This window comes from Glycine soja, chromosome 16, assembly GCF_004193775.1.
Source record: "Glycine soja cultivar W05 chromosome 16, ASM419377v2, whole genome shotgun sequence".
NCBI lineage: Eukaryota > Viridiplantae > Streptophyta > Magnoliopsida > Fabales > Fabaceae > Glycine > Glycine soja.
The window spans coordinates 10,274,941-10,347,029 of record NC_041017.1 but is presented as its reverse complement, the minus strand read 5'-3'; the positions used below and the strand labels follow the sequence as shown (position 1 = coordinate 10,347,029).

The 72,089-nt window shown below is 36.6% G+C and overlaps 1 protein-coding gene across 1 annotated transcript; it reads left to right on the top strand.

Annotated features, from left to right (window-relative positions):
* The first annotated feature begins 29,993 nt into the window (after positions 1-29,993).
* Positions 29,994-36,212, top strand: LOC114390662 (TMV resistance protein N-like). The gene is made up of 5 exons (XM_028351480.1): positions 29,994-30,612; positions 30,743-31,835; positions 32,896-33,171; positions 33,261-34,037; positions 34,961-36,212. The coding sequence occupies exons 1-5, from the start codon at positions 29,996-29,998 to the stop codon at positions 35,537-35,539; spliced, it is 3,342 nt and encodes a 1,113-aa protein (XP_028207281.1). The 5' UTR covers positions 29,994-29,995; the 3' UTR covers positions 35,540-36,212.
* Positions 36,213-72,089: the final 35,877 nt, after the last annotated feature.

The window sequence follows — 72,089 nt, the reverse complement described above, 5'->3', positions numbered from 1 at the left end:
TGAGACAAACGTGAGAGGTGCTAATACCTTCCTCAAACGTAAATACAACTCCTGAACTTAGAATTTTCATTTCGACCGGTTTCCTTCGGTTTTTCCGACGTTTTCCACAAATAAACATTGGTGGCGACTCCGCGCATCTTTCCTCCTTTGGAAAGCGCACCCGTGAGCCTCGCCCTCGCTCGCCCGCAAAAGGGCATGTTGCGACAGTTGGCGACTCCACTGGGGATCTTTTTGTGAGTTAGGCCTATTCTAAGGAATTGTGGAATTGTGAAACCTTGTGTGTGCATTTATTGAACTGTGTAAAGTGTAAATAACTGCTGTCTTTTTTTCACATTTTTACACTAAGCACCCACGGGTTTGAGTAAAAAAGAGGCCCTATACCCAGGTTCATGGGAATTTAAGGAGTGGAGGTGAATCTATCATCATGCTAGGTCTCTGACTTGCTAGATAATAGTGAAACCTCGTCTAGAGCTTTCTCTCTTTATAATATGTTGTCGCTGGTATTCCATACCGCCACAATATTATTATCTTGAGTGATGATACCTCTAGAAAACAGCCGTGTGAGTTATGAATCGTTGGGAGTAGTTATTAGAGACCCTTAGATATTGTCCTATAGGTTCCCAAATAGGGGCAAAGGGAAAACACGCTCCGTGCCATTTTGTTCTCATGCATTTTTGGTAAATAGCACTAGTTTATAGTTTTGCTAGTGGTATTTTGTTTCTTTAGAGTAATACATAACTTTTTAATACTACGTTGAGGCGCCATGATGCCTAAAACGTAGCATTAAAAAGATGGATTTTTGCGGTCTCGTATGTGTGAATTACCCCTTTGTTTTGTTTTCTTTCCATTTCATGCATATGCATTGCATCATTCATGTCGGAGTCTTGATCCACCCCTTTTTTAGGTAAATGACGGGGACAAATCAAAACGGCAAAAGATTTTATCAAGTCAAGGCTAAGGGTCTAGATGTCACCAGCCTCAAGGAATTGGGACGATTGATGGGACCTCTCCAAAGGCAAGCCTTCCGCAAAGTGTACGGAAAGATTCTAGATTTGACCGCAACGAAGGTATTTACGGAAGTTGTCGTATCCCTCGCCCAATACTATGATCAGCCGTTGAGGTGCTTCACGTTTGGGGACTTCCAAATGGTACCGATTGTTGAAGAGTTTGAGGAAATATTAGGATGCCCTCTTGGGGGAAGAAAACCGTACCTTTTCTCCGGATTTTTTCCCTCCTTGAGTAAGATCGTAGCTATGGTCGGAGATTCGGCAAAAGAGTTGGATCGCATGAAGCAAACTCGGAAAGGCGTAGTGGGCCTGCCACGGAAATACTTGGAAGGCAAGGCAAGGGATATGGCAAGCCAAGAGAAGTGGGTCCCGTTTGCAGATACACTAGCTTTGCTGATCTTTGGGGTTGTCCTCTTTCCGAACGTGGGCGGTTTGGTGGACTTAGTCGCAATTGATGCTTTCCTTGCATACCACCATAGCAAGGAGAGTCCAGTGGTGGCTATCTTGGCGGACTTATTTGATACCTTTGACCGAAGGTGCGAGAAAAATAGTGCACGAATTGTCTGTTGCTTACCCCCTCTCTGTGTGTGGTTGGTTTCGCACCTATTCCAACAAGACACAAGACACCCGTGTCCGCTTCAAAGTTATCGCTCGTGCGTCGAAAAATGAAGAGTTAGCTGCTTGCGCAAGATCCAAGAGGAGTTTGGCTCAACACTTGGAAGCCACGGAGCAAAGCATGCTAGCTATCATAGGGCAGTACAAGGAAGAGTTAAACCAGTCTGTGACCCATGAACAAAAGCTAGTAGAAGATTTCGCACAAGTGTACGCCGAAAAGGAAGCAAGAGGGAGGGTGATTGATGCATTGCATCAAGAAGCGACTATGTGGATGGATAGGTTCGCCTTGACCTTGAATGGAAGTCAAGACCTCCCGCGACTACTAGCCAAAGCAAAAGCCATCGCTGAAGTGTGTACAGCCCCCGAGGAAATTCATGGGCTAATCAATTACTGTCAACACATGATAGATTTGATGGCCCACATAATTAGAAACCGTTAGCTTCTGTTGTAACCCTTTTGTATAATCTTGGCTAGATGAAAGTTTTGTTCTTTTTATAAAACGAGAAGTTATGAACTCATCACGTTATCTAAAAAACCTTGAGGTGGATCCAAGTGCTCCGATTCATTCATTTGCATATTCATGTTTTGGTGGCATACTCACCGTTGTTTGTTTCTTTAGGAAATTCATCATAACTAAGAAAGCACAAAGGCACCCCTATAACACTCGATCCAGAAAAATGGATAATGAAGAGGGCGTGCAAGAACAGATGAAGGCCGACCTATCGGCCTTAAAAGATTAAATGGCTTCTATCACGGAGGCCATGCTAAAACTCCAGAAATAAACTTGGGCCGAGATAGAAACACGACAGTGTTCGTTCAGAGGTATAGTCCGCAAGCTTACCCTTATGACTTACCTCCGGACTTCACTCCCCGTGCTGCTCCGGAAGATTTGAGCCAAGCCCCTACCTTCAAGGGACAACTCCCACCTTATGCCGACTATCCCCTACAAGAAGAGGATGAAGGAGATACCCATCTAGGCCCTCTGCTTCACCTCAAAGATCCATCCCCCCATGAATTACCCCAACCAAACATAGTCCGCCATGTCCCGTCTTCACCCGCACCCGTAAAAGAATTCGTTCCCTTCACAGAAGATAAGGGAAAGATTGATTCCCTTGAGGAGAGGCTAAGAGCGGTAGAGGGCCTCGGCAATTACTCGTTCTCGGATTTAGCGGACCTATGTTTGGTGCCTGATATCGTCATCCCTCCCAAGTTCAAAGTACCGGATATTGATAAGTATAAAGGGACGACATGTCCAAAAGGGCATCTTCGGATGTATTGCCGAAAGATGGGGGCGTATTCTACGGACGAAAAGCTATTGGTCCATTTCTTTCAAGACAGCTTGGCCGGAGCGGCTGTGGCATGGTATACCAATCTGGAAGCTTCCCAGATCCGATCATGGAAAGACTTGGCAACTGCCTTCAGAGTACCAATACAATACGGATATGGCTCCCGATCAGAACCAGCTTCAGAGTATGACTAAGCGAGAACATGAGTCCATTAAAGAATATGCCCAAAGGTGGAGAGATCTCGTAGCCCAAGTTGTCCCGCCCATGACGGAGAGGGAGATGATCACAATTATGGTAGATACGTTGTCCACGTTCTACTATGAAAAGCTGATAGGCTACATGCCAGCTAACTTTGCGGATCTTGTCTTCGCCAGAGAAAGAATTGAATCTGGACTAAGAAAAGGCAAGTTCGAATATGCCTCCAATGTGACCCCCAACAACAACAGAAGAGCCCCAGTGGTGGGCGCGAGAAAAAAGGAAGGAGATACCCACGCGGTCACCTCCGCCCCAACATGGATGAAAGCACCCCAAAATATCAAAAGCTCATACCAGTCTAACCCCCCGAACTTTTCAATCCGAGCCGGGAGTTCCCTCCCGACTCAAGTAAAAGGACCACCCGCAGCAGAAAGAACACCGACCCAACGCACAGCTCCAGCCACTCCCCGGCCAGTCAATAATACAGCCCCCGGCGCGAGCTATAATAATGCACAGCACCCACCCCCGAAAGATAACTTCTCTCCTATTCCCATGACATACTCCGAGTTATGGCCTTCATTATTGGAGAATCATTTGGTGGTGGCCATACCCGGGAGGGTCTTCCAGCCACCATACCCCAAGTGGTACTACCCGGGTGCCAAGTGTGTATACCATAGTGGGGCTCCCGAACACAACATTGACTCCTGCATCCCATTCAAGTATAAGGTGTAGCACCTAATTAATGCCGGCTGACTATCATTTCAAGAGGAGGGCCCAAATGTTAAAACCAACCCGCTAGCTAGTCATGGAGGGGCTAGCGTAAAGGCCATCGAAGAGGATGAGCCATTGCGGGCAAAGAGATTAGGAGAGGTGACTACTTCTAGACGCTTCATCTACCAATCGCTGCAAGCGGCATGCATGGTCTCCCGTGGCGGAGACGAAAGGGACGAATGTTTATTTCACCTCGGGGAGTCACACGACATGGAAACTTGTCCCGCGGTGGAAGAATTGCTTCAGTGGCTCATGGACTGGGGGCAGCTTGAAGTGTCCAAAGGAGGGAGGGAAGAACCACAGATTTGCATGCAGTCGGAAGAAAAGAAGGTTCTCCTAACCCCCAAGGCCCTAGTAATATGTTTTACTAGGAAAGGGACCGGCTCCACGCCCATATACCCCCGGACGGCGCCCTAGCCGACGCCATTTGCATATCAAAGCAATAAGGCCGTTCCGTGGAAGTATACCCCTCCCGCATTCGGAGAAAGAGTTGCAACCAAAGTTGACTCCCTGTCAGCCAAGGTGACCAACATCACCGGCCTCAGTGGCGTGACCCGCAGTGGCCGGGTGTTCGCTTCCCCTCACTCAGCGAAGTTGCCCTCCAAGGGGAAAGCGCCCATGGTCCAAGAGCCCACAGACGTAGCCACCCCCTCAAAAGAAGTGGATCCTCCGGTGGTAAAGGGGCCGAAAGGAAAGAGGGTCTTCAAGGAAAGACGGTGACTTTGGAAGAGGCTCATGAGTTCCTTCGCCTCATCCAACAAAGCGAGTTTAAGGTAGTCGAGCAACTGAATAAAACTCCAGCAAGGATCTCTTTGCTTGAACTGCTCATAAACTCCGAGCCTCATCGTGCGCTGTTGATAAAAGTCCTCAACGATGCCCATGTAGCACACGATATCTCAGTGGAGGGTTTTGAAGGCATCGTTAATCATATAACCACCAATAATTATATCGCATTTGCGGAAGAAGAGATTCCCGTTGACGGGAGAGGACACAACAAGGCTCTACATGTGTCGGTGAGATGTATGGACCATGTCGTCTCGAAGGTACTTATCGACAATGGATCGAGTTTAAATGTGATGTCGAAGACCACCTTGGAAAAGCTTCCTTTTAGTGTGTCACGTTTAAAACCAAGCTTGATGGTGGTACGAGCCTTTGATGGTACTCGGCGAGAAGTGATGGGGGAAATCGACATTCCCATTCAGATAGGCCCCCACACTTGCAATGTGGTGTTTCAAGTGATGGACATAAATCCCGCCTATAGCTGCCTCTTGGGAAGACCTTGGATTCATGCGCTGGGAGTGGTCCCTTCAACGCTTCACCAGAAGTTAAAGTTCGTAGTTGGTGGACTTTTAGTGATAGTGTCGGGTGAAGGGGATATGTTGGTGAGCTGCCCCTCTTCCATGTAGATGCAATTGCCTTTGATGTTTTGATGATGATCATGATGATGTGTTGCAATTGATGCAAATGGGCTTTTCAAGATTAAAATTCAAGACAATACTTCAAGATTACAAGTCACAACATCAAGATGATCACTAGAATATTAGGAAGGGAATTCCTAATTGAATTAGCAAAGGTTTGGCCAAGTGATTTAAATTAAAAAAGTGTTTCTCAAAGGTTTTACTCTCTGGTAATCGATTACCAGAGGATGTAATCGATTACCAGTGACCAAATACGTTTTATAACAGCTACAAAAATTTGAATTCGAAATTTTAGACTGTGTAATCGATTACACAATTTTGGTAATCGATTACCAGCAGTTAGTAAACGTTTTAATTCAAATTTTAAAAGTTGTAATCGATTACACAATCACTGTAATCGATTACCAGACAGGATTTTCAGTAAAATAATTTCAAGAGTCACAACTTTTCAAAGGCTTTATTCATGACCACCAATGGTCTATATATATGTGACTTAAACACGAAATTGCTCAGAGATTTTCAGAACAACAAGTGTTTATCCTCTCAAAGAGCAAATTCATTTTATCCTCTTAAGAATTCCTTGGCCAATTCAATTGCAATTCATTAAGGAATTATTTGAGTGCTTAGTCTGTAAAATCCATCTCTTTCTAGAGAGATTTGTTCTTCTTCTTCTTCTCATTCTCTAAGGGATTAAGAGACTGTGAGTCTCTTGTTGTAAAGGAATTCTAATCACAAAGGAAGGATTGTCCTTGTGTGTTTAGAACTTGTAAAAGGAATTTACAAGATAGTGGAACTCTCAAGCGGGTTGCTTGGGGACTGGACGTAGGCACAAGGGTGTGACCGAACCAGTATAAAACTGAGTTTGCATTTTCTCTTCCCTTAATCTCCTTTATTTATTATTGCTTTATATTCATATTCAAATTGTTTCATTTATTTAAGAAGATTGTCATTAAGGGAATTCATAACTTGAGTAAAAAGTGAAATAGATTTTTAATTAGGGGAAATAGTTTGGAATATCTTAATTCAACCCCCCATTCTTAAGATATCTGAGGCCACTTGTCTAACAAGTGGTATCAAAGCTTCATTCTTGTATAAAGTTTAGAAGCTTCAAGAAAAAGATGGCCTCAGCAAATTCCTTATTTCCAGAAGGGAATTCTATCAATAGACCTCCAATCTTTAATGGAGAGGGTTACCACTACTGGAAAACCCGAATGCAAATTTTTATCGAGGCAATAGATCTAAATATCTGGGAAGCCATAGAAATAGGGCCTTATATACCCACCACAGTAGAAAGAGTTTCAATAGATGGTAGTTCATCAAGTGAAATCATAACCATAGAAAAACCTAGAGATAGATGGTCTGAAGAGGATAGAAAACGAGTACAATACAACTTAAAAGCCAAAAACATAATAACATCTGCCCTAGGAATGGATGAATATTTCAGGGTTTCAAATTGTAAGAGTGCTAAGGAAATGTGGGACACTCTTCGATTAACACATGAAGGAACTACAGATGTTAAAAGATCTAGGATAAATGCACTAACTCATGAGTATGAATTATTTAGAATGAATGCAAATGAAAATATTCAGAGTATGCAAAAGAGATTTACACATATAGTAAATCATCTAGCAGCCTTAGGCAAAGAATTTCAAAATGAGGATCTTATAAACAAGGTGTTAAGATGTTTAAGTAGAGAATGGCAACCCAAAGTAACCATTTCTGAATCAAGAGATTTGTCTAACATGTCTCTTGCCACTTTATTTGGAAAGTTGCAGGAACACGAGATGGAACTATTGAGATTGCACCAAAATGAAGAAAATGACAAGAAAAAGAAAGGAATTGCTCTTAAAGCATCATCCTCAATTCAAGAAGAAAGTGATTAGGATAATGATCCAGATGATGATGATGATCTAAGTCTCTTTGTAAAAAGATTCAACAAGTTTCTTAAAGTAAGAGGAAATCAGAGGCGACCAAATTTTAAATCAAAAAGAAGGACAGAAAATTCATCCTCTACTCTAAAATGCTTTGAATGCAATCAACCTGGACATCTGAGGGTTGATTGTCCCATCTTCAAGAAAAAGATGGAAAAATCTGAAAAGAAAAATCATAGTGAAAAGAAACTGAAGAAAGCATGCATCACATGGGATGAAAATGATTTGGAATCCTCTGAAGATTCTGAAAATGAAGAGATAAATCTCTGCCTTATGGCCAAAAGTTACGAAAGTGATGAAGAGGTAACATCTTCAAACAACTTATTTATTTCTTTTGATGAATTGCAAGATGCATTTGCTGATTTGCATAAAGAATCAATTAAACTTGCAAAATTAGTTTCATCATCAAAGAAAACAATTTCAAATTTAGAAAATGAAATTTCGAAATTAAACAAAGAATTAGATCTTCTTAGAAATGAAGTCTCAATCTCTAAAACAAATGAAAAAGTTAATATCTCCACTATTAATGACAAGAAAATAACAGATTCTTGTAGTTGTTGTGATAAATATGTAAAAGAAATTAAAGAGTTGAAAAATTCACTTGCAAAATTTTCATATAGTAGAAATAATTTAGATGTTATATTAAGTAAACAAAGATATGTGTCTAATAAAAATGGACTAGGGTATAAATCTGAAAAACAACAAAAGATTCATAAAAACTTTTCCACTTCCACACAAAAATGTAATTCTAATTCTATCACTTGTTTTTACTGTGGAAGAAGAGGACATGGCATATCAACTTGCTACTTCAAGAAAAATTACAGTAACATTAAAATGATATGGGTCCCAAAAGGATCCTCAGTTTATACTAACATGCAAGGACCCAATAAAATTTGGGTACCTAAGTCAAAAACTTGATTATGCAGGTATCTTTGAGAAAGAAGTGGTACATAGATAGCGGATGCTCAAAACATATGACTGGAGATGCATCAAATTTTACACATATATCTCCAAAGAAAAGTGGGCATGTAACATATGGTGACAATAACAAAGGTAGAATTCTTGGAGTGGGTAAAATAGGTACAAATTCTTCAAACTCCATTGAAAATGTTCTACTTGTTGAAGGCCTTAAGCACAGCCTGCTTAGCGTTAGTCAACTATGTGACAAAGGCTATCTAGTATCATTTGATTCTCAGAAATGTCTTATAGAACATAAGCATGACATTAATATAAAGCATGTAGGACATAGAGTCAATAATGTTTACATGATAGACTTAAGCATAAAACAAGAAAACAATCATTGCTTTCTTAGTAAAGATGATGATCCATGGTTATGGCATAAAAGAATTGCTCACATAAACATGAATCACTTAAATAAATTAATTTCAAAAGATTTAGTAGTTGGTTTGCCTAAATTGAAATTTGAAAAAGATAAACTATGCGATGCATGTCAAAAGGGCAAACAAACAAGAGTCTCATTCAAACCTAAAAATGTTGTTTCAACCACTCGACCATTACAGTTATTGCATATGGATCTATTTGGTCCATCTAGAACCATGAGTTTTGGAGGAAATTACTATGCTCTAGTTATAGTTGATGATTTCTCTAGATATACTTGGACATTATTTATTACACATAAAAGTGATTCATTCCAAGCATTTAGGAAACTTGCTAAAGTCATACAAAACAAGAAAAATCTCAAGATTGCATCCATTAGAAGTGATCATGGGGGTGAATTTGAAAATAAAGATTTTGAATTATTTTGTGATGAACATGGTATTGAACATAATTTTTCTGCACCAAGAACCCCTCAACAAAATGAAGTTGTTGAGAGGAAAAATAGGTCATTGGAAGAAATTGCAAGAACTTTATTAAATGATACTTCTCTTCCAAAGTATTTTTGGGCTGAAGCTGTCAATACTGCATGTTACATCATGAATAGGGCCTTGATAAGACCTATTTTAAAGAAAACCCCATATGAGTTATTTAATGGTAGAAAACCTAATATCTCTCATCTACATGTTTTTGGTTGCAAGTGCTTTGTACTTAATAATGGTAAAGATAATCTAGGAAAATTCGATGCAAAATCTGATGAAGGCATTTTTCTTGGATATTCATTACAAAGCAAAGCATATAGGATATATAATAAGAGAACTATGAATATCGAGGAATCCATTCATGTTACCTTTGATGAATCTAATGCTATATTGTCAAGAAAGAATATGCTAGATGACATTGCAGATTCTTTAGAACATATGAACATTCATGAACAAAATTCCAAAGGAAATGATAAAGGAAACAATGAAGATCCTCCAGAAGAAGTCAAATCCTATGATGAACTTCCAAGAGAATGGAAAGCTTCAAGAGATCATCCCTTCGACAACATTATTGGTGATATCTCAAAAGGGGTAACAACTAGACACTCTCTTAAAGATTTATGCAATAATATGGCTTTTGTATCCATGATTGAACCTAAAAATATAAAAGAAGCCATAATAGATGATAATTGGATCATTGCCATGCAAGAAGAACTAAACCAATTTGAAAGAAACAATGTGTGGAAATTAGTAGAAAAACCTGAAAATTATCCTGTCATAGGAACAAAATGGGTTTTTAGAAATAAATTAGATGAACATGGTATAATTATTAGAAATAAAGCAAGGTTAGTAGCAAAAGGGTATAATCAAGAAGAGGGAATAGACTATGAAGAAACATATGCTCCTGTTGCAAGATTAGAAGCCATTAGAATGCTTTTGGCATATGCATCCATAATGGACTTTAAACTTTATCAAATGGATGTTAAGAGTGACTTTCTAAATGGTTTAATTCAAGAAGAGGTATATGTTGAACAACCCCCTGGTTTTGAAATTCCTGATAAACCAAACCATGTTTATAAATTACAAAAGACTCTTTATGGTTTGAAACAAGCCCCTAGGGCGTGGTATGAACGCTTAAGCAATTTTCTTCTAGAAAAAGATTTCTCCAGAGGTAAAGTGGATACCACATTGTTCATAAAGAGAAAGCATAATGATATTTTGTTGGTTCAAATATATGTTGATGATATAATTTTTGGATCCACTAATGATTCATTGTGCAAGGAGTTTTCCCTTGATATGCAAAGTGAATTTGAAATGTCAATGATGGGAGAACTAAAGTACTTTCTGGGATTACAAATCAAGCAAACTCAATAAGGTATATTCATCAATCAATCCAAGTACTGCAAGGAATTGATCAAAAGATTTGGGATGGATTGTGCAAAACACATGTCTACACCGATGAGCACTAATTGTTACTTAGATAAAGATGAATCTGGTCAGTCTATAGACATAAAACAATATCGAGGTATGATCGGATCTCTTCTTTATTTATCTGCTAGTAGACCTGATATTATGTTTAGTGTATGCATGTGTGTTAGGTTTCAATCCAACCCCAAACAATCACATTTAAGTGCAGTAAAGAGAATCATGAGATACCTATTAGGAACATTCAATTTAGGATTATGGTATCCTAAGAATTCAACATGTAACTTAATAGGATATTCTGATTCTGATTTTGCCGGATCTAAAACTGATAGAAAAAGTACAAGTGGAACTTGTCAATTTATTGGATCGGCTCTTGTCTCATGGCATAGTAAGAAACAAAACAGTGTTGCTTTATCCACTGCTGAAGCGGAGTATATCTCTGCCGGTAGTTGTTGTGCACAGATTTTATGGATGAAGCAACAATTATCTGACTATGGCATCATTCTTGATCGCATACCTATTAAGTGTGATAATACTAGTGCCATAAATCTATCCAAAAACCTAGTTCAACACTCTAGAACTAAACATATAGAGATTAGACACCACTTTCTTAGAGATCATGTCCTAAAGGGAGATTGTGTATTAGAATTTTTTGATACTAAGAATCAACTTGCTGATATTTTCACTAAACCTCTCCCCAAGGAAGTGTTCTTCTCTATTAGAAGAGAACTAGGTCTCTTAGATGTAAGAGATTTAGAAAAATAGGGATTGATTGGTTAATTGATTGGTTGATTTACTCTTACTTATTGATTGTAGATTATTTTGTTTGTTTGATCATGTTTGAATTCTTGTTTTTATGATAGAATTTATGATTTCTTGTGTATATAATAATTGAATGATTGAATTTAGTGTATTAGTAGTGAAAATTAGTCATATAGGATGTATTTGAGCATAAACATGGATATTCTCTTAAGAAACTAGCCTAGGATAGGCTCTGGTAATCGATTATCATCCAATGTAATCGATTACACATGAACAGGCAGCCTATAATCGATTACAACATCCTGTAATCGATTACCAGAAGGCTTATTGGGCCTGTAATCGATTACCAATACATGTAATCGATTACAATGCGTCATCTTCTATAAATACTCATGAAATCAGAGCTGCTGCGCAGCCAAAGCCTCCTCCACGTTTTCCTCCATACCTAGAACTTCAAACCTTCGATTCTCACTCAATTCTTCACCAAATCACGTCTCGTAAAGCCCAATCTTCCTCTTTTTCAGTTCTCTTTCACTTCCACCGATCAAAATCTATAAAAACTTCATCAAATGGCAGAGCCATCAAAGAAGAGAAAGGGATCATCCTCCACCGCTACCGCCGCTGCCCATCGCCGCCACGGCCCATCCGAAGCACCCACAGCACCTATTCCTCCTTCTTTGTCATCTCCAAGATCATCAACATTGTTTTCATCCGATGATCAACGTCTACGGTACCTTTCTCAGTTTTCTTCAAGAATAATCTTAGACCCTAAGTACCTAGACGTAGAGTTCTTTAATGATGAAACGTTTGATTGCTATCAAGTGTTTCAAAATTCTGGTCTTGTTGATTTCATGTCATTAAAATTGCCATATTATCCTGAACTTGTAAAAGTCTTCTACTGCAATTTAAAAATTCAGGATGGTATCATTATGTCTGAGGTGCATGGTACTTCTATGGTCATTGATCAGTCACTATTCTTTTCTTTGACTCATTTACCCAGTCAAGGTGCACCTTTTGAGGGCACCATTTTTTATGACTGGAAATTCGATTATTCGAGTCATGATGCTCGTCGCATGGTCTGCAATGATCAAGCTGAAATGACCGGTAGATTGCTGGCCGGGTCATTAACATTTGATAATCGCATCATGCATTATATCATTGTTAGAATTTTGCTTCCTCGGTCTTCAAATTTAGCACAAGCCTTTGAGGAGGATTTGATTCTTATGTGGGCTTTTCTTACCGGTCGTCAGATCGACTGGGCTCATTTGGTTTGGTACCGAATGCATAAGGCATTACGGGCCAATGCACCTCTTCCTTATCCACAATTGATTACTCTGTTTTTGCGTCATTTTCAAATTCCGCTTGATGATGAACCCTTTGTTCAAGTCAAGCGTTCTTTTGCAATTGGTGCTGGTGTAATGACCTCCATTGGGTATCGTAAAGATCGGAATGGACAATGGCTGAAGAAGGATGCACTCCCTCCTCAAGATGAACGCACTCCTTCACCTCCCCCTCAACGTGAAGATTCCGCACTCATGAATGAAGTCCTCTCCGAATTACGGGGTCTTCGTTCTTATGTTGGTGACCGCTTCGACTCGTTAGATTCACGCTTTGCCGGTATGGACATTCGCCTTACACAGCTTGAAGAGGATGTCGGATACATTCGTCAGAGTTTTGATCTTCCACCACCACCTCCGTCTTCTTAGATTTTAGTTTCTGATTATATGTCTTTTATAAGCCGTGTATTTTGGCTTTTAGTTTCTTAGAATTTACACTATTTTGCTAAGTACTTTGCTTATTTATCTTGTGGTTTTTTTTTAACTTTCAGTCTTGGATGTTTTGTGGTTGTTGACATTTTAAGTTATTTGGATTATGGTTTGATTACTTCTTCTTTGTGAGTTTGGCTTATTGTGTTTTATACTCTGATATCTATATCTTTCTACTCCATTGTTATATCTGTGTTGATTTCCGAGTTCTTTGGCTTTTTGATGTTGCCAAAGGGGGAGAAAAGGTTGTAGAAAAAGCTTAAGAAAAAGCTTAACAAACTTAGAAATCAAGTGATCATGAATTCCGAAATATAGGGGGAGTAAACGCATGCACATTTTATCTATATACAATTGTTTGTTGCTTGCTTGAATCTTGATTTCAGGTATTGTATTGTCATCATCAAAAAGGGGGAGATTGTAGATGCAATTGCCTTTGATGTTTTGATGATGATCATGATGATGTGTTGCAATTGATGCAAATGGGATTTTCAAGATTAAAATTCAAGACAATACTTCAAGATTACAAGTCACAACATCAAGATGATCACTAGAATATTAGGAAGGGAATTCCTAATTGAATTAGCAAAGGTTTGGCCAAGTGATTTAAATTAAAAAAGTGTTTCTCAAAGGTTTTACTCTCTGGTAATCGATTACCAGAGGATGTAATCGATTACCAGTGACCAAATACGTTTTATAACAGCTACAAAAATTTGAATTCGAAATTTTAGATTGTGTAATCGATTACACAATTTTGGTAATCGATTACCAGCAGTTAGTAAACGTTTTAATTCAAATTTTAAAAGCTGTAATCGATTACACAATCACTGTAATCGATTACCAGACAGGATTTTCAGTAAAATAATTTCAAGAGTCACAACTTTTCAAAGGCTTTATTCATGACCACCAATGGTCTATATATATGTGACTTAAACACGAAATTGCTCAGAGATTTTCAGAACAACAAGTGTTTATCCTCTCAAAGAGCAAATTCATTTTATCCTCTTAAGAATTCCTTGGCCAATTCAATTGCAATTCATTAAGGAATTATTTGAGTGCTCAATCTGTAAAATCCATCTCTTTCTAGAGAGATTTGTTCTTCTTCTTTTTCTCATTCTCTAAGGGATTAAGAGACTGTGAGTCTCTTGTTGTAAAGGAATTCTAAACACAAAGGAAGGATTGTCCTTGTGTGTTTAGAACTTGTAAAAGGAATTTACAAGATAGTGGAACTCTCAAGCGGGTTGCTTGGGGACTGGACGTAGGCACAAGGGTGTGGCCGAACCAGTATAAAACTGAGTTTGCATTTTCTCTTCCCTTAATCTCCTTTATTTATTATTGCTTTATATTCATATTCAAATTGTTTCATTTATTTAAGAAGATTGTCATTAAGGGAATTCATAACTTGAGTAAAAAGTGAAATAGATTTTTAATTAGGGGAAATAGTTTGGAATATCTTAATTCAACCCCCCTTCTTAAGATATCTGAGGTCACTTGTCTAACATTCCGCACCATACGTTGAAACAGCAGAAGAATCATTGGAAACAACTTTCCAATCCTTCGAGGTGGTGAGTTGCACCTCTGTGGAACCAAGTCCGTTGCTACCTTCTTTCTCCAACGCGGCCATAATGGTGGCACGTGTTATGCTCAAGCACGGATTTGAGCCCGGAATGGGTCTAGGCAAGGACGGCCTCGGGAATGCCGACGTAGTCGATATTAGGGGAAATCCGTCCAAAAATGGATTGGGGTATGAACCCGGGATGCCGAGGAGGAGGAATGTGCCGTCAAGGCTTTGGGCGGATAGGGCATGGCCCGGCCGCATTAGCCAGTGCTGGAATGATGTCCGAGGAAGAGATGGCCGCAGTAGGAGAGGAGTTCCCTCAAGACCCGCCAAATTTCGTGCAACCATGCCATCCCGACTCCCAAGTGGGGAACTGGCGCGTGATAAGCCAGTCAGAGGTCTATACCGCTGATTCCATGTAATTAGAGCCTATAGATTTCCTTTCTCTTTTGTTTTGTGAAACCTACCTTATTAAATAAACAAAGAGGTCTTGTTTCATCTGTTCTTGCAATTCCACCTTTTCTCATATCATTTTGCATGTTTTTGTTTCTTTTGTCTTGATTGGTATAGATATGAGGGTCGATTCTTTGAGGATCCTAACAACGAGGGTTTGACAATCGATTTCGATCGAGATGTAAGCCAAACGATAAACGAGGAAGAGGAAGAGGACGTCCTTTCACCAGAGTTGGAAAGGTTGATTGCTCAGGAAGAACGTGAAATGAAGCCTCACCAAGAGGAAATCGAATTGGTAAACTTAGGGACCGGGGAGGAAAGGAAAGAAGTAAAAGTAGGAACCGGTATGACCGCACCTATACGCCAAGGCTTGATAACCCTTTTTGAAGAATATCAAGACGTCTTTGCGTGGTCATATCAAGACATGCCCGGTCTGGATTCCGACATTGTGCAGCATAAGTTGCCATTGAATCCTGGGTCCTCCCCGATTAAGCAAAAGCTACGAAGGATGAGACCCGAGATGTCTTTAAAAATTAAAGAAGAAGTAAGAAAGCAGTTTGATGCGGGTTTCTTAGCTGTAGCTCGATACCCAGAATGGGTGGCCAACATTGTCCCGGTCCCGAAAAAGGACGACAAGGTTCGAATGTGTGTAGACTATCGGGACTTAAACCGAGCCAGTCCTAAAGACAATTTTCCCTTGCCACACATTGATATATTGGTAGATAATACGGTCAAGTTCGCCCTTTTCTCGTTTATGGATGGTTTCTCGGGGTATTATCAAATAAAGATGGCACCCGAAGATGTAGAGAAGACCACTTTCGTCACCCTATGGGAAACGTTCTGCTATAAAGTGATGGCCTTCGGGCTGAAAAATGTTGGGGCAACCTATCAGCGTGCCATGGTGGCGTTGTTCCATGACATGATGCATAAGGAGATAGAGGTCTACGTAGATGACATGACTGCCAAGTCTCGGACTGAGGACGAACACCTCGTCAATCTGCGTAAGCTGTTTGGAAGGTTGCGGAAATACCAACTAAAGCTAAACCCAACCAAATGCACCTTCGGGGTAAAGTCGGGGAAGTTGCTGGGATTTATCGTAAGTCAGAAAGGGATAGAGATAGATCTCGAGAAAGTGAAGGCCATTCTTGAAATGCCGGAACCACGCACGGAGAAGCAGGTTCAAGGTTTCTTGGGTAGGTTGAATTATATCGCGAGATTTATCTCGCAACTCAACCCTACATGTGAGCCCATTTTCAAACTATTACGTAAAAACCAGACAGTCTTGTGGAACGGCGACTGCCAAGAGGCCTTTGAGAAGATCAAACAGAGCCTCGCGAACCCCCTGATGCTCATGCCACTTGTAATAGGGAGACCTCTTTTCCTATACATGACTGTGTTAGACGAGTCTATGGGGTGCGCGTTGGGTCAGCACGATGATTCTGGGAAAAAGGAACAAGTCATTTACTATCTAAGCAAGAAGTTTACCGCATGTGAGATGAATTACTCAATGCTGGAAAAGACGTGTTGCGCCCTGGTGTGGGCGTCACATCGGCTTAGGCAGTACATGCTCAGTCATACCACGTGGCTTATTTCCAAAATGGATCCTGTGAAATACATCTTCGAAAAACCGGCTCTCACGGGACGAATCGATAGGTGGCAGGTACTACTATCTGAATTCGATATTGTGTACGTCACCCAAAAGGCGATAAAGGGAAGCGCCTTGGTAGATTATTTGGCCCAGCAACCCCTCTAGGATTATCGGCCGATGCACCCTGAGTTCTCGGATGAAGACATCATGGCCCTATTTGAAGAGAAGCGGACGCACGAGGACATAGACAAATGGATTGTTTGCTTCGATGGGGCATCTAATGCTTTGGGCCATGGAGTAGGGGCAGTCCTTGTATCCCCGGATGATCAGTGTATTCCTTTCACGGCTAGGCTAGGTTTTGATTGTACCAACAATATGGCCGAGTATGAAACATGCGCCCTCGGGGTTCAAGCGGCCATTGATTTTGATGTAAAACTACTCAAAGTGTATGGAGACTCAGCTTTGGTGATACGCCAGTTGAAAGGAGAATGTGAAACTAGGGATCCGAAGTTGATACCCTATCAAACTCACATCTTGAGGTTAGCCGAGTTCTTTGATGACATTTCTTTACACCACATACCTCGGGAAGAGAATCAAATGGTTGATGCATTAGCCACCCTGGCATCCATGTTTCAACTTGCCCCACACGGGGATCTACCGTACATCGAATTCAGATCTCAGGGCAGGCCAGCGTATTGTTGCGCGATAGAGGAAGAACGGGATGGAAAACCGTGGTACTTCGATATCAAACATTATGTTGAGAACAAAGAATACCCACCAGGGATCTCCTACAATGACAAAAGAACGTTAAGGAGATTGGCTACTAGTTTCTTTGTAAGTGGTACCATCCTGTACAAACGAAACCACGACATGACCCTCCTACGATGCGTAGATGCCAAAGAGGCGAACTTCATGATTGAGGAGATCCACGAGGGTTCATCCGGGACACATGCCAATGGGCATGCTATGGCCAGGAAGATCCTTAGGGCCGGTTATTACTGGCTCACTATGGAAAGCGATTGTTGCGCCCATGTAAGGAAGTGTCATAAATGTCAGGCATACGCGGAAAATGTCAATGTTCCACCACATCCTCTGAATGTTATGTCCTCCCCTTGGCCCTTTTCCATGTGGGGAATAGATGCCATTGGGTCCATCGAACCCAAAGCGTTGAATGGTCACCGCTTCATTCTTGTGGCGATAGATTACTTCACCAAATGGGTCGAAGCGGCTTCTTATACTAATGTCACGAGAAATGTGGTGGTCAGATTCATAAAGAGGGAGCTGATTTGTCGATACGGACTTCCTAGGAAGATCATTACTGACAATGGCACCAATCTGAACAACAAGATGATGCAGGAAATGTGCGAGGATTTCAAGATCCAGCATCATAACTCCACCCCTTATCGGCCAAAGATGAATGGGGCTGTAGAGGCTGCAAATAAAAATATTAAGAAGATTGTCCAGAAGATGACGGTGTCATACAAAGATTGGCATGAGATGTTACCTTTCGCCCTGCACGGATATAGAACCTCAGTACGAACTTCTACTGGGGCAAAGCCGTATTCCTTGGTTTATGGGATGGAAGCAGTACTCCCATTTGAGGTAGAGGTTCCTTCTCAGAGGATAATAGTAGAGTCAGGCCTAGAAGAGTCAGAATGGGCTCAAGCACGCTACGACCAACTCAACCTTATTGAAGGTAAGCGTTTGACAACCATGAGCCATGGGCGTCTGTATCAACGAAGGATAAAGAACGTGTTCGACAAGAAGGTACGCCCGCGCTAGTTCAACGAAGGGGACCTTGTGCTGAAGAAGATGTCCCACGCTGTTAAGAATAATCGAGGCAAGTGGGCCCCAAATTATGAAGGACCTTTCGTGGTGAAAAGAGCTTTTTCTGGGGGTGCTCTGATACTCACCAACATGGATGGCGAGGAGCTACCCTCTCTCGTGAACTCTGATGTCGTTAAGCGATATTGCGCTTGAAGTCTGAGGCAATTGAGAGGACCGTTGCATGTTCTTTTATTTCTGAGTTTTTTGTTCTTCTTGGTTTCCTCCAGGGATTCCCATTCACTTTAATTGTCTCGTTTCTTTAAAGGAAGAGAAGATGGGTGAGGCTTCAGTCCTCACTTTAATTTTAAACCTTGTGTTAGTTTGTAATAACCTGAGCCCTCTTCGCTCGGTTCACGGGGTGCCCCAAACGCTTAAAATTAAAATTGGACCTAACCAGCTTTCGCTGAGAAAATCATTGCATTAAAAAACATTCATGCATGCACGTACACATGCATATCTTGTGGTAACAGGGGCAGAATCGTCTTAGGCCACGGTCAGAAGTCGAGACAAGTTTATGGCAGAAGTCAACCAAGGTAAGACGATGACCCGGTCACGATCGACCACATATTGTTTGTTTCCTACTTGCAGGTACTTAGGGACGGATGCAAATAGAGGATAGGGTCACGACCGACCGATCGTCGTCCCTTCCCGGTGCTGGGCAAGCAGAGAACGTCGCTGCTAGGCAGCCCAGTATCCTTTGAATTCACAGTATTTATTATTGTTGTTTGTTTTAAATAAAGTAATCGACGCCTGATTCTAACTTAAGTAGGTTCGAGTAGGCAAACGCTAACCTGTAAGGGGGGGAGGCATGGTTAATGTTTCCCCTAAAAAAAATGGCAGGTTAGCTCGCTTGGGCGAGCTGAGCTTGCCTGGGCGAGCAACCCCTGCACCAGATTATAAAAAACGAGGGAGGGGGACATTTTTTGCACCTAAAAACTCCCCCCCCCCCTCATTCAAAAGAGAGAACTCACGAGGCTTGCGGTTTTTGCTCCCCTAAGCCGCTTTTGGTTGCATTTTTCTTTCATTTTTGGTGTTCCTACTCACTCCGGTAAGAAATGGCCCCAAGGAAGCTTGCCTCAAAGAGATCCAGGAAGGACAAAGCGGCTGAAGGAACCAGTTCCGCTCCCGAATATGACAGCCATCATTTTAGGAGCGCTGAGCACCAGCAGTGCTTCGAAGCCATCAAAGGATGGTCATTCCTCCAGGAGAGACGCGTCCAGCTCAGGGACGACGAGTATACCGACTTCCAGGAAGAGATAGTTCGCCGGCGGTGGGCATCGTTGGTTACCCCCATGGCCAAGTTCAACCCAGACATAGTCCTCAAGTTTTATGCCAATGCTTGGCCTACAGAGGAGGGTGTGCGAGATATGTGATCTTGGGTGAGGGGTCAGTGGATCCCTTTCGATGCGGATGCCCTCAGCCAGTTCCTGGGATACCCTTTAGTGCTGGAGGAGGGCCAGGAGTGCGAGCATGGCCAGAGGAAAAACCAGGCCGATGGGTTCGATGAGGAGGCCATCGCCCAGTTGCTGTGTATACCGGGGCAGGATTTTTCTCGGACTGCTGCTGGGAGACGGGTGCGGATCATGCGCACCAACATGACTACTCTGACCCAGATATGGATGACGTTGCTACTCAGCAACATCCAGCCCAGCGACCATAATTCTGACCTCCCCCTGCCGAAGTGTCAGCTGGTGCACGCCATCCTGACATGGATGAGCATTCACGTGGCTCAATTGATCGCTGATGCCATTTATCTATTTGCAGGTATGGCGCCTACCAGACACCCTTTGGACCCGGATAAGTCCAACAGGGCCCTGAGATTTCCCGCATTGATCATAGGACTCTGCCAGTCATTCGGAGTCCTCGTCGCACCTAGCAAGGTGATTCGGCCACCCATCACCCGGGCTTTTATTGAGAAGTATTGCACGTAGAGACAGGCCCAGGGTGATGCTCCACAGGCCGCAGACGCGTCGCCACCTCATCAGGCTAGCCCAGCTGGGTCATTTGATTCGGAGCAGTATTTACGGCATGTGGTTCGCCAGCAGGCGACCAACCATCGGGCGCACGTGCAGACCCATGACTGTCTCTACCAGTTGAGCCTCAGCCTGCAGAGCTAGGGTTTTACTTCTTTTCCATGCCCTACTCCGGATCAGTTCAGGGCAGAGGTCGCATGGCCCGGAGATTGGCCTGAGGCCCAGGCAGGGGAGGCACCAGTAGAGGCACCCGCAGAGGCACCCGCAGAGGCTCCCGGCGAGGCAGATGAGGCCCGCGAGGATGAGGAGATGACCGATTTGCTTGATTTCTTGGGAGGGAGCGGAGCCACATGATTGGGAGATCCCTAGATCTGTATTCCTTTTTATGTTATGTTTATATTTCCTCTTTTTTCCTGTTACGTATCATTTTATTTTTGTTTAACTAAGGGACTAACGTTTGTTTCGTTTTGATTGACTTTTGTTTTGTGCATACATGTCGTTTGAACTGTTACTTAGTATTTACTTCGTTGTTATCAATAGTGTTTTGTTGAAGTTCCGGAATCGTGTAGAATTTTTCATTTAGGAACGTCGTCCAAAATAAAAAAAATGAGCCAAAAACATGATAAAAAGAAAGAAGCGTTGTGAATAAATGTCTACGTATATAAATAAAAAGAAAAATGTTTCTCATATATGAATGTAGAAGGAAAATGTGTATAGAAGGATTTTTGCGTGTGATGTGTGAAAAGAAATCCTTGTGTGTGTGAGCAACGAGTGTATATAAAGAAACTTTTGTATGAACCGCAGGTGTGTTGGGAAAAGCAAGAAAAATCTTTGAACATGAATAGGGTTCGTATATAGACCGCGTGACGTAAAGAGAAAGAGTTCTAATGCGTGTATAGTTTTGTGAATATAAAAATAAAACAAAAAAAGGAAAAAGAAAGAAAGACCTCGAAGGTCGGCATGTTATAGTTAGGAAGCATAAATCATTCGTAGAGAGCAAACATATCTTCTGGAAACAAGGGACTGACACTAAGAGTTTATTTTCCTGAATAACCGAGATAAGAATGGATGAATTCATTGAACTGATGAAAGAACATAATTTGGAAACGTTGGGTCTGTTTGTGTAAATTCCCAACCGTAGTATCACAATGCCATAAACGGGATGCTTGAGTGCCCACCTGGCTGTAGCCATGACTAATTTTGCACATTGTTTTCAAATCATCATTGTCGCGCGTGCCTTGTGGAATAATATGGAAGTTCGGCCCGAGACCGACACCTTGACACCCAAATTTGTTTTTCCCCAGATATCAAGATCGGGCTCCCACGATAAAACCCCACATTGAGACACAACCTTAGACTATTTTGGACCTTGGCCTATCAAAAGAATCCTCATCCTTTCCCCCGAAGCAAAGGACAGCGGAATCCCCTCAAGGGAGAACGAATAGAATGAGAAAACCCGATTTCCCAAAGAAAGGAATGGAGAAGGAGAAGTGAAAAGAAAGAAAAGGAAGAAATGGAAAGAAAGAAAAAGAAAAAGATGAAAACAAAGAAAAGAACAATAAAAAAGAAAGGAAAAGAAGGATTCCCGATCAAAGATCGGAAGAAAGTAAAAAGGGAAAGATTGGAGGAAAACAGAGTAATTCCCGATCAATGAAAGAAAGAGAACGGAAAATCTTCAGACCAGATAAGTTTTCGGCAAGGTATGTGACTGCCGGCAAAGGAAAACCCTTTTTTGGTTTCTCTTCCTTTCGAATTTCCATTCAGGATCATTCTCGACTGGCGATATCCTGCCCCACACAAAGAGGAAAAGACCGAAACTCCCAGCTTCCTCTCCAAAAACACTACCCTTGAGAAAATCCTATTGATCCGTGATCGTACGTGTGATCTTTGGTTCGATAGGAAATCGTGTGCAAAATAAAGTCATGGTGCAGTTATGGTTTGGGATTAGGGTAAAACACTTGCCTGTGTGAGTTTTATATACTATGAGTGATTTATTCCCAGTTCCAGCTTAACCCAATGTTTCCCCTGAATGTTCATCTAAAAGCTAAATGTTGACATCTGCCCTTTATTTTCAGGTACTAGGAAGATTACCCTTGGCATGAGTATGTTGTTTCTCTAAGATATGGTGCTCTCGCGAATGATTTATTTTTCTTTGCAAAAAGCATGTTTGCCTTTTTAGGTGAAAAAAAACCGGTGGACCATTCGGTCCTGCCAACTACTTTTTTTCGGAGCCCCATGAATTGATTTGTCGTTCATGCATCCTCCACCAACGAGTTTGGAGCCATGCGTAATGATTGCTTAGTACAATTCTCCATTCTCTACTTTTTTTCGGAGCCCTATGAATTGATTTGTCGTTCATGCATCCTCCACCAACGAATTTGGAGCCATGCATAATGATTGCCTAGTGCAATCCTCCATTCTCCAATGTGTTCTTCACCGTCAAGTGCGGACCCTCTTGACTGGGAAATGTGGTCTTTGTTATTTTCCCGATTGATTCCTCCACCAACGAGTTTGGAGCCATGCGTAGTGATTGCCTAGTGCAATCCTCCATTCTCCAATGTGTTCTTCACCGTCAAGTGCGGACCCTCTTGACTGGGAAATGTGGTCTTTGTTATTTTCCCGTTTGATTCCTCCACCAACGAGTTTGGAGCCATGCGTAGTGATTGCTTAGTGCAATTCTCCATCCTCGCCTTTTATTTGAAGCCCCATGAATTGATTTGTCATTCATGCATCCTCCACCAACGAGTTTGGAGCCACGCGTAGTGATTGCCTAGTGCAATTCTCCGTTTCTCCAATGTGTTCTTCACCGTCAGGTGCGGAGCCTCCGGTGACTGGAAAATGCAATTTGTGTTGTTTTCCGGATCGGTTCCTTCGCCAAACATGTGCATATATGTATATTATGTTATTAGTGTTTGTTGTGGTTTGTGTTTGTTTTGTGTTATGCAGAGAAAGAAGAAGGAGAGGCGGAGGTCGTCATGGACTAATTGCGGAAAGGGCGGAGACGGACGAAATCAGTGTCTTATCTTTGCTTTCCTCTTATCTCCGATAAAAGGTAAGTAAAGAGGGGCAACTGTCATACCCTAATTTCGTCCGAGGATTATTACTTGATGACATGCAACCTTTGATTGGCCACTTCGAGATACTTGGCACCCTTTGTTGCACAATATGTGAAGTCCCGAGACGCGCCGGAAATCAAAAGAAAGCATGGTTACGCGATCCGTGAAATTCCGTAATGTGGCGGACACCAAAAGGAGGTGTTGTTACGCAATCCGTGAGTTTCCGTAACTTCTTCGAAAGCTAAAAAAGAGTAAATACATGATCCATAAGGTTCCGTTGCCTTACGGAAAGAAAATAAGTATCGTTACGAAATTCGTAAAGTTTCGTAACGTTACGAAAAAAGAATCACCAAAAAAAGCAAAGGGGGTGCATTTAGTAAAAAGGGGGCTGCAAATAGCAATCAGGCCCACTTGGGCCTTCCAGATTCTTCCTCCAGAAGGCGGTTGCTTCTGGAGGAAGCAACCTTGCTCGCCTCGGCGAGCTGGGTGGCAAGCTCCTCCCTTATTTTGCTATAAATAGGGGGAAGAGTGAAGAGGAAAGGGGTTCAGCCTTCTTGGCACTTCGTATTCTCTTGAAATTGCTGAGGAAAATTGTTTCCGTGAAGAAAATCCAAGCCGAGGCGCTTCCGTAACATTTTCATGAGTAATTACGCGAAGATTTTCAATCGTTCTTCGACATTCATCGTTCGTTCTTCGTTTTCTTCGGTCTTCAACTGGTAAGTACGCCAAACCGAGCTTTTCAATTCATTCTATGTACCCGTGGTGGTCCCCATTTGTTTCATGTACTTTTATTCTCATTTCCATTTACTTTCCGTACCCCCTTTTGACGTGCTTCAGTCATTTATTTAAGTCATTTCTCGCCTAATCTAAAAATAAAATAAATTTCCACCGATCATTTGATTTGTATATCCGTTAATTTCTGTTAAAATGAATTCCGACCGTTCGGTCGTGCCGTAACCATGTTGGAAATCAAAAAAGGAGGTAAAATAATAATATAATAATAAAAAATACCTTTTAGTAAAATGAAGCGAGAAAATCAATCGGACGTTTTCTCTTTGGGATTTCTCATTCTTAATTGATTTGACTAATAACTAAAGTGAAACTAAGGCTAAAATCAATTCGCCAAGTCAAGCTCGTCCCCGAAAAAATCACTAAAAAAGGTATTTGAAAGTTTATTATCTCAGTCTTTCTTACCAAGTTAATGGATCATTTTTAAGGCCCAACACATTTAAATGATCACCTTTCAAGTAAAAAGAATCGCTTGATTCACCCTTAAGGAAGAACTACGCAGGTCTGATTTCTCACTTCGATGGAGGGTACGTAGAAGCAAGAGCTCCGCTTTTGTCGACCTCAAAAAATAAAAAGGAAATAAAAGTTAAGATAACACAATTTCACAATTCTAAAAAATAGGCTGTTGTCCTTTGAGACAAACATGAGAGGTGCTAATACCTTCCTCAAACGTAAATACAACTCCCGAACTTAGAATTTTCATTTCGACCGGTTTCCTTCGGTTTTTCTGACGTTTTCCACAAATAAACGTTGATGGTGACTCCGCGCATCTTTCCTCCTTTGGAAAGCGCACCCGTGAGCCTCGCCTGCAAAACGGCATGTTGCGACAATCGGTTATATGAAAACTGATGTCATTAAGCACTTACAACATCGGTTTTCAAAATAACCGATGTTAAAATCACACTAAATTCAATTTTAACATTGGTTATTTTAAAACCGATGTTGTAAGTGTTTAACAACATCGATTTTCAAATAACCGATGTTAATAGGACGATGTTAAAACTCATTTTTTTAGTAGTGTATGGTTTTATGAAAACCGTCTTTAAAAATTTCTAGTTATTTACAAAAAGGTCACCGATTTACTTATGACATCGATTTTTTTACGACCGTCGTAAAACATGCGTCGTAAAAGAGCATTTTTGTAGTAGTGTCAACTGTAGTTGCTGGAAACATGTGCTTGGACAAACTATTTATCATTTATTAATATGTTACAATTTGAAAAGTTTGTTTTTTGTTCAGAAAAAAAGTTATTCAAGAAATATTTGTATTTATTTTTGGTGTAGAAAAAATCTGGAGGTAAATATCTATGACCACTATACCATCTTAGTCAAGTAACCAATCTTTCTATTCCTTGGAGCACAAAATAAACTCCATGAATTATCATGCAAAGATATCTTGCAGGCCATCTAGATACACTTGGTCTTCATATATAGGTAACTGCTATTAGAAATATCTATGGGTGAAAAGTAATATTCTTAGTTTGATAAGCTAGAAACTATTTTTCATTAATGTAGAGACTAAAGAGACTATTATAGCACTATATGCCATGCATGAATAGTTATGGTAATTTTAGTAGCATCATGTTTATATGGCTTATGCATCACCCATCTAAACTAAATTGATCAGATCGTGCCCTGATAAACTTGTGCATTGAGGTGTTGGTGGAGAAACTGTGAAAGGCAGATATGATAGTTGAAAGCAATGTCGTTGTTAGCTTTCAAGGTGATGACAGAGTACGCTTGATAATAAAATGACTTAAGTTGGATACTGAGTCAGACTCAGGTGAATTTTGGGTTCTCTTTGGTGGTTTTTCTCCCATTGTGTTATGGCTGTATGAAGGGATAAGGAAATAATAGCTTAAGCTTTTGGTATAAATTTTGTTATGGCTGGAAATGATTGTAAATTGTACATCTTTGAGTTCACAAGAAAACCACTTTGCAAAGTTATTCTATCAAGAATTTTTGTAGTCCTTTGGAATTCAAGCAAAAATCCAGCAATTGACTCACTTTTTTCTTTGTTTTAATATTACAGGTTAAAGAAGAGATTAAAAAATGTTATGAACTCATAAACAAATTAGGGAGAGGAGTTGTGTATTTGGGTTCTTCAAGAATGAGACCTAGCCATTCACATTATGGGCAAGCACAAGAGCTGGCTAAAAAGGCAAGTAAATATTCTTACAATAGCTTCCTACCTCTTTTTTCAACTTACTTGCCGGTGTGTATTGTATAAGATCTCATTCATTTGTTACCTAATCACATTGTTTTTGGCATTAACAACAGTGATAGCGGCAAAGGTAGTTATAAGTTTTGATTATTTTTGCAACATATCTGTTGCACATATAACAAATCGTTTGGATTGCACTTCTTGGTCAGGGGCTGGACCAGGGCTAATGGACGATGTTACTCAAGGTGCTATGCAAAACCATCAATAGCTTGAGCTATTGGTTATTTTCTACTTGTCAAGTAGCCGAGGTCATGCAATTGCAAGTTCTATTTCTTCATATGTTGGTTTGAAGTGGAGTCATTAATGTTACTGATATGTTCAGGAGTACATAGGAAAGTAACACAAATAGATTGAGTACTTTTAAAATCACAACTTGTATTTATTCAAACTCTAATTGAACTTGTATTTATACATAGGAAAGTTAGTTTTTGCTACAACTTTTGTGTAGAAATACTAGGAAGTGGACGTGTGAAACAAAAATGTTGGCATTAATTGGTGTGTCTAAAACATTTGTTAGTAACTTACAAGAGTGGATGTTTGACAACTTGGGTGATGCGTTTTTTTATTATTGTATTTGTAGGTACATTATGAAACCATTGGTCCAGAGATATGATGGGAAGGCATAGGTATTGGTGGTACCATAACGGTGTAGGGAAATTTCTTAAAGAGAAGAATCCTAATATAAATGTTAGTTTTTAAATTTGTATATATGTTTAAATATGTGCATGTAATTTTTCCTGAGAATGGAGAGATATATTTTGGCTCTCATTTATTGTTGTAGACTTTAGTGATCCCCCTTTTTCATTGTTTTTTTTATTTATTTTATTATATTTTTATTGAGCTCTATGGTGTGGAACCAATTGAAAGTCCAGTACTCTCAGAAGGAAAACCTAGTGAGTTACAATGCATGCTTTGATCGATTGTTATAATTGATCGATAATGTGTTCATTTTGATTACTTTCTCACATGAACCATAAAAATGTTGCATGGCATGTAGAGAATACATAATTAAGACAACAATCTTAAATTTTGTAGGAATAGAGTATACATAATTATTAATGAGAACTTATACAATACTAAATTTTATAAATAATTTATTTTTATCAATTTTTATCATTGTAATACATTCTGTTCTTCCACATGAATCTGATCATTTTATATCCTTTAAAATATGAACACGTTTATTAAAAAAAATAGTAACGTTGATGGCCAAATTCTTTAATAATCATAGTCACCTAGTGGAATAGGACTTACCACCAGAATAATTATAAAAAGGGAGAGAGAAAAACATAATGAATTAGAAAGGATGCTTCTACCTAGGAATCTAAGCAAAAGTTAGTGAACATTTTACCTAATAAAAAAATTATTCCATTTGGGCATGCAATTATATAATAATAATAATAATTTATTTTATCTTAAAAAAATCTATTGTAATGCAGGCTTCAAAATTCAAACACTAGTGGACGTGATCTATGATGCGAAAATCAATATCGTCCTTATTTCTTCTATGTTTCCTTGTATTTGTTTTGTTTTATATTCTTATCTTCCAATGCAGCATTTCATCTATTGAGTTCAATGCATGCCAAGAAATACCTGAAGAATATTGGGTTGGAAAGCAAAGACTTCCACTTTTTCAAACGTGTTGGGAAGGGCTTACTTTGCACCTATGTAGTACTTGATTTAACGGTAATTATAATTTTAGTTGTCTTGTGGAAGTATCATATTTGAAATGTGTTTATATTTTTAATGATAGAATTTCTTGTGGATGTAAGTATTGTTCTCCCTTATTTGAAAATTCCTTGGCCAGCTGCCTTTATTTGTAGTTAAAATTATCAAGAGGCTCCTTATACGTGTAATGTCTTTTTAATTTAATCTCTACATGTATAGCACATAATTATAGATATTTTAAAATAAGATAAATAAAATAATTTCCATAATATATATATATATATATATATATATATATATATATATTAAAAAAGATATCCTGAGACGGTTCTTTAAAAAATCGTCTTAGAATCCTAAAATTATTTTATTTTATTTTTGTTTTAAAAAATACATTCTAAGGTGATTCTACGAAAAAATCGTCTTAGATTATAAACATTCTAAGACAATTTTCTTTATTTTTTTAAAATATAATATTCTAAGACGGTTATTTCAGAAACCGTCTTAGAATTCTTAATGTTTTTTAAAAAAAATACATTCTAAGACAGTTTTTAATGAAATTAGTCTTAGAATTAAGATGATTATTTCCCTCAAAATCGTCTTAAAATGTGTAACTTTTCTAAGATGATTTTTAAGAACCATGATAGAAAATAAAAAATTTTATACGACGTTGACTACAAAGGGGATTTTCAACCGGGTTTTAATGCTAGTTAAAAACAAATACATTAGAAGCAAAGCTAGAACGTGAAACGATAGTGTGGAGGGAGCACCAAGGGAGATAGTGGGGAGGTCGACACAAACTCTGAAGACAAAAGGGAAAGTGTAATGGTCAAGACTCGGGGGTCCACCCCAATAATTTCATCAGACGGTAGAGAGCAAAAACTTCACGAGGAATTCCGAGATGAAAGGACGCACCTTATGAGTTGGTTCCACTAGAAAACTGATGACCTCAAACAATGCATGTCGATCTCAACCTTTCATTGTGAAAGGTAATTTTTTTCCTTTTCTATTCTTATATTTTTCTATAATTATAAAATAAATATTTATTTAATTTAAATATCCAGTTAGCACTAATATTTACTGGCTACAGTGATACACTGACACGTCACATTACTTAACGGTCAACGTTTTTTTCTTTAACGACTAATCTAATCAATTTGACGAACCTAATTTCCTAATTTTAGAAAGAAATTAAAAAAACACTTTATTTTTACATATTCTGTTTTTATTTTAAAAAATTAAAAATATATTTGTTTAACATTTAAGAAACATATTTTTTAAAAGATAGAAAATAAACACTTAAGTCAAGTCGTCCAACTGTCACTAAAATTATATTTTAGCCAAATTTTAAAATATTCTAATTAAATTAAATTTAAAACAATTAATCCGCGTGATTCATGGGTTAACTAAGATGCAAGTTGGTAAGCACTTACAGTTATACTATTTGCATACACGTTTGATAAAAAAAAAAAAACTTTCTTTTTCGGATAAACTTCACTTTTTATTTTATATTTTTACTTTTTAAGTAAAAACAATTGGTGAATAGAGAGAGGGAAAACAAAAAGAGTAATTTGTTGCATTATTAATTATTAATTAATTAATTGGTAACCCACCGAAAGTAATAATTTGGTTAAAGAGACCACTAACCATGTCTTTTCCTTCTCTTAGAATAAACGTCTTAGAATAAACGTCTTTTCCTTAGCTAAATTGGTGCTACCTACCCGAAGCTAAAAAAAGCAAATAAAAGAGGTGAATAGGAATATATATCAACTATTAAGAAAAAAATGGATTATTCTAATCGAGTATTTAACTGTAACTTTTCTCAGTGCGATTGATAATTTGTTAATACAACTTAAAAGATGAGTAAAGCACAATGTTCTCTATCTATACCAAAGGGGTTTATTTTAATGGATTTATTATAAATTTTTTCTTTGGTTCTTATGGAGAAAAAACACACACCGTGTCTTGTCTTCTAAGTAGAGCATCGTCTAGAATTCATTTCTTGCACTCAATGGCGTCTTCATCTTCCAACAGCTACTCCAAGGTCAACGACGTGTTCTTGAACTTCAGAGGAGAAGACACGCGCAAGACTTTCGTGTCTCATCTGTATGCTGCCCTCTCTAATGCAGGAATCAACACTTTCATCGATCACAAGCTTCGCAAGGGAACGGAGTTGGGAGAGGAACTGTTAGCAGTCATAAAAGGGTCTCGGATATCCATCGTCGTTTTCTCGGCTAACTATGCTTCATCAACTTGGTGTCTTCATGAGCTGGTCGAAATAATTTACCACCGTAGAGCTTATGGCCAGGTGGTTGTGCCTGTATTTTACGATGTTGATCCATCTGATGTACGTCATCAAACGGGTGCTTTTGGACAACGCTTGAAAGCACTTATGCAAAAAAGTAAGCCCATCGACTTTATGTTTACGAGTTGGAAGAGTGCACTCAAGGAGGCTTCAGATTTGGTCGGTTGGGATGCCAGAAATTGGAGGTATATCTATACTTTCTACTTTCTTGCTTCTTTTTATTTTAGATTCCATAACATTTTAAGTATATAAATCAAATTTCGTAATATATTCTCTTTCTGTCATTTTTTGGTATGAATTACCATATTACTGAAGGAGTGAAGGTGACCTAGTGAAGCAAATTGTTGAGGACATTTCTAGAAAACTAGACACCCGGCTGTTGTCTATTCCCGAATTCCCAGTTGGATTAGAATCCCGAGTGCAAGAAGTAATTGAGTTTATTAATGCTCAATCAGACACAGGTTGTGTTGTAGGGATTTGGGGAATGGGTGGCTTGGGTAAAACAACCATGGCCAAAGTTATCTACAATAAGATTCACCGGAGATTCAGGCATAGCAGTTTCATTGAAAATATTAGAGAAGTTTGTGAAAATGATAGTAGAGGGTGTTTTTTTTTGCAACAACAACTTGTTTCTGATATCCTAAATATTAGAGTCGGGATGGGGATAATTGGGATCGAGAAAAAACTTTTTGGAAGAAGGCCCCTTATTGTACTTGATGATGTGACTGATGTTAAGCAATTGAAAGCCCTATCTTTAAATCGTGAATGGACTGGTACAGGATGTGTGTTCATCATTACAACCAGAGATGTACGCCTACTTAATGTACTTAAACCTTATCACAGAGTCCATGTTTGTAGAATAAAGGAAATGGACGAAAATGAGTCCCTTGAGCTTTTCAGTTGGCATGCTTTTAGACAAGCACATCCAAGAGAAGACTTGATTAAACTCTCAATGGACATAGTTGCTTACTGTGGAGGACTACCACTAGCTCTTGAAGTCCTTGGATCTTACTTATGTGAGAGGACAAAAGAAGAATGGGAAAGTGTGTTGGCAAAACTAAGGAAAATTCCCAATGACCAAGTACAAGAGAAACTTAGAATAAGCTATGATGATTTAGATTGTGAGGAAAAGAATATATTCCTTGACATATGTTTTTTCTTTATTGGCAAGGATAGAGTCAATGTTACAGAGATATTAAAAGGTTGTGATCTGCATGCTGAAATTGGAATAACAATCCTGGTTGAAAGGAGCCTCATAAAGCTTGAAAAGAATAACAAGATCAAAATGCACAATTTGCTACGTGACATGGGAAGAGAAATTGTTCGTCAAAGTTCTCTAGAGGAACCTGAGAAGCGTAGTCGATTGTGGGTTCACCAAGAAGTGCTTGATTTGTTGTTAGAACATACTGTAAGAACTTTCTCTACATATTATTTTGAAACTTTTGATCATATGTGTTTTTATCATGATCACAAAACTAAATTTAAATCATCTTGTTCTTTTTAAGTTTTGCTAATTTTTGTGGGATTCATTGTTCACAAAAATAAATTTGAATGATTTTGCTCTTTTAATGTGATGCAATGTTATTAGACCCGGATTTATTCAGACCATGTTGCTTGCAAACCAGTGTTCGACTGTCTGAACTAGGCAAACTGGGGACCATCGGGTTGATCTGGTTGAAAGACAAGCTGTAAAAAATGCTTGAAAATTGAGATTAGTAAGGATTTGAGCGCTAGTATTTTGTCAGGAGAAAGGAATGTTTAACACTATTCAAACAGTTCTCAGTTCTGTACCAAAAGAAATAAACCCTACCACCAAAAAAAAGCTTACACCTAATACAATGTTCATTATTTTATTTATATCGCATATTTTCTGAATTACTAATTTATAAAACTTAATTATAAATGTTATGTTAATACTTATTTTAATATATAAACATGTCGTTAGTGTGAGTGGAACCGGGTACGGCGTCCTACAAAGCCTAGGGTTTGAGTCTTGAGGATGGAAAAAGCGTGATTAGACTATAGACTCTAATACCGGGTTAGATTTCATCTTAAAACCAATTAACACTAAGTGTAGGTTGTCCAACACATATATAAGCTACAACCATTTAGAAATCACTCTGAATATGATTTTTAAAGTAATTATTACAAATGTTAAAAATTTTGCAATATAATACATGACTATCTATGATTAAATGATATTTTAAAAAACTTTTACATCATCAATGTATTCTAATTAAATTATTTGAATTTATTCAAAATGTAAGGTACTGTCTTAAAATGTTTTAAGATGTGAAGTGTGTGTATCCACTTGAAATGGTGACTCGTTGTTTGAATAGCTACCCTGTACCTTGACTTAGGTGAGTCTAATGGCATTGGATGTATCCTTACTTATTTGCTTTATATTGAGAGAATGACTATGTTTCCTTTTATTTATTAAGTTTTTCAGTGCCTTTTTCTTTTCACAGGGAACAAAAGCAATTGAGGGCTTGGCTTTGAAGTTACAAAGAACTAGTGGACTTCACTTCAATACTAAAGCATTTGAGAAAATGAAGAAATTGAGACTTTTGCAACTTGATCATGTACAACTTGTTGGAGATTATGAGTATCTTAACAAAAACCTAAGATGGCTTTGTTTGCAAGGATTTCCTCTACAACACATACCAGAAAACTTGTACCAGGAAAATCTAATTTCTATTGAATTAAAATATAGTAATATTAGACTAGTATGGAAGGAGCCACAGGTAAACATTACATGAAACTTTTGTTAATGACAATGGTAATTGTTTCCCATCATTTGCTTCTCATTTTTTGTTAAATATTTCTCTTATAGTTGCTGCAGAGGCTAAAGATCCTCAATCTTAGCCATTCAAGGAACTTGATGCACACCCCTGATTTTTCAAAACTACCAAATCTTGCAAAACTCAATCTCAAAGATTGTCCAAGATTGTCTGAGGTGCACCAATCCATTGGAGACCTAAATAATCTTCTTGTGATAAATTTGATGGACTGTACAAGTCTAAGCAATCTTCCGAGGAGGATCTATCAGTTGAAATCTTTGCAAACTCTCATCTTTTCTGGTTGTTCAAAGATTGACATGTTGGAAGAAGATATAGTGCAGATGGAATCCTTGACTACACTGATTGCAAAAGATACAGCCGTAAAAGAAATGCCTCAATCAATTGTAAGGTTAAAAAACATTGTTTATATATCCCTCTGTGGACTTGAAGGATTAGCACGTGATGTTTTTCCTTCTCTCATATGGTCTTGGATGTCACCAACAGCAAATCTCAGATCTTGTACTCACTCATTTGGGAGCATGTCAACTTCTCTAACCTCCATGGATATTCATCATAATAATTTGGGTGACATGTTGCCAATGCTTGTTAGACTTTCAAAACTTCGAAGTATTTTAGTGCAGTGCGACTCTAAGTTTCAATTAACCCAAAAATTAAGTAAAGTTATGGATGACTTATGTCAAGTAAAATTTACAGAATTGGAAAGAACATCATATGAATCACAAATTTCAGAGAATGCCATGGAATCTTATTTGATTGGAATGGGACGCTATGACCAAGTCATCAATATGCTTAGCAAGAGCATATCAGAGGTTCTTTCTTACTCAATATTTGTTTACCTCAGCTTTATTATTCATCTTGTAATTAAGAGAACATGCTATAATATTTATTTTAGCTTAAGTATGTGTTGTTTCTGATTATATCGTACGCGATTCTTGCCATGAATGAGAAAATTAATTTCCAACTTCGTAATATGATAGAAAATAATAGAACCTGTGCTAGAGAGATGGATGTCTGGACAACCACCCAGACAGCATTAGAGAATGAAAAATTAAGAATAAATCCATTAGGATTGGCTCAAAAAGGCCAGACTCAATTCACAGCATAAGTGACAAAGATGTGTAATGTAGAAATATTGAAAAGAACCAGCTTGTTGATGAAAGAATAGAACTGTCTAGTAAGAACCTTCTACCTGAGAGGACTTTGGATCCTGTCATGGGAATATAAACTAACTTGAATTGCAGCCTGTTAAAATGATGAATAGAATAAATTTTAGCAAGAGATAAGTTGATAGAGATATACTTAAGAAAAAAATCATCCACATGGGGAAATAAGATCAGGAAACTGAGAGGTCACAAACAAACACCAATCAAAAAACTGGATTTCCATGGTTAGAAACTTAAGTGCTGCAGATGCACATAATCTCTACCCAACATGAGAAAATGACCATTTACTAGTTGAAAGACATATCTGACACATCAGTTCTGCTACCTTTTCTTTTGATGAGAGTTTTGCACTTTTGCTACTATTATTGTACAAGAAATATATCCAAATCTTCTACTGTTGACGAGGGTGATAAAAATCTATTAAGTGCCCATATTTTTCTATAGACCATACTGTAGTATTATATTAAAAATTCACCTTAGGTAATTTGGAATGACATTATATTAAGACTAAAAATGTCCTTTTGAATTGCTTAATTACATAAATAATTAAGCTTTTGTTCATGATACAGGGATTGAGAACCAATGATTCAAGTGACTTTCCCCTTCCGGGTGACAATTATCCTTATTGGTTAGCTTGTATAGGTCAGGGACATTCAGTACATTTTCAATTGCCTGTGGATAGTGATTGCTGCATTAAGGGAATGACTTTGTGTGTTGTTTATTCATCAACCACTAAAAACATGGCAGAGGAATGTCTTACTGGTGTCTCCATTGTTAATTACACAAAGTGCACCATCCACATATACAAGCGAGACACAATAATTTCCTTTAATGATGAAGATTGGCAGGGCGTAATATCAAATCTAAGACCCAGTGACAATGTGGAGATTTTTGTAGTTCTTGGTCATGGATTGACGGTTGTGAAGACAGCTCTCTATCTAATATATGATGATGAGTCAATCACTGTGAAAATGGAGCCATCACCTAATGTGATAATGGAGTCATCGTCTAACATGAAAACAGATCCATCACCTAATGTTAAAATGGAGCCATTATCTAACATGAAATCAGAGCCATCCATGAAGCCAAAGAAAAATATTTTTGCTAGACTTATACAGAGAATGGGAGAATGTACATGCATGAGGTGAAATAGAGGCTTCAACAATTTTTTACTAGGTCTGCCAATGCCATTGTCATTGTGTATCATTCCCTTGTTTTCCATGCAAGCACTAATAAGGTTGCAAAACTGATGTTTATTTCAATTAATAAGTTTCTGAAAATCTATTTAAGACTTCGTTTCCAGACCTTTTCTCATTGCTTGAAAAGACATGGTGTTGTGATGCTCTATATTTTTACAAGGACCAACAGTGTTAGAATATTATGGGTAGTTAGTTGGAAAGGTTTATTCGAGATAAATGGGGGTAGGATCAAAGGAAAGGGAATAAGCTGCCATTTGTAAAGTGAGAAGAGGCTCTTTGTGAATGGGAAACCCCTTAAAGGGGAGGTTTCTTTCATATTTCTGATTTTTGGTTTGTAACAGTGACTTGAGATCTTTTGATAGTACCTATGGCACTCTAAATGCATGGGAAAGCAGAGCAACATAATACAAGATGGATGCCATGAAGTGCAAATCCAGAGAAGGTTGCTGGCATTATTAATTAACTACAATCCGTGTGAAGTGACAACGATTGAGAAGCTGTAGTCAATTGCATGCATGATGTATAGTAGCTCTATAACCATTTCCTTAATCTTGCTATTGTAATTTTTATTTGTAAGTGTTGTAATGCTTCTCTTATTCAATAACAGAGTAATTAGTTGTTATGAATGTTCTCATTCAAACATTCAATAATGGCTTAAAGCTCAATATAGAAAGTAAAGGATGTCAATAATTCAATATGCACCACCATTACAAATTAAACTGTCTATTATCTAAGACCACAAATTTTAATCTAAAAACTTGAAAATTCAAACCGTGGTTATCCCTAACTTGCCATCTATGCTAATTCTAAAGGAATTTTCTCATACATCGTTTATCAAAACTGTAGGAGATTCATTGGTAAATTGCATACATAAATTGATACTCAGATAGGAAAAGAATGCTTGCACTTTTCAGAGATGAAGTCATTGGCAGAACAACTTGCAATAGCAGAATGATTAATTGTTTCTGTAAAGCTCTATTTGAGAGGGTCATCGGCAATAATAATATAAATTATGGCTTGACATTCGTTAATGCTTCTGTCATGAGATCACTCATTGTTGCAGAGGTTTAGTTTCTTTTTTGTTTCTTTTCCTTTCATTGTAGGCCAAATAATATTGCCTTTTCTCGATGCAATAAACTCTATAAAACATATTCCTTTAAATGAAATTCAAGGAAGAAGCTCAGGCCAATATACCAAGAAAATGGCTTAGGACAAGTACTTGAAATAGAAGATTATTTACCCCTGGTAGAAACGCGACACCCAACACATAAAGGAGCGGAGTTGAAGCTTGAGCAGCACTCCTCTTTAAAACTCACTTCTTAGGGTTCGGAGATGCTCGTCCGTCTACGGATGGGAGAAAGAGATGATCTCGACTAGGAGTCAGAGGGAATCTAGCGGATCTTTTCTAAGCCAGGAAGATGCCTCTGCTGAAGTAGCAAGTATTGGGGTTTCAAACTGAGATGTGACTTCATAGTAAAAAGTGTTTTACCAGATCGAAAGAATCCTGTAGCAAACGGGATTGATCTACTTCCTTGCTGTTAAGTACGTCCCTGTTATCTCTTGCTGATTCCTAATTCCAGGAGGAGAGTCGCTCAGCCAACTAAAGCTAATACTACTCATAACCAATTCTCGTTCAATTGGTGGCATTTAGGAAAATTTAAGATATTCTTAGGAAAAATTAAATTTTGATACAAGTAATGTGAACAGTAATGTGATTTTCTTATTAATATAAGAAAAAAATAAATTTTAGTTAAAGTAATTCTATTTATCAACCGCAGCCGCTCTGCTCTAACACAGATTTACCTATAAAAGGACGAATTTGCACTATACTAACTGCTAGTTGTAGCTGAAGCCTCTGTTCTAAGACATAATTCACAGTTAACTTGAAAAAAATGCAAGGAACACTACCACTTGAAAAAATTGATATTACAAAGAGGAAAGCGAAAGATTACAAAATTGATATTACAAAGAAGGATTGTATGCCACTAATGATGCCAGAAGAAAGAAGGTATGGAATATTGGGAGTACAGTAGAAAAATTATAGAGAGCATGGGAAGAATCTATTTCAGAAAGATTATTTCAGAAAACTAAAATACTGCTCAGTGTCTTCCTCTTGTACAGACACACTTTCAGTTCCTTTTTCCACAAGTTCCTCTGAGATACTGCTCTCTTCCAAAGGAACCACCTGCACACCCTTCAACTTGCAAGAGCTGACACTATTTACAGATTTTGAATTTGGATAGTTGTTGTGCCCATTACTGAACAATTTCTCCATACAAACCATTTCATATGTTTGCCCAAAAGCAATCATACAAATCCTTTCTGCTCATTCACACACCCATGGTTTCATCAAATCTCCACGAGGATTAAGCAAAGTCGTCATTCATACACTATTTTTTTATAATATATTATTGACCAATTTTTTCAAAAGATAAATTTTCAAAAAATTCAAAATACTGTACTTTGTACATATGTATGTACTTTTATGTCAATTTACATTTATCAACTAACTTATAAGTTATTAGTTAGCTTTACCCAAAAACACCCCACTATTTTAAGATCTAAATCATGTGAATTCTTTTATTAATATATTTTCTTATTTATTTATTTACATTGAAATTATTTGTTAGTTCACCAATAAGTCTGTTCCTTTTTATTCACACAAATTTATTTGATTTTATGGCTCGTCATCCTCAAGTATTAAGCAATTTTTTAAGGGGGTATATTATGGTATGACAGAAACTTATCATAAACATTAGATTAGGATGTGAACAGGGTAAACCAACTTCCTGCAAGATCGATACATAATAGAACTTGATTAGTTACAACCCTTTCACCTTAGCCCTTTTATTAGCTCCCAGGTGATTATGATCAACGGCATCTCAACAACTTCCAAGTCAAACACAGCAACAGCACATTAACTCATAAAAACCAGCAAGGCAGTAACTGTTTACACCAAAAAAAGGTACCTAAATACTGTGAAATAAACAAATAAGTAGGATTTGAATTTGAAAAGTATGTCAAAGAGGGCAAGAGAAACAAACTGCAAACATAATAACATAAGAGGATAAAAAATAAAGGTATTAAATATCATGTATTACACCAACTAGGATTTGCTAACTCCTACAGTCCTACTCTGAAACATGATTATATTGTATAGTATGTTCATAATCCAGCTTTCCTGATATCACCACTATAACAGACACTAGTTCTGCACTAACACTAGATAATTTAAAATCATATACATGCCATTCTCTTCCAAGTGATACTCTTTGCTAGCGGTGTGTCACCATTTATAAGAAAGTGACATCAAGATAACTTTGGATAGTCTTGCATACTTAGTAGCCTGCACGACTAAAATTGCCTTTGAATAATTAAATCTCATAGGACTTCCTAAGGTAAATTGAATCCACCATCACCACCAAACCCCAACTTTCCATGCAATATCATGTACCATTTAATTTTAAAATAAGAGAAAAAAGTATTATTAGCAAGAATGCATAGAGTATAAAATAGGAAAAAGCATAATTTTCTGGCATGTAACTTCGGATTTTCCATAATGCACGATGAAGAATGGATACCCTGATTTTCCTTGTTTCCATCGATGACACTCGCTGTCAGTAGACTCTCTATATACGTAGCAACTTGTAGATTGTCTTTATACAACCTTGGAGCTCGACCATAAGGGAGATCCTCAAGCAGCTCTCCTTTGTCATTAAGTTTCTCTAATGTCCCTATGATATTTGATCCCAAAAACCCACCATCTTTAGTGATGCATATAGGGGAAAAGCAATTATGAGGAATGCCATGAGTATGCAAAACAACTGACTTAGTCCAAGACGTGTGCACATTATATTGTTTCATCACTCATATTTTAGTTGTTTCGGTACCTTGGACCAAGCAACACACAGCGAGACAACATCCAATTACCCTCAAACCATACGGTTCTTATACTTCTGTAGTTAAATCATCTAACGGAGGAGCCTCCGGAAAAAATCTTTTTACAAGATCAAAAGCCAGAATGATAGGAACCTGTTTATCCTCGGAAAAAACCAGCCAATGTAGAAACTCATGAAGGAGTGAACCAGCTCTGAATCCATTGCTGAGCATGCCATATGAAATACGCATATGGTCACAGTCCCACAAACTAGTTTTAAAGGATAAAATTGAGAATGAGTGACTTTCAATTTCCAATGCGAAAGCAGCCAGCAAGTAGTCATCTGTTGATGGATCATACCCAAAACCAAATAGATGAGGATAGGTTATTCCATGTTCAAAGACTCCTAACAGTTCTCAGCCGTCTGTGGATGGATTCTATATAATGAGATGAGTGGTTCTCCAGTACTGTAAAGGAATGAGTCCTCTGCACGAACCCAAATATAACTGGCAATCTCAGCAGAATTTATTTTATCAAGTCAAAAGGGAGAGACTGAGTGGGGCTCATGATAGCACTGCAACTACAAGGCCAAGAAGAATCTTGAAGATGCCCTCAGGATGGGAGGAATTAATCCATTAAGCATTAGCCCAATCATTAGCAGTAGAAGGGTAGTATAGGAACTTACCATATAGTAGTGCTAGCCTTCCTCTTTGTGCTGTTTGTCTCCTCACTAGTGCCCGATTAGTGCTTGTCTCCCACGAATATCCAATTAGTTATGGCTTGTCCCCTTTGTGCTGGCAAGACCATTAAAATTAGTAGCTATCCGTTTCCATTTCAGTTTCTATAAATATATGTAATGAATAAGAGGAAGGCAGGGTGAAAATTCAGAAAATTCTAGCTTCTCACTTTTATTTCTGGAGGTAGTTCCTAGCCTCTAATTCAAGAATTATTAGTACATACTATCAATTGGTGCTCTCATTGATCCCTTCCTTAGCCGATAAAATTCGTTCCCACATATCCTGTGACACCCTCTACCCCTCACATATATACTAACAAAGGAATAAAAATTCAAATATTAATTAAAGTATTTTTTTAAAACATTTTTAAATACAAGCCTTCCAAAGGAACAAAAGGTTCACAATCACTTTCTTTTACATCATATTCAAACTTGTCCAAATAAATAATAAAGTCATCGGCTCGAACAAGGCCGTCTGAGACTTCATACAATTAATATAAAATCCTATATCCCAATGCCACATCCTATCCGAGCGTTGTGTCTCGACGTCCTTCAGCACAATATTCCTTAAAGCAGTTCACCTAGTCATCTGCTCCCCCGAACACAGAGTTCAAGATCATCACAGGATCCAAATACAAACAACAAACCGGGAGTGAGTTATCACATTCCTAACTAATAGAGAAACAAGACAACTAGATATACATATCATATAAACCAAATAAAACTTACTTACACGTAATTCACATAATTCCACCACTTTGTCATTCAAAATTCACTTTTCATCAATCAATCACATTACACAAGAATCACACGCTCTGATCAAGACATAATAACACCTCAATTTCATAATAAACAATTAGCAAGCGCATGAGATAGTTATGCTAAGACTCAAGCCTATATGCAATGTGGTACTATGTCAGTGAAAAACCACCCTGGGGCGCTTAGGAGTACATAACAAGACACACCACACAATGGGTTTGTCAGGTCACTCTCACTAAGTAAGATCATAGGGAGACCAGTCAGGGTCCCGATGTTTTGCGAGAATGCTCCAACCATATGGGATCAGCATAGGCTTAAAGGAGCACTCAAACCCGGTGACCCCCAAGGCCTACACTCCAAAGAGTCCGTCAGGGCCTCTCCCTCCTGATTCAGGTCCAACCCCTAAAATCATTTTAGCACACAGACACTGCTTGTGAATTATACAATACCCACGACCTTACACTCGTGTTTTAAACACGTACAACATATTGCGCTACAATTTAACACTGGTTCCTAAATAGGAAACCTACACTTTCTCTTTAACACTGCGCATTTACACTTTTCTCAAGATAACACTGGTCGGGTTATTGTACAATTTACAGTTTACAACACAAATAATGTCACATCAAGAGTTAATCACACACTTATTTACAACCAAAACTCATTCACAATTTCACATCTCATAATGTCACAATCCACCATCACATGTTTTCACGTATCTCACAATTCAACACCTGTTCTACTTTACACTTTTACTCAATCTCAATAACAATATTATAATCTCAAGGCAACATATTATTCCACAATTCATCACATATTTCATTTATAAGCACTGCTCATGAATTATAGAATACCCCTGACCTCAACCTCGTGTTTCAAACACGTTTAACACATTGCACTACAATTTAACACTGGTTCCTGAATAGGAAACCTACATTTTCTCTTAAACACTGCGCATCAACGCTTTTCTCAAGATAACACTGGTCGGGTTATTGTATAATTCATAGCTCACAATATAATTATTGTCACATCAAGCGTCAAACACACACACTTATTCATAATCAAATATCATGCCCACAATTTAACATCTCATAATATTGCATCAATCATCTCATTTTTACATGTATCTCGCAAATTGACACATTCAACTTTGTACTACTCAATCTTCACTATAATATTATAATACCATTATAATAACTTATTGCACCTTATAACTAATGCACATCACACAATAATAATATTTGCATGATACAAAACATATATATGTATATGTATATAGTAAATTAAACTACATTGTTTTTTTTTATCAAAGGATTTCTATAATAATTAATTTAATATTACATCAAAAGAAATTACCACTAGACATTAACCTTACAATTTTCTTTAATTTATTATTCTAGTATTACAATAATTATATACACATAACATGTTGATCATCGTCGTAGAAAAATTAGAACAAGATAATAATTTATATAAAACAAGTCATTGAATAATATTATTTAAAATATAATTTACGTTAATAAAAAGAGCTTAATTTTTCTAAGGGGTTCACACTCAACACAAAAACACATCAATTTCATAGCAATTTCTCATTGGGACATCAACTGATTCATCAAACATATATAATTCACTGTAATAATTAAAAGGATAAAATGAAAATTGCAAAAATACCCCAAAACTCATTCCAATTGATATCTCTAAGGATCCTTACACATGTTCTCACTAATCCCCAATTGTGAATAACTCATCCCTTACCTCTGAGCGGACTCACGTGTCTTCAGCCAGCGATAGTAACATTTTTAGTGGTTCCCTGAGATTCCTTCAGTTATTCCTCCGACTGCTTCGATAGAATTCCCAAACGTCAGAGAGATGGAGAAGAGATTGAAACCTCCACTTGTACTGTCTTCATGTGATTCCTTTTTCTCCCTCCAAAAATGTTATCTCAAAAATCCCAACGGTGGAAGTGTGCACAATTGAATTTCGAACAACATATACAAATTTCATGAAAATCCAACGGTTAACGAAACCGGCATCATAGTTTTACCGAGACAGTTCTGGGTTTCTGCGGGAAATTAAAATGCTACAATTTGAAGGGTTTTCCTCTAAGCTCAGATATAATTTTGAAATTCCCAAAGGTGAGAATGTTCGAAATTGGGTTGCGAACGTGGTACTCAAATTTCACGACGATCCAACGGTGAACGAGTCCGAGATCGTCATTTTTATGAGACAGGTTTGGTGAGCTGCGGGAAAAAGAAAGGGTTTTGAGAGGAGAAGGGGGAAAACGAAAATGAGGCCAAAAAGAGACACCTGACTTAACATAACTATCTATACCTAGGGTACTCAGCCTATTATTTGCTCTATATTTATTTATTTATTTATTTTATAAAAACAAACTCTATTTTATTTTCTGTCAAACAAATAAATGAAATATCATTTTTATTTTTTCTCAAATCATTATTTTAATTAATAATTATATCTCCTTATTTATTTATTTATAAAATCTCATCATTTTTCTAAAACTCTATTTATTTATAAATAACAATCCTTTTTAATTTAGATTACAAAAATTGGGATGTTACATACCCTGTCTTGCTTGGACGAAGTCGTGACCCTCTTTACCTAAAATCAAAATATCCTCATGACCACACAGAACTCCCAGTACTTCTGGCTCAATGAGGTTATCTCTCGCCTTCACGCCCTTGAAACCGCTTCCCCCACCCACTCACCCATACCTTATCTGCCTTGCATGAACCTTGATGTTCCTAGGTTCAGTGGCACTAACACTCCTGCCTGGATATTCAAGATCAGTCAATTTTTGGATTATCACCATACTCTAGAGGACGAGCATCTCCAGGTTGCTTTATTCTACATCGAAGGCACCGCATTGAGTTGGTTTCAGTGGATGTATAGTAACAATCAGTTATCTTCATGGGTGTCCTTCTTTTAGGCCCTGGCTCCTTCTCTATATGATGACCCCAGAGGTGCTCTGTTCAAATTATCCCAACAGGGATCCGTTAACTCTTACCTTGTTGAATTCGAGGCCCTGGCAAATCGTATCGTGGGTTTTCCTATCACCTGAGATCTATCGCGAAGTATTGGCTTTACAACCTTTGTCCCTGGTCCAGGCGGTGGCGCTAGCCAGACTTCAGGAGGACAAACTGACTAACGCCCACCGCTCGTCTCACCCCTGACCACCTCCACTAACACCACCATCAGCCCTTTCTACTCTCCCTTTCCCGATTCTCCCACCTCTTTTGCCAGCCCCACCTAAAACCACTTATAAACGCCTTACCCAGCCTGAGATGGCGTCACGCCGTGAACGTGACTTGTGTTACAACTGCGATGAGCGCTACGGCCCGAACCACCATTCTCGTGCCAAATTTTTCTCCTCATTGCTTCCGAGGATGATGCAACCCTGACCTCAGACCCTTCTAACTCTCCAACAGACCCTAAGGTTCCTCTCCCATCACCTACCCCCACAAACCACCCTCTAGCTCAGTTAAGATTACACGCGTTGTTCGGCCATCTTGCCTTAGCAACTCTACGCGTCATTGGCAGTATCAAGGGTCACGAGGTCGTTATTCTCGTGGACAGCAGCAACATGCACAATTTTGTCCATGATTGTTTGGCCCACTTCCTCCACTTGGTGACGCAACCCATTCCTCCTCTGGCTGTCATGGTGGGCAACGACACCAAAATCACTTGCGACAAGGTTTGCCATGATGTTGCAGTTTCGATTCCGAGCCACATGTTTGACCTAGATTTGTATGTAATAGGATTAGGCGGAGCTGATATAGTGTTGGGTGTGGCCTGACTCAAACTTTTAGGCCTAATAACCACAAATTATTCACACCTCACGATGAGATTTATGCACCACGGAAAGCCCATTACTATTCAGGGTGGCATCAATACAGACCCATCTGAGATTCATCACGGCCAAGTACAGCGTCTGATAACCACACAGCGGGTAGCGGCCCTATTCCACATCCAACTCCAAGAACATGGTCCAGTTGCTTCTGGTACCCTCGTTCATCCACCTCCATTATGTGGCCTTCTTGACAAGCACTCCCACCTTTTCCAAACACCTGCCCTACTTTTGCTATCTCGACCTACAGACCACAACATCCATCTTGAACCAAATTCGAAACTAGTCAATGTTCGTCCATACCGATATCCCTATTATCAAAAGCAAGAAATCGGAATACAAGTGGAAGATATGCTCCAACGTCAGCTTATTCGCCCAAGTCGAAGTCCTTATTCTTCTCCAGTATTGCTAGTCAAGAAGAAGGATGGGACATGGAGATTTTGTATGGCTTACTGTGCTCTGAACACAATCATTATTAAAGATAGCTTTCCTCTCCCAACCATCGATGAACTCCTCGATGATCTGGGCCATTCTTCTTGATTTTCAAAGTTGGACCTCGCCCAACGTTTTCACCAAATTCGCATGGTGGAGCACGATGTTCCTAAAATGACTTTCCAGACCCACCAGGGCCATTATGAGTATGTCATGATGCCTTTTGGCCTCTGCAACACGCCTTTTACATTTTAAGCCTCGATGAACGACTTGTTTTGTCCGTTCATTCTGGTTTTCTTCGATGACATCTTAGTATACAGTCGCGATTTCCAGGCCCACCATGACTGTGTCTTACAGACTCTGCAACAGGGTGCATTTCACCTAAAATCACCTAAGTGTGTTTTTGGTCAACGATGCATTGAATATCTAGGCCACTTTGTCTCTTTACAGGGAGTCGAGCCTGACCCCTCCAAGATTCAAGCCATGCTGCAATGGGCAGTTCTGTCATCTCCCAAACAATTGCGTGGATTCTTGGGCTTGACTGGATTCTATCGGTGCTTCATCAAGAATTATGCACAAATCACATAGCCACTTACCCATTTATTATGGAAGGACCAATTCGCATGGTCTTTCGTAGCTCAATCAACCTTTGACAATTTGAAACAAGCAATGACAACTACACCAGTGTTATCACTACCAGATTTTAGTGTTCCTTTCATCGTCGAGACTGACGCGTCAGGATTAGGCATGGGAGTTGTGTTAATGCAGCGTAGCCATCCAATTGCTTTCTTCAACAAGAAATTTTGTGCCAAATTGCTTCGCTCCTCGACATACATCTGCGAACTGCACGCTATCACCACTACTATGAAAAGATGGCGTCAATACCTTTCTAGGCCATGCTTTTTTCATCCTCATTGACCACAAAGCCTGCATGAGCTGATGATGCAGTCGGTGCAGATTCCAGAGCAACATATGTACCTTGCTAAGCCCTTTGGGTATAATTACCCGATTTAGTAGAAGGCAAGACACAATAATGTGGTGTTCGATGCGCTTTCGTGCCTAAATGAGCCTGGACAGACAACATAAGTCTTTTCAATAGTATCAATGCCTCATCTCAAATTCCTTAACAATCTAAAGAATGAATTAGCCACGTCAAAGGAATTCAAAGCCCTCATGAATCGTGTTCGCGATGATCCCCTGCAATGCCCTGAGTTCAACACCAGGGATAATCTCCTTCTCTATAAGGAGCACATTTGGATTAATCACGGGAATCCCTTCATCCCTTAGCACGCTGCTCTCTGACTGTATATTCTCTAGGTTTCTTTTCTCGCTGGGCGAGCTGGCTTCCTCACTAAGCGGGTTAGCCTCGCTTAGCTGATCTGGCTCGCTGATATTTACAAATCTCACATAAGAAACCATAAAATTAGAGGCACATTGCTACTTTTTATCAAAATAAAGCCTCCACTATGTAAAACACCAGGGATAATCTCCTTCTCTATAAGGAGCACATTTGGATTAATCACGGGAATCCCTTCATCCCTTAGCACGCTGCTCTCTGACTTTACATTCTCTAGGGTTCTTCTCTCGCTAGGCGAGCTGGCTTCCTCACTAAGCGGGTAAGCCTCGCTTAGCTGATCTGGCTTGCTGATATTTACAAATCTCACATAAGAAACCATAAAATTAGAGGCACATTGCTACTTTTTATCAGAATGAAGCCTCCACTATGTAAAAATCCAAATAATAACAATATCAATCATCAAAATGAAGCCTCCACTATGTAAAACTCACACAAAATCAGATATTTACAAATCTCTCATAAGAAACCATAAAATTAGAGGCACATTGCTACTTTTTATCTACTTTTTAATGTATTTTGTACTCTTGAATAAAAATTATCATTAGCCAAGCCAAAGTTTATGGATAAGAAAAAACTAATGCAACTGCAAGTGCATAAGCTTTATCACAGAAAGTGTTGGTAGTCACACATAGCTATTTTCTAGTGGTGATCCTTGGTCCCTATTGTTGTTTTTTGTTGTTGTTGTGCTTATTTTACTTCTTGTAGTTGTTTGACATTTCTCTTTTTACTTTTAATCTTTTTTATTTTCTTGTATTTGGTTTTTGTCAGATTTGTTAAATGCAATGGTGTTTTCAGATTTTCAGCATGGCACCCTACAAGCAAAAACATATTGCTAACACTTCTACCACCTCCAACAAGAAACCAAGAGTAACAAGAAGAGGTGTTACTTCCCAAGCCCCTCTTACCATTCCTGATGCTTATGATGCCAAGACCTTTTGGAATCAGATTGTGTGGATGAACTCTCAAAAAGTCTTCACTTTTGGTTATGATGAAAGTGACAATAATGAGCACCATAACGTTGTTCAAGTGTTATGTTCTGTTAGGGAGTACCACTTTGATAATGTTTGCATCTGCTTCACAAAGGATGTTGACAGCTACTTACTTATTTAATGCCTGCTCAAACTTCCTATTGTTCAATATGAATGCACTTATAATCTAAAAAAGATGACTGAAGACCAGATGATAGTTCATATGACTCAGCTTCGGGAAGCTCAACAAAAGAGGAAGGCATAAGAAGAAGTTGTTGTTGCTGCTATAAAAAAAGACATTGCCTCAGTCCAAGTTGAAGCATCTACTAAAGCTATGGATGACACCATTGTACTTGGGGTCATCATTGATCTTACCAACACTTGTGTCATGGACGAAACCCCTGATGTATCTAATGCAACTATAGTACTCCACCAGTTCAAGCCCTGCTCCTCTGAACTATGCACAACATGCTACTGTTACCAAGGATCAAGTGCAAGATATTATGATAAGGCAAGCTATGGAAACCTTCACTGAATGACAACATCAAGTAAATGAGCAATCCTGGTTCTCCATGTAGAATGCTATCACCATTCAATTTTCTAATCTTAGTGTTATACTTCTTAAAAACATTCGACAGACTCAAATGTCCATGCTTGGAGCTATTGATGCACTTTCACATGTACCTCAACCTCCACCTAGACCTATATCACCAACCTTATCCCCAACACCACCACCTCCACTATCCTTATCACCACCTTCTCAATCTCCACCACCATCGCCTGCTCAGGATCGACTATGATGTCCATCACTATTTCTATCTTCAAACTCATTTATTTTCTTATTTCAAAAGGGGGAGAAATATGAATTTTGATTGTAAAAGAGTTAACAATTTTAAATAAAAGTAGTTTTGGAGTATATTCATGTTTTCTCTCTTTAGTTATTTGTCAATTATTATTATTCAACTATCACATATTTCATATATAATTTAGCTGTCATATTCTTGCCATGATTTAACTCAAGGGGAATTCACATGCATTATATTTTTACTCTCTTTAAACTCTAATATAAATTAAAATTTATACTATTTTTCATCATCATAGAAGGGGAGATTGTTAGGTATGCACGACCATTTTGATGAATAACACATATGAATTATTGATGTTCTAATGAGTTTTTGACAAGCGAACATGATCAATATGTTAAAGGACTTAATAATATTTAGTATCATCCATACCCCAAGAGAGAATACTCTGTTTTATCTAGTGTCCAACGTGGCAAATCCAAAAAGCATCCACTATTATGAGAATCAATGTTATACACTATCTTTTAGTTAACTATAGCGTTCTGTCAGTAAGAAACTCAAAAAGACTATGATAGACGAAAAATGGAAGTACATGTGTTCTATTTTATACAATTTGAATTTTCCTCTCTTTATTTTGAATTCCTAACATTAGAATTTAAGAAAAGGACAATGTAGAAGAGTATAAAAGGTATTCATGGAATATATTCTTAAGGTATTCATTCCTCTCAAATTAGAGCATGACACGTAAGTTTATCTTCTAGTGTGAGACAATGCTCTTTTCAAGGAATTTATGTTGATCCCATAACAGATCCTTCACTAAAGTATATAAAAGGTAGTCTTTATCTAGAAAATGGATGACAACAAATCTTACAAGAAAGAAAGAGAATACTTGAAGAAAAACTCTATTGAAATCACCAGATGACTGATATACAATTTTCATTTGTTTACTCTTTGCTAAGAAAAATAATTTTATATTTGAGCTTAAGTTTATTAGTCACATGGTCAAACATACTATTTCCAGGTTGCTGAAATCCTCAAACATCGGCCTTTGTGGTTTTGCAATTGTCAAGCTGCTGATGTTCTCAATGTCCCAAAACAAATGTTGGAACCATTGAGCTGCTTTATATGTAGGTAAAGTAAATAGTTATACTGCATGGATGAAGACTTTATCTTAATGAATTGGAACCAAATCACTTATTTGTATGCTTACTTATTGCCTTTGTTGATCAGCTATATGCACCAACTACATTGTCTTCTACTTGAGACTTCTTGTTGTTGTTTGCTACATTTTTGTTTTAGAAGATGGAAGCCTAGTGGTAAATGTCTCTAAAAATTCTCTTCCAAAAATTTGTATTTGATTAGATATTGTAGTTAATAATAGACATCACTTGTGCAATGGTCTAGTCCCATTGTTAAGTTCTCCTTCTATGCATATGTGTCTAAATCATTCTTAATGTGTGCCTTAGATTTGTGAGAGGTCTCTTAAAGATACTCAAAATGGTCCAAGCAAGCCTCATGTGAATTATTTTGTTAGAGCAGAGATGCTACCTAGTTGGTACCTGACCAGATCGTGTGAAGGAGGCGGTTCCATAATCCATATTGTTGATCATATGGATTTAGAGGTACATTAATTTGAATTGTTACATCAAATATATATATATATATATATATATATATATATATATATATATATATATATATATATATATATATTTCTTGTTTTGTATTTAACTTCAAAATTAAACATCTTTATACTATTGTTAGCCATGGAGTGTGCCACAACTATATCCACTGTATGAATCATCAACAATACTAGCTTAGAAGACAACTATGGTGGTATGGTTGTTCTGTTTCTTTTCCTGATGATACAATTGCATGTATGATGTGTTTTTTTTTTGTCTTTGTTGTCCATATGATTGTGATATTTAATTTCATAAGTAACAATAGTATTGATTAGTGAATTTGTTAGAAACATAGGTTACCTTTTATCTATTGTTCTAACTATTGTTCTATTTTTGACTTTTGGTGTATCTACTATGTTGATTAGTAAGCAGTATAATTGCTCTTCTTTGTGCTTCTATTGTAAGCTACGATTATGTGTACTTATAATTGAAGTAGAAAAGTGTTTGGTAAAGATGCTCAAGCTTTTCATCTAATGCTTCTTCCTATTATATTCAACTAATTTAAAAGAAATATGGCATGTTTAAGCATTTTTATTTTCCTCTTAGGCCCTAAGTCATCTAAGGCAGATTCAACTTATCTTTTTTATGTTATGCCAGGGGTTTCAACCCTCAATGGGTTTATTGATGAGGGATGGATGTCAAGTTATATTGCCCCTAGCACACACAATTGAGCATGAGGAGATAATAAATTGGTACTAATTATGAAATAGAGACATAATATTTTTGCAATTTGACATTTACTAATTTCTATCTTCTTTGTGCTAGTTTTTGGAAGTCATTAAATAAATTAGTAGGAATTGTTGGTTCTCCCGAAGACACAAGAAAGCCTAGAGAAACGTTTCTTTTGCAAGTTATTTCTTCCCTCTTGTTGCTTGCTCTATGTTTCATTCTTTTATAGAGGCCCATTACCAATTTCCTTGTTTTGATTTATGTATATATCACTAATATGTAGAAAGCATATTTTTATACACTTAGTCATAACACTTACATGGGATTTGGTTCAGGTCTTAGAATTCTTATTTTTTTTTGTCTTGTCTCTATGTTTTGAACTAGTTAAGGAGTTTATCATGAAAACATTATACTCCGAATAAAATAAATATGCTTGCTTGCTTGGAATACTTATTATAATTCATGATGCTCGATTTCTTCTTTCTTTGATCTATGATGAGGGAAAAAAATATTATATCCTCAAGCCTCTTGAATGCATATAACTTGCTAGTTTACTTCATTATTCATTAGATCTTGCTGTTAAAATGGGGAACTCTTTGTTCAATCATAACATTCTAATGGTTTCTAGGACACCTTTGTGACTTTCTTTCTTATAATTCATTTGTTTTTATAAGGTAAGATTTGGTGCTTCAATGCAAAGGATTTTTTTGTTTGATAACATTACACTAGAATTGGTGCTTCAGAACATAGAAGTCTTATTGAACTTTTATTTTCCTTTTTAGATGAAAATGGGAACAAGATGTTAAATGAGAGTATATTCGTGAGTATAAGAATTGTTCTAGAAGCTATGTTAAATGAGAGTATATTTGTGAGTATATTCGTGGGTATAAGAATTGTTCTTGAAGCTATGGGAAAATGATTTCTCTTCATACAACTCAAACTACTAGAAAAAAATGCTTTCTACGTCGATTTTATGGCACATTCAAAGACATTTTTGAACCATCTTTGAAGCCAACGTCATGAAAAGTAGGTTCCCAAAAAACCGCTTAGAAAAACTACAATTCTAAGACGATTTTCAGAAAAATAAACGTCTTAGAAAGTATTTTTAAAAAAATTAAAAAAATTAAAAATTCTAAGATGATTTTCCCAAAAACCATCTTAGAATGGTGATATTCTAAGAGTTTTTTAAAGAATCATTTTAGAATGTATTTTAAAAAAAAAATAAAATAAATTGACGATTCTAAGGTGGTTTTGATGGTTTTTTTTAAAAAAAATGTCTTAGAATGTCTTTTTTTGAAAAAAAAAATTAAACGGAAGATTCTAAAATAGTTTTTGAAAATACTGTCTCAGAATTTCTTATTTAAAAAAATTAAAATTTTGAAAAAATTTAAAATAATGAATTTCGCATGTGAATACCATGAGCCAAGCACCAAAGAGAAACCAGAAAATAAAAATCTTATTCTTCCCCATAAAAATCAACATTAAAAAAAATGCAAGATCCAAATAGATTACAAATTTACAACAAGATCCAAATCAATAATACACAACATGAAGCCAATCAAAATATGCATTTAAACATTTTTTATAATATATTAAAAAAATTCATAATAGTAAGTAAAATGTTTCTCAAAAAATTAATATATTAACAAAAAAAGTATAACATAATTATTTAGAATATATTAAAAAATACATTTGGAAATAGTAAGTAAAATGTATCTCAACAAATAATATAACTAAAAACACTACTAAAAAATAGTTTTATATGACACACATTCGACGACGGTTGCTTAAAAACTATCTTAGAAAGTAAAACAATGACAATTTTGTAAATACAAAATTTTTCAAACAGAGACGGTCTTACAAAAACCGCTTTGGAATTTATCATTCTATGACATTCTAAGACAGTTTTTACAAAACTGTCTTAGAAGTGAGTGTGTTTTTAATGTCTCTCCCTCTACTCTTTCCTCACTCTCCGACTTCCCCTGTTCTAACTCTTGTTTCCTCTTGTTTTCCTCTCCTTATCCGTTCTCCTTCTTCCCCTTCTTAGCACCTGTATCTGTCACATAAACACCAAACCCCATGCAATTTGTGTAGGGTTTTAATTTTCTTTCCTCTTGTCGTAACAGAAGAAATCCTAGTTCCTCAAATTCTTATACTGAATATGCTTCAATCACTACGTGTTCTAAGTTTCATCACGCAATATGCGCTAGGGTTAGTGTTGTCGTTAGTGTCAGTGCTAGCGATGCCATGGGGAACGTTCTGCCACAAAGCTTATGGAGGCAAAACGTTCGGTGAGGGAAAAATGTAGAATGTTAGTGGAGAAGGGGAAGTATGTGATTGAAGTGGACACATAGATGGAGTGTGTAGGGTGTTAAAAGAATTTGAGTGTGGAAGAGGCACGAAAATCCTTATTTTAAAATTATTAGCAAACCCGATGGGTGAGGGAAAGGGACAAGACAAGAGTTTCGTCGACTGTATTACTGCAGCTCATAGTGTAGGTAAATACTTATTCATGGCTAATCTGTGGTGATTTGTGATGCAATGGACGTAATGTAATATTGTTGAAGACGAAGACCCAAAGTTCGTACTTGGCCAATTTAATTGTTGTTATTTTGATGATTGATTAAGTGTTTTCATGTTTAACAACCGATGCTATGAATGTCAAATTAAAAATACTATCATAATCTAAATTCCAAGTTTGCACCATGCTCAGTATTCTTATTCTTATTTCCATATTTGGATAAAACTGTACTAGACCTAATTAGTTACCTCATGGATCCTTTTGATGATGTTCTTGTAGTGGCTCTTACTTCACGTAGTAAGTGCGTCACTCTTTTTTGATTTCATCATCATGCTTATGTAAGGTGATTTTATTATAGTATTCTTTTGTAGCTCGGTCCGATTCCAAGTTTATTCCAAAGGCCAAATCAAAACAGCCTTCTCCAAAGGAAATACCAGTTGTTCACCTTGCTAATGTCATGCATTCAAAGGATGTAGTTCATAATGGAACTAGAGGTAAATCATCCAGAGAGGTAATGGAAAAATTAATGCTTGTTTTTCTATTTCATTAATCTATTGAACATTGATGGATTTTGTACTTTACATGCTGCATACATTTGTTGTCATAGAAACAGGTGAGTTACTATATTCCTTATGATTTGCCAAATTACATCAACTCTCTTCATACATCTTCATTTTAGCTTTCAAGAGCATCACTTGTATTGTGCTGTTGCCTTTAAATCTGACTTTTATGGTTCAGTGGCTTCCAGACAATTGTAATTTGTAAGTATGTGACCATGTGTTTCTTCAAAGGTGATTGGAAAAATTGTGTGGGAAAACCAGCCCTTCATTCTTTCATTGAGATGGGTGTTGAGGAATATTTTGTTACACCTTATTCTAGTTCTATTAACTCTTTTGGGAAATGCGATACTACTCAGAACATCCAAATCTCAAGATCTGTTATAGGAACTGGTATACTTATATTTTTGCAGTTTGAGAAAATATTTTAATTGTCAATAGCTTTTTAATTCATTCAGCACTCTAACTTGGTGAAAATTTCTTTTGCTATTTATTAAGGAAACAATTAGAGATGCCATCAAAGTCTCTATAACTTGGCCAGTACGCATGCAGACAAAAAATGATATGTTTTTCTTCTTGATTGATCAAACCATACCAGCAATATTTAAAATAAGCATGTAGTAAGTTTCCAAATTTTTTTGTTACTTAAGCTCTTGTTTTGTTCTTTGCCTTAGGAAGATGAGAAAATTCATTTTGATCAAGTTTTATATGTTATAAACTATATTGTTAATTGTACAGGTTAATCGAGAATCATTATCCAATGGGATGCAGTAATTGTGCCAGCAGTTGAAGTACTTGCAGGTTAAAAAGGCAGTTAAAAAGAAACGAAATTAGTATCTTTGATCCATCTCCCAAGACAGAAAAAATTGTTTAACCATATATCTTCAAACAAAATATATTATATTTTCACATGAATGATCCTCTTCTTTGCATGCTTCGCCCCCTCCAGCCTTCTGGAATAGGATATCACACAACTGTGAGCTTAGCTGTAGCTGCTCTCAGGTCTGACCTCTATAATCTGCACAGGTTCTGATATAAATGCAGGTTGAATAATAATTATTTTTAAGTAAATAAATAAATGTGTTATATATATACGTTTTTGTCCGATCTTGAGTATTTTATTGTGTTTTAATTTTTCGCTACTTATCGATGAACATAAAGTTATATACATTTTTTTAAGAAAAAAAGAAGCTATAAATGATTTTAATGTCTCTATGCGAATAATGAAAAAATAAGTCTTAGAAATAATTATAATAACGTAACTGTAGCCATATCATTTAATTGTGGATTTTTTTTAAATAGTTTATATTCGTAAAATGATAGTAGAGTAGTATTTATTTTAGCATCACATACTCTTCAGATATTTAATATGCATGTCGCATAAAGCAAAGGTAGAGCTATCAGAAGGAGTGCATGCTGAGATCGATGGGATGGTGGTGAGATTGAGGCCAAGTAAAACCAAACACAACTAAAAAAAATAAGTTTTAACATCATCCTATCAACATCGGTTATGTTAAGAATCGATGTAACGTAATATGCGGTGGCATTTTTGAAAATAAAATATCTTAAATTTGAAGCCGATGTCGTTAAGCACTTACAACATCGGTTTTCAAATAACCGATGTTAATAACTCAATTTAGTGTGATTTTAACATCGGTTATTTTAAAATCGATGTCGTCAAAGCACTTACAACATCGATTTTAAAATAACCGATGTTAATATAAACTCTTTTTCTTTAATTATTTATATATTTTTTTTAAAAAATCATATATTGAGTTATCAATTATATTTTAACTAAAAAATATAATAATTAATAAACAATAACAAATTCAAAAGGTTACTATTTAAAATTAAACTAAATTTTTAAAATAAATTATGTAATTTTAATTTTATTATTTCATGATTATCATTTAAATATAACACACATTTATATTAATTATTGCATATTAGTTCAATTGAAAATAAGAAAAAACTATTTTTAATAGTAGAGTTTAACTTTTATAGAATTTTTAATAGTTCATTTGTGCTTTTCATTATCACGAGTTTCATTAATGTTGCATTTTTGTAGGATGTGTGAAAAAAGGCACAGGCCATCCAGAAGCAAAACACTGCCCCTCACGTGTTGTCTCGTGGGGGTTATGAATATTTAGAAAAGAAGTTGATGGATGAGAAGAGAAAGAAAAAACTGGAGGAAACTGCTCAATCCGGAAGCACTGACACCGTCATTGATCCTCCATCTCCTATCAAACGACACGTGAAGTGGAAGCTGGCCCGCACCAAGAAAACTGGTCACATGACATCTGAGGCAGCAAAGGAAATTGTTGACAAGATTGTAAGTCACTTTCAATTCATAATTGTAATTATTTATGTTTATTGTGTGATTAAGTAAACCAATAAATGTATTCTTCACAGAATTGGTTGGAGGAACAGGCCTCACAAGGTTTCTTTGTCACCCATGGATGTGATGATGTACTGACTGTTGTCATTGGGCGACCAGAACACCCTGGTCGTGTGCGTGTTGCAGGAGTCGGTGTAACCATCAAGCAGTACTTTGGATCAGCTTCAAGTACCTCCTGCACGTCTTCCTCCATGGCTCCCAAAGACCTGCAACTGTTGACGCAACAAATCAAGGACCAGCTGGAGGACTCAATCACAGAAAAAGTCACTTGACAACTAATGTTATCATTCAACCAGATGCAGTCCTAGTTTCAGTCACAGATGCAATCACAGGGACTCGCACTACCTCCTGAACCTGAGGTTGGTCCTTCAGCTGCTCGTGTTAACACAAAGGAGAATTGTGTTGATCCCTCAGGGAACGGTCCAGACACAGGTAACTCAGACAAATGCGGGTTGTACATCAAAGAATATCCTCCCTGCCTGGTTTCCCTAGGAAGAGTTTATGACGGATCCACAACAGTTGACAACATTCCTTTGCTGCATGATCAAGTCAAGGTTGGTGTTGAGGAGGTTAGAGATGCATATGCTCCCATTCCTGTACCCACTAAAGAGGTTAAGGTCATAGGGTAGGCACTTAACACCTTCCATGCTTGGTTGACACATCTTGTCAAGCGTTTATCAGAACAAGTATTTCAGTGTCATTAAATGCTTATTTTTTCCATTAAAGTGTTCACTGTGATTAAATTAAGTTAATTAACCATGTTGGATAAATAGGGAGCTGTGGGACCCACGAAACCTGCAGATAGGCCGGATCATGAGGTCGATGATCCCCTATATCTGATGACATTGACCATCCCACAGCTTTTTCTAAAGCCATTGCAGGTTATGTGGGATGCTACCTTGTTTGGCTTGTTTAATGAAGACTTCCCCTTGTACATAAAGCATGAAGATCTATTTGAAATAACACACGGTGATCAATGTCTCAGCATCTCTGTTATACAGTTGTGGATTCTGTAAGTCAATTTAGATTGTTGTTAATTACCTAACTTATTGTTTTGCCTTCATACATAATTTACTTTGTGTTAACAACAATAGGCATATGAGTGAGACAAGTATGTGAGCAGGGAATACCAATGTGTATGGATTCCTCAAGCCACAATCTATCCAGAGATCTGACCAATTGTAACGACCCACCTCGTCGCTACGGTATCCACACTCTAATATTCGATAATTTCAATTTTTATAAAAAGAACTCCCTTAATTTTTGCTTATGAAAATAGAAGTGATTTTGTCACAACATAAATTCATCCAACAACACGTCATTACTTAAGTGAATATGCATAATTACATAGAAATAATAATTCGGTACATGTCATACATATAACGAAAATTAAATCTATTCATAGATATAATTAAAATCCCAGTTTTTCATCTTTAACTCAATAAAATAAAACTTAAAAACCAACTACGGAGGAGTTGATTACAAAACACAACTCTCTCCCAAAATAACGCCAACGTCATCACGCCAGCTCGGCGGCTCCTCACCAGAATCTTACTCCCTGCACCCTGCCACTGTTATTCTGCTCCCACGAACAAGGTTCGTGATCATCACAGGTATCAACCACACGATACAAAATTGCAAGGGTGAGTTCATTATAAAAAGAACCAATACCAATTCCAAATAACCACAATTAGCAAGGAACATAGGCAAACATGATGAGCATACACAACAATCATTATTCAACACTCATATCCAACAAATATTCATCATCCACATCCAACAATTACTCATCATCCATCCATGGACCCAATCAAGACTGCATAGAATGATGCATGCACTTGACTCAACACTCAGATGCAATGTGGTACGTACCAACAACAACCAAATCTCAGGAAATAGCCTAAGCGTGTCCACACGACACTCTTACTTAGGGAACTATGCTGAGTTTGTCGAGACCACCCGGTTGTGCACGTAACAACCCCCCTCCCATAGGTGATCAGCCTGGGAGCCCAAAGATGTTCCCTACCAGGTGACAGCCCCCTAGTACAAAGTACACTTGGCCACAGTTACTCTATTTCTTGTGTCGTATGAGCTATGATCACGGCCAAAAGTAAGTGTCAAAGACCATGGACCAATTAAAGCGCCTAAGCATCCCCTCAGAAATGCTTAGATTCTCTAACCATGCTAGTTACCCACGTTTGGGCCATCCGACAAGGTCAGTGCACTCTACCCCCCATGACATACACTCCATACAACGTATGATCGTGGCCAAAAGCTAGTGCCAAAGACCCTGGAAGATCAGTGCACAGTGCCCCCCACGAACATACACAACATCCAACGTATGAACGTGACCAAAAGCTAGTGCCAAAGACCCTAGAAGGTCAGTGCACAGTGCCCCCCATGAACATACACAACATGCACATGCCAATGCATTTCCAACATCAATCAACATTCCATTTCCATGTCATTCACAACATAAATATCATCTCATCTCAATGACGTTATCAACAACAACAACAACCTCATTTCATATTCACATATTCATCAATAATAACAATTCATGTCAACTCACATGTCTTCAAACAACACAAATCAAACAAACACAACAATATTATTCATCACACACACACACACACATATATATATGTATATATATATATATCGCATCCCATTCGTCAAAACATAATTTCTCCTGAAAAACCAGCATGCATATCAATAGCAATTTTATCGCATCCCATTAGTTAAAAACATCATTTTCTTGGAAGAAAAATCAGCATGCAACAGGGACAGGCAGATATCCTCATAGCTAGGTTCCCTGACCCTAACTATGGTGTTAAAACGTTAAATTTTATAATAAACTCCCCTCACCTATCATGAGCTACCCCACGGATTCCTCGTCACGTCACTTGAAGATTCCTTTTCGTCCTTACTCGTCGATTCCACGCAAGCCTCTACCATGGCAAAATGAAGGAGACTTAGTATGGATTTCAGAAAACAAAGCTAGTAACAGTGCTCTGGGTCAAACACCCACATCACTACATGAAAAAGCTGAGAGCATTTTGGGTTTTACAAAGGAACATCATTTGGAAATTCCGACCACGCCAATGTGACCGGGGTCCAGTGTAGGTTACGAAAGTAACATGCATTTCATGAAAGGATAACGTTTACAAAGTCTCTTTCTCTAAGGTTTTTCAAAGGAAGCATAAGACATGCAATGACGGTTCCAAAGTCAGAAAAGATGCAAAGACAAGATGAAACTAACAAGAAACAAGCGTAGAACCATGGTTACCTTGAAAGAAAACGAAAGGTCAAATTAGGGTTTCGTTCTCTACTAAAACCACAAGCCAAGTTGGAAGATTCCACTTCAGTTGAAGGGTTCCTCTCGGTGTGGGGTTTCAATGGAGAACAATGATGGTTTGTGGTGGCTAATGGTGGCTGTGGGTGATGGAGAAAGTGATTGGAACTTTAGAAATGGATTTGGAAGAAAGAAAGAAGAAGAAATGACGTTTTTCCTAAGCTACACGAAAGCAAAGACTAAAATGCTTAAATAAGAAATGCTCTCGGGAACGGAAGCTTCGAGCACACTCTAGACATATTCTCAAAGATCCCAACGGTCAGATCGTGGACAAGTGTCTTTTGAAGCTGCAGACCAAATTTTGAGAAGATCCAACGGTTAACGAAGGCTAAGAAACGTTTTTACCGAGGCAACTTCATGTAACTTCCTCAAGAAACTTCATTAAGAGGCTTCCTCAAGAAACTTCCCCGTGGCTTCTTTGAGAAGCTAGATCCTTATCTACCCACACCCTTCTATTAACTAAATTAACCTCCTTGAAAATAATTACGAATAAAAATAACACAAAAAATAATCAAACATCAAATATATATATATATATATATATATATATATATATATATATATATATATATATATATATATATATATCAGGGTGTTACACCAATCGCAATTTGAATAAGAAAGTTACATTAAGTACTGGATGCAAAATTCAAAATCGGATGTGTACCTAGGAGCCTACTTGAATGGGTAGCTTAAACTGAACAAATGAATTTAAATAATGTATAATAGTATATATAACTTATATTGGTCTCCACTGCAGTGCACATTGGCAAATGGTCGCCATTTTGCCTAAGGAAAATATTGCCATCTGGTTTTGTTCGTTGCATAATTGGACAAACAACTACCTCAAAGGCATAATTAATAGGTCAATGTTGTTTTTCAATACATTTGCATTAGCATTAGTTAGGAACATCAAAATTTTAATTGTACAATAAGCATCCATGTTTGTATTCAACAGTGCTTTGAAACGACTTGATGATTTTTAAACAATATGTTTCTACTTATATTTTAGTACTGTGTAGACTAATTTGTACTTAACGTTGAATATCTAAATTTCATAATATATTTAGTGTAATAGACAACAAGAAAACACCGAGTGTGGGTATTACATCATGCACTGGATGTCAACTATAATCTTAGGAGATTTCAAGAATAATTGGGAAATGATAATTTTTAATTCACCAAATTTCATTTTTTTATAATTGATATTATATTATTAACTTATGTTTTATTATATCATGCAATATTTCACTGATGCTAGAGCATTGGAACCAGAGAGATTGAAGGTGCTTCGCATCCAGTGGGCAAAGAACTATTTGAAAGTTAAAATTGAAACTTCGGATGTTTAGGCAATTTTGTAATCATAGTTTATATTTACTTACTTTACAATTTTTACAATTCATGTCTCAACATTAAATATGCTTTTAATTCATAGTAATTAGTAAATTTTTCATGGAATTTCTGGTAAAAGTTGTTTTAAAACAGAATGAAAATTATATGTTGTGTGGTGTAATTTTAAAAATTGCAGGTTAATTTTGGATTTATTGAAAAAATATACAGCATATTAAAAACACACACACACACACACACACACACACACACACACAATTAAAGAATTCTACGAACAATTTTTAATGATTTTTTTTCAATTTTCATGTACAAAATTTAAATTTGAGATCTTACTTTAAAATAATGAATTTAATTTCACTCCAACAAATAATTGGTTAATAGACCATTTATATTTTAAAATTACATGTCAATGGTATCTTTTAAAATTAAAAATATTACTTATTTTAATCAACATTTTCATGTAATATTTTAATGTGTTTCAGCCTTCTAGGTTCTAAACTACATGAATAGGAGTATCTATGAGCTAGGTAAGGTTAATTAAAGTAAAATCTTTTAAATTTTTTTTTTGCATATTGATTCCTCCAAAAAAAATTACAACTTAGTTCTGGATGCTTATATTAATTTGCTATGCAGTGAATTTTGGGGAGCCAATCAGTTGTATCAGGACATATTGGATACTTGGAACATATGAATGTTAATGACTTGCCCACAAACAGTTGTAAGTAATGGATTCTATAATATGAATCTTTAAAGGTGCTTGGTTGTTGAAAGAAATCTAAGTTGGAGAGATCCTAAAATATAAATAAATGGACAATTTTGAGAACAATTAAAAACACTTGTCTGCAATTGTTGTGGCTCATGATAAAGACATAAATTTTGTAGTTGTTGCTCCAAATGATAGTTTAGTATGTAGTAGTTCTCAAGTTGGTAACTATATCTGACTTGCATTTTTCTTTGGGATTTTAAATCAAATAATCTAATTATTTGCAGAAAGAAGGACTGCCACCTCATATGTATGTTTCTTTTTTCTTTTGACTTCCGAGTGAAGAAAGAAAAGTAACTAGATACTTCAGTGGCCTTTCTTCCTTTACTTTTCGTTTTACTTTTGGAAAATTAGTGTTTTCACTATACTTATCATTATTATTGTTTTACTTGTATCCCATAATGATTGTACAACTTGTGTTTGGAGACTTCTAAATCAAGTATCAGTAGTTGTATTTAAAGGGCATAAAGAGGCATTTGTCAATAAATGCACATATGTGGGGATTTCTTTCCCCTTCTCCCAAGGGTTAAAAGAGTAAGTACCTCAAGTTTTTCAAAATTAATTTTTCAAATTAATTATTTCTTTCTGCTTCTCCCATGGTTGTTTCCATTCCCACATCCACAAAAGCTCTTGGTCAGGGTATTGAATTACTACAAAGTGGTAAGGGCACAAGCTTCTTCCCCCTTTCCCTAATGCTTAATAGTTTCACATAGTTTATGTGCTTATGCAAATATAATAATTTCATCCTTTAACTATAAACAGGACAAAAGTATCCTTTTACATTTGACAAGGTATTAAATCATGAGGCATCTCAGCAAGATGTTTCACTGAGATATCACAATTGGTACAAAGTGCGCTTGATGGGTACAAGGTGATTATTAATTTGTGTCTTCTTTGTTCAAGTTACCTTTTGCAGGTCAAAAATCTCTTACATTGGATACAACTATTGGTATGTGACAATTATTATTTTCTGAGAAGCAGTGGCTACTGGTTGATCATTGGTGCCAATTCTTGTATGTAATATACTTGATTATTATTATTAATATACACATTTTTAACTTTCTCGAGTTATGTTTTGAAGCTTTCATATTAGGATGGCTTTAAGTGGGATTTGCTAATACTCAATCATTTTACTTAAATTGATACTTTTGATACTACATACTCAAGCTCGACATAGCAAAGCAATATTTAGGGACACATGGTCTCAGCTTTTCGAGTTTTCAAAGGAAAAATAATAAACTATTAATCCCTACAGTAAACATAGTCAATGGTGCCCTCATAATGTGAATGAACACTTCATGTCTTCATAGGGATTTATTGTTGCATGAATATATCTATATCTATGCTTGATGTCTGGCTATTTGTATTAAAGATTTGCCAAAAGATAGTTTTAAAGAGTTTTAGAAAAGATTTGAATATGAATTTTGAATGTGTAATTGATTACTAGAGGATGTAATTGATTACCAAAAGAAAAAATAGTTTTAAACAGGTTTAGAAAAGATTTGAATTTAAATTTTGAATGTGTAATCGATTAGCAAGAGATTGTAATCGATTACCAGAGGCAAAACTGTTTTAAAACAACTTTAAGAAATTTTTGAATTTAAATTTTAAATCTCTAATTGATTACAACATTTGTGTAATCGATTACCAGTCACGAAATTTTGAAATTCAAATATGAAGAGTCATAACTCCTCAAAATTAACTATGTAATAGTTCAAGAGTTTTTGAAAATAACTCTGAAAAGTCACAGTTGTTCAAAAGTTTTTGAAAGGCCACCAAAGACTTATAAATATATGACTTGAGTTCAAAATTCTTCAGAGTTTTTCAAAACAATCATTGTCCTATCCTTTCAAAAGAAAAGCTTTGGCCAAACACTTGCAAAATCATTAAGGATTCTTATAAGATCTTCATCTTGTAACATTCTTCTCTATAAGAGAGAAATATTCTTCTTACTTCAAAGCAAACAACTATTATTTAAGAGATAGTGAGTCTCTTGATTTGTAAAGATCTCTGAACACAAGGGAAGGGTATCCCTGTGTGGTTTAGAAATTGTAAAAGGAATTTACAAGTTAGTGAAAATCTCAAGTGGGTTACTTGAGGTCTGGACGTAAGCACAGGGCGTAACCGAACATGTATAAAACTGAGTTTGCATTTCTCCCTTCCCTAAAATTCCTTAATTTATTGCATTTTATTTTTACTTTGCTTATTTTAAAGAAGTATCGATTGAATTATTCTTTACTCCGTTCATATTAAGTCTGTATATTCTATCTCAAGAAAGAATTAAAATTTGATTAGGGGAAATTTTTTAAACTTAATTCACCCCCCTCTTAAGTTATTGGGGTCACTTGTTTAACAAAAAAAATAGTTGTTTTCCCATTATATTGAAGTGTATATCATTCCTAAATGTTAGTTTGCAAGATTGATTCATTAGTCATTTAATAGTTCAGTTTAATTAGTAAGTAATGTGACACTAGTGCCCATAATGTATTGTGCAACACACTTTTATCATTCACTTTCATTTTCTTCTCTTGTTGCTCTTCTTTCAGTTTTATCTCCTTTGTACCATGTTTGGCCAAGAGACAAATGTGGATTAAGAAGGAAAAACAAACACTAAAGTAGTAAATATCCTCCCATTGAACCTTGGCTAATGTTATTCATCAAATGCCTTGACATCTACCACCATCACTGTAGAAGTGTAACATCCCATTTTTTTTGGTAAACTAATTTAAAAGGGATTGTATTTATAAATAAATAGAGTTTTAGAAAAATGATAAGGATTTTATAAATAAATAAATAAGGGGAAATAACTTTATTAATTAAAATAATGGTTTGAGAGAAAATAAAAAGGGTATTTTATTTATTCATTTGATAGAGAATAAAATATAGTTCCTTTTTATAAAATAATAAAAATAAATAAAATAGAGTAAATAATAAGTTGTAAGTATCCTAGCTATAAATAGAGGTCAGTTTTCACACTGACAATGCCTCCTCTTTCTCTCAATTTCGTTTTCCCCTCTCCTCCTCCTAAAACCCTCTCTTTTTCCCGCATACCACCAAACCTATCTTAGAAAAATGATGATTTCAGACTAATTCATTGTTGGATAGTCGTGAAATTTCATCACCAGGTTTGCAACTCATTTCTAAGTATTCTCACCGTTGGGAATTATGAAAACATGTCGAAACAAAGAGAAATGTCCTTCGCATCGTAGCTTTTTCTTTTCCCTCAGAAACCCTAAACTATCTCAGTAAAACTACAATCCTAGATTCGTGAACCATTGGATTGTCGTGAAATTTTGATATGTGGTTTAGGATTCAATTCTGCACGTCTGAACCGTTGGGATTTGTAAGCCAATATCTGTGGAGGGAGAAAATGGAATCGCACAAAGATAGTGGAATGAAGGCTTCAATCCATTCTCCTTCTCTCTAATGTTTGGGAACCTTAATAGAGCAACCGGAGGAGGAGCTCTAGAGAACACCAAAAACATCACAATTGATAATGGAGAACGCTTGAGCGACTACATCGAGGTAAGGAATGAGTTATTTACAATTAGGGATTAGTGAGAACATGTGTAGGGGTCCTTAGAGTATCAATTGGAATGGGTTTTGGGGTATTTTTGCAATTTTTTTTATTTTATCCTTATAATTATAATTGTGAATTATATATGTTTGATGAACCAGTTAATGTCCCAATGAGAAATTACTGTGAAATTGATGTGTTCTTGTGTTGAGTGTGAACCCTTAAAAAAATTGGGTTCTTTTTATTAACGTGAATTATATTCTAAATAATATTATTCAATGACTTATTTTATACAAATTATTATATTGTTCTAAATTTTCTACGACGATGATCAACATGTTATGTGTATATATTTATTGTAATACTAAAATAATAAATTAAAGAAAGTTGTAAGGTTAATGCCTAGTGGTGATTTCTTTTGATGTAATATTAAATTAATTGTTATAAAAACTCTCTTGATCAAAAATAAAGTAGCTTGATTTGCTATATATATATATATATATATATATAGCAAATCAAGCTACAAAGTTATGTGACAATGGTTTGTGTCATGCAAATATGATTACTATGTGATATGTATATGAGTTATGAGGTGTAATAAATTATTATAATGACATTATAATATTGTCATAGAGATCGAGTAGTACAAAGTGGAATGTGTCAATTTGCGAGATGTTAAATTGTGGACATGATATTTGGTTGTGAATAAGTGTGTGTGTTTAACACTTATGTGACAATAATTATGTTGTGAGCTGTGAATTATACAATAACCCGACCAGTGTTGATATTGAGAATGTTTATGCATAGTGTTAAGAGAAAGTGTAGGTTTCCTATTTAGGAACCCGTGTTAAATTGTAGCACAATGTGTTGAACGTGTTTAAAACACGAGTGTGAGGTCGTGAGTATTGTATAATTCATGAGCAGTGTCTATGAATGAAATATGTGATGAATTGTGGAATAACATGTTGCTTTGAGATTATAGTATTGTTATTGAGATTGAGTATAAGTGCAAAGTTGAACATGTGTTAATTTGTGAAATACGTGCAAACATGTGATGATGGATTGTGACATTATGAGATGTGAAATTATGAATGAGTTTTGCTTGTGAATAAGTATGTGTTTAACACTTGATGTGACATTACTTGTGTTGTAAGCTGTGAATTGTACAATAACCCGACCAGTGTTATCTTGAGAAAAGTGTTGATGCACAGTGTTATAGAGGAGTGTAGGTTTTCTATTTAGGAACCAGTGTTAAATTGTAGCGCAATTGTGTTAAACATGTTTAAAACACGAGTGCGAGGTCGTGGGTATTGTATAATTCATGAGCAGTATCTGCATGCAAAAATTATTTTAGGGGTTGGACTTGAATCAGGAGGGAGAGACCCTGACAGACTCTTTAGAGTGTAGGCCTTAGGGGTCACCCGGTTTGAGTGCTCCTTTAAGCCTGTGTCGATCCCACATGGTTAGAGCATTCTCGCAAAACAGCGTGACCCTGACTAGTCTCCCTATGATTTTACTTAGTGAGAGTGACCTGACATACCCATTGTGTGGTGTGTCTTTTTATGTACTCCTAAGCGCCCCAGGGTGGTTTTTCACTAACATAGTACCACATTGCATATAGGCTTAAGTCTTATTATAACTGTTGCATACGCTTACTAATTGTTTATTATGAAATTGATGTGTTATTATGTCTTGATCGGAGAGTGTGATTCATGTGTAATGTGATTGATGATAGAAAAGTGAATTTTAAATGACAAAGTGGTGGAATTACGCGAGTTATGTTTAAGTAAGTTGTATCTCATTTATATGATGTGTGTATCTAGTTGTCTTGTTTCTCTATTAGTTAGGAATGTGATAACTCATTCAATGTGTGTTGTTTGTGTTTGGATCCTGTGATGATCTTGAACTTTGTGTTCGGGGGAGCAGATGACTACGTAAATTACTTTAAGGAACCTTGTGCTGAAAGACGTCGGTACACAATGCTCTGATAGGATGTGACATTGGAGCATAAGCTCTATATTAATTGCATGATGTTAGTCTATTTTATTTTACCTCATTGATTTAACAAAACGTTTTTTGTAAATTTTGACGGCCTTGTTTAGAGTCGAATATATTTTTAATAAGTTTTATTTGGTAATAGTGAAGTGAATGTGAACCTTTTACCCACGTGAATTTGTTTACCAATATTTTTTATATATTTTATTTATTTATATATATGTCGGGATAGACGATGTCACAAGAAGCATACGTTGTATGAAGCTTTTGATGATACCAAAGATAAACGCTATGCAAGATTGATCAAAGTCAAGAACAAGAATTCAAGAGAAACGATGAACAATTAGTCCATAGTATGTTTAAAGAATTCCTTAAAAGAGATTGCACAGGTTTGGCCTTAGGTTAATTCCTCAAATCATTTTACAAGGTTTTTTAAAGTGAAACTCTTTTTTTGAAAATATGATTTTCTCTATGGTAATTGATTACCAGAAGCTAAAATATGTTTTAAACAGTTTTACAAACTCTTGAATTTGAATTTTGAACTGTGTAATCGATTACAAAGAGACTGTAATAGATTACCAGAGATAAAACTGTTTTAAACAGCTTTTAGAAATTTTGAATTTAAATCTTAAATCATGTAATCGATTACAACAGTTGTGTAATCGATTACCAGTCACAAAATCTTGAATTTTAAATCTGAAGAGTCATAACTCCTTAAAACTAACTATGTAATCGATTACCACTTATATGTAATCGATTACTAATGAGGAAATTTTAAAAATAACTCCCAAAAGTCACAACTGTTGACAAGATTTTGAAATGCCACCAAAGACCTATAAATAGGTGACTTGGGTTCGAATTTCTAGAGAGTTTTTGAGAATAATGATTGTCCTCTCCTCTCAAAAGAAAGCCTTGGCCAAACACTTGCAAAATCTATAAGGATTCTTATAAGATCTTCATCTTGTAACATTCTTCTCTACAAGAGAGAAATAATCTTCTTATTCTAAAGCAAACAATTGTTGTTCAAGAGATAGTGGGTCTCTTGAGTTGTAAAGATCTCTGAACACAAGGAAGGGTATCCCTGTGTGGTTTAGACATTATAAAAGGATTTTACAAGATAGTGAAAATCTCAAGCGAATTGCTTGAGGATTGGACGTATGCACAGGGCGTGGCCGAACCAGTATAAAAACTGAGTTTGCATTTCTCTCTTCCCTAAACTTCTTTAATTTATTGCATTCTATTTTTGCTTTACTTATTTTTAAAGAAGTTTCGATTGAATTTCTCTTTACTTAATTCATATTAAGTGTGCATATTCTATTTCAAGAAAGAATTAAAATTTGATTAGGGGGAAATTTTTAAACTTAATTCACCCCCTCTTAAGTTATTGAGGCCACTTGTTTAACAATCACCACACCCACTATTGTTGTCCCTATCTCCACTTTGATACCACCACTACTAGTGCTGGTGCAACTGATTATTCTGTCTAGCTTGCTATGTGAGAGGCTTGTAAATATGTAGTTGAAAAACTTGATGTCAAGGTAAGATCTCCTTAATAAAATTTTTATTTTTTGTATGCATATTTTTTAAGCTTAAGTAATCAGGATGTTGAACCTTTTTTTTCTGGTCTCTTCTCTCCTTGATTGTCGCTATATGTCATTGTTAGAATATTTGATCGCCAATGATGTTAGGTTGAAAAGCTAGGAAAGGATTCACTATTTAACTATGCCAAGACTAGTATGTCCTCAAAGTTGATAGCTGGTGATAGTGACTTCTTTTCCATTTTGGTATGTTTGTAATTGCATTGGATTTATATTGAATGTTGAGAATCTATATCACATGATTGTTCACACCATGCTATCCTACTTCTGCAAGTTCTAATGCATATACAATCGAATGAAGCTTGTATCCATTTTCTGTTTCATGTAACAATATTTAGTTTTATTAGTAATTGAAAACTTGATATTGATAAAGCTATATTCTTTTCAATCTTTATCTCATTTGAAACCTTTTTTTTTTAAATGAAAAATCTCCTAACCTTACTAGATTTTACACTTGCTTTTTGCTTTAGAGGAAAGCTGCTCAAATATTTCATGATTTCATTAGTTTCTATTGTGTGTTGAATTTGTAAAATTATTTATTATTGACCATATTTGGTTTGGCAGTATGAGTGAAACTTAAATAAAAACTTTGTTGTTGATACCAGGAGAGCTTTTAAAATCAATCAATTGAATTTGGGGATATTGTCTAAGTGATTTTTGAAAGTTATGTTTCTCGTTACGAAGGGTTATTTTCTGAAGTTATTGATTAGTTGTGAAAAGGATGCTAACTTCTATTTTGGGAAAGTTCTTTTTTTTTTTCATCTTTAGGTGTAACACCCCATTTTTTTTGTAACATAAATTAAATTTTTTTTTTATAAATAAATAGAGTTTTAGAAAAATGATGAGGTTTTTATAATTAAATAAATAAGGAGAAATAACTTTATTAAAATAATAATTTGAAGAAAAATAAAAAAGATGTTTTATTTTTTCATTTTATAGGAAATAAAATAGAGTTCTTTTGTATAAAACAAATAAATAAATAAAGTAAATAATAGGCTGAGAGTACCATAGCTATAAATAGAAACATATTAAGTCAGTTTTTAGACTGAGGATACATCTTTACACTTTCTCTTCCTCTCAAATCCGTTTTCCCTTCTCCCCTTCCAAAACCCTCTTTTTTTCCACATACACTCAAATCTGTTTCAGTAAAACAATGATCCTTGACTTTTTAACCGTTGGATGGTCGTGCAATTTGAAAAAAAGGTTCGGAACTTGTTTCCAGACAAACTCACCACTCAATTTTGCAAGATAATTCTTATGGTGGAAGAAATATCCCTCGCATTGAGTTTTCTCTTTTCTTGTATACACCCAAACCTATAATTTTCCTCTATGACGATAAATACGATATTGTTGTGTTTGACGGACCAATTGATGTCCTGATGCGAATTGGTTGATAAAATTGAGTACTCTTGGTGTTTTCATGTTTTTGACCTATGATTTTGATTCATTGATTTTAATATGATTGTGTCAAACTGTTTGAGGGGTTTTACTCCCTATGTTATGAGAAGCATTTTTGTAAAAATTGTTATATTGAGATTATGAAATGGTGATTCAAATTGTGAGTAAGTGACAAATTGAACATGTGATGAATGGTGAGATACATGTGTATTAATATGTTGAATGTATTGAGTTATGAACTATGAATTGTGCAATCACACAATTGTAAGGAGGCAAAGTGTTCGGTGAGGACAAAATGTAGAATGTTAGTGGAGGAGGGGAAGTATGTGATTGAAGTGAACGCAGAGACGGAGTGCGAAGGGTGTTAAAAGAATTTGAGTGTGGAAGAGGCACAAAAATCCTTATTTTAAAATTGTTAGCAAACCCGATGGGTGAGTGAAAGGGACAAGACAAGAGTTTCATCGTCGACAGTGCTGCAGCTCACAGTGTAGGTAATATTGTTGAAGACGAAGACCCAAAGTTCGTACTTGGCCAATTTAATTGTTGTTATTTTGATGATTGATTAAGTGTTTTCATGTTTAACAACCGATGCTATGAATGTCAAATTAAAAATACTATCATAATCTAAATTCCAAGTTTGCACCATGCTCAGTATTCTTATTCTTATTTCCATATTTGGATAAAACTGTACTAGACCTAATTAGTTACCTCATGGATCCTTTTGATGATGTTCTTGTAGTGGCTCTTGCTTCACGTAGTAAGTGCGTCACTCTTTTTTGATTTCATCATCATGCTTATGTAAGGTGATTTTATTATAGTATTCTTTTGTAGCTCGGTCCGATTCCAAGTTTATTCCAAAGGCCAAATCAAAACAGCCTTCTCCAAAGGAAATACCAGTTGTTCACCTTGCTAATGCCATGCATTCAGAGGATGCAGTTCATAATGGAACTAGAGGTAAATCATCCAGAGAGGTAATGGAAAAATTAATGCATGTTTTTCTATTTCATTAATCTATTGAACAGTGATGGATTTTGTACTTTACATGTTGCATACATTTTCTCTGCCATAGAAATAAGTGAGTTACTATATTCCTTATGATTTGCCAAATTACATCAACTCTCTTCATACTTCTTCATTTTAGCTTTCAAGAGCATCACTTGTATTGTGTTGTTGCCTTTAAATCTGACTTTTATGGTTGAGTGGCTCCCAGACAATTGTAATTTGTAAGTATGTGACCATGTGTTTCTTCAAAGGTGATTGGAAAAATTGTGTGGGAAAACCAACCCTTCATTCTTTCATTGAGATGGGTGTTGAGGAAAATTTTGTTACACCTTATTCTAGTTCTATTAACTCTTTTGGGGAATGTGATACTACTCGGAACATCCAAATCTCAAGATCTGTTATAGGAACTAGTATACTTATACTTTTGCAGTTTGAGAAAATATTTTAATTGTCAATAGCTTTTTAATTCATTCAACACTATAACTTGGTGAAAATTTCTTCTGATATTTATTAAGGAAACAATTAGAGATGCCATCAAAGTCTCTATAACTTGGCCAGTACGCATGCAAACAAAAAATGATATGTTTTCCTTCTTTATTAATCAAACCATGCCAGCAATATTTAAAATAAGCATGTAGTAAGTTTCCATAATTTTTTGTTACTTAAGCTCTTGTCTTGTTCTTTGCCTTAGGAAGATGAGAAAATTCATTCTGATCAAGTTTTATATGTTATAAACTATATTGTTAATTGTACAGGTTAATCGAGATTCATTATCCAATGGGATGCAGTAATTGTGCCAGTAGTTGAAGTACTTGTAGGTTAAAAAGGCAGTTAAAAAGAAACGAAAGTAGTATCTTTGATCCATCTCCCTAGACAGAAAAACTGTTTAACCATCTA

Excerpts from the sequence above, each read along its gene's own strand:
- LOC114390662 (XM_028351480.1), top strand. The coding sequence starts at position 29,996 with ATGTTCTCTATCTATACCAAAGGGGTTTATTTTAATGGATTTATTATA. Across the intron at positions 30,613-30,742 it reads TGGGATGCCAGAAATTGGAG|GAGTGAAGGTGACCTAGTGA; the intron begins GTATATCTATAC and ends ATATTACTGAAG. Across the intron at positions 33,172-33,260 it reads TAGTATGGAAGGAGCCACAG|TTGCTGCAGAGGCTAAAGAT; the intron begins GTAAACATTACA and ends TTTCTCTTATAG.